At 51.3% G+C, this 70,570-nt stretch overlaps 1 protein-coding gene across 7 annotated transcripts; it reads right to left on the bottom strand.

The window, feature by feature from the left end:
- Positions 1-20,343: 20,343 nt before the first annotated feature.
- LOC105487653 (V-set and transmembrane domain containing 2B) lies at positions 20,344-59,436 on the bottom strand. 7 transcript variants are annotated; one of them, XM_024794695.2, is made up of 6 exons: positions 59,196-59,344; positions 58,177-58,779; positions 57,448-57,632; positions 56,403-56,432; positions 54,550-55,021; positions 20,344-21,045 (listed from the first exon to the last, which is right to left on the bottom strand). In XM_024794695.2, the coding sequence occupies exons 2-6, from the start codon at positions 58,256-58,258 to the stop codon at positions 20,957-20,959; spliced, it is 858 nt and encodes a 285-aa protein (XP_024650463.2). In that variant the 5' UTR covers positions 58,259-58,779; positions 59,196-59,344; the 3' UTR covers positions 20,344-20,956. The 7 variants fall into 7 exon arrangements, with proteins under 7 accessions (XP_024650463.2, XP_011749456.2, XP_070943317.1 ...); XM_011751154.3 differs by lacking the exon at positions 58,177-58,779 and having other exon boundaries at positions 59,196-59,436; XM_071087216.1 differs by lacking the exon at positions 56,403-56,432 and having other exon boundaries at positions 59,196-59,350.
- Positions 59,437-70,570: the final 11,134 nt, after the last annotated feature.

Below are 70,570 nucleotides of genomic sequence, written 5' to 3'. Positions count from 1 at the left end.
AAGAAGAAGCAAAACCATCTTTTTTTGCTGACAGCATCTTCACCTATGGAAAATATCCTAAGGAATCAATCTAAAAAAACCTGTGGAACTTATAAATAAGCTCAGTCATGTTGCAAGAAAAAGATCAATATACACAAGTACACTGTCTTTCTATATATGATCAACAATAAGAAATTTAAATTTAGAATAATGAAATAGCATCAGGTATTTGAAATACCTAGAGATAAATTTGGCAAAAGATGTACCTGACTTGCAGACTGAAACCAATAAAACATTGTTGAGAGAAATTAAAGAGATCTAAAAAAATGGGGAGAGATATACCATGTTCATGGATCAGAAGATTCAGTTTTATTAAGATGTCAACTGTCTCCAAATTGATCTACAGATTCAACATGATCCCAATCAAAATTCAAGAAGTTTTTTTTTTTTTTTTTTTTTTTTGTGCTTTCTTGTGTGCTTTCTGCTAATAGACTGCACCTGCAACCTGCGACCTCCTGTAGGCTGCTCTTGGGCACTACAGCCTCCTCCCATGCATGCAGAGAAGGACCTGTGTATCTCAGAGCAGCCCACAGTCAGTGACTGGTTGGGAGAAGAAAAGCCCAGCATCATTCGAGACCAGCCTGGCCAACATGGTGAAACCCTGTCTCTACTAATAATACAAAAATTAGCCGAGACTGAGAGCGGGCGCCTGTAATCCCAGCTACTTGGGAGGCTGAGGCAGGAGAATCGCTTGAACCTGGGAGGCAGAGGTTGCAATGAGCCAAGATAGCGCCATTGCACTCCAGCCTGGGTGACAAGAGTGAAACTCCATCTCAAAAAAAAAAAAAAAAAAAAAAAAAAAAAAGCCCAACATCATTGCCTTGGTGCAGGTCAAACTCTGAGGTGCAATTATACTCCAGAGATTCCCACGGGGTTAGGCTGGGTCTAGGACTTCATCCATAATCACACCCTTGTTTTCCTTCTCTGCTTCTCTATATCTGCACCCACCCCCCCACTCCGCCCCACTTACTGGCTCCTTCTGGCAGCACTCAACCAATCCATGGCATCCAAGAGAAGCAGGTCGGGTCGGCACCTAGTCTCACAGTCCCTTGTTTACCTAACTTTCTTTCTTTTTCTTCTTTCTTTCTTTCTTTCTTTCTTTCTTTCTTTCTTTCTTTCTTTCTTTCTTTCTTTCTTTCTTTCTTTCTTTCTTTCTCTCTCTCTTTCTTTCTTTCTTTCCTTCTTTCTTTCTTTCTTTTTTTTTAAATAGAGACTAGGTCTAGGCTCCCCTTCTCAAGGAAGCCTCCTCAGCTTGTCTCCATCATCAAGTAGCTCTGCTGACATCTCTGTTTCCCCTTTGCTAGACTCTGGCTCTCCAGTTGCCAGGAACCAAGCTCTATTTTTCTTTGCATTCCTGGTGCTCATGCAGCCCAGTGGCAGGCATAGAATGACTGCTGGATGCATCATTTCTGAACTTCAGGTCTCTTCATGAGGCTGTTCTGCTGCAAGGGTAGCATGAGGTGTGATCCAATCAAGGGGTCTTTGCTCTCTGATGCTTCTCTGATGTGGCTAGAGGTGAAATATTAAAAAAGGCAGCTGAAAAAGGAGGCTGTGCCCCTACTGCTGTCTTCAGGCCAGTTTTCCCCAGCTCTGGGCTTTGCGTGGAAAGTTAAATCATCCCTGGCCCCCCAGGCATCACAGCTCTCAAATTACGCACTCTATTGCTCTGCAATTAAGCAATAATGCAATTAGAAATAATGCAGTGAAGATGATGATCTGTGGGGCCCATTCTTGAAAATGCTTGACTTGAATATTGAGCTTGATTCAGGGAAAGACGAAACACACAAATTTCTTTTATAAAAACTATAAAAAGATATTGTCTTAAAACAGTTGTGCATTATGAGTCATTACTGTCACTCAGCCTGCGCTTTCTGCTGTGAGATGCATTGGAGGAGTTGCTCCCTTGTGTATCTAATCTTCACTATTTGGTGGGGGTGGTTCCGCAGGCAGATGACATTGCTTGCCACTTTTGCAGCCCTCCTATGCTTTGCCATGCCTTACCTGAGAATCAGATGACAGCTGCCTCCTACCTGCCACCCTCTTTCATTTCTTGGGGCCAGTGGGGCTGGCTGGCAGGTCAATGGGATGAAGGAGGGGGCCGAATCAGAGCCCTATCCCTGGAGCACAGAGTTTCCATGACAGTGGCCCCAAGAGGGGCTCCCCTGGCATTTTCTTTTCATGAGGGAGAAAGTCAGCCGGGAAGACTCTAGAGTGACGTGACTCCCTGGCTCCCAAACCTGGTCCAATGAGCACAAAGTGGACAGTGCAGCAAGTACAAAGGTACAAGGTCCTGTGTGCTGAGATGCAACCTTCCTATCTTTTTGGTTAAAATGTCCTTCGTGTCTGAAATGGCATTAATAGTGAAGTTTTTCTCAGTGTTCTTGCTCACCAAAACCAGCTTTCCAATTGTTTCATATTAGGTCAGACCATGTGAAATTGCTAACATTTGACTGTTTTTGACCCATAAATTGGCAAATTTGCTGTATTTGATCACCGTGACTCATAAAAATGGCAGTGTCAGATGGTTCAATCTAATACTTTTACTAATTCATGAGAAACCTAACATTTGGGACCCAACAGTGTAGTGGAAACACCTTTACTATAGAACGTGGTGAGTTTAGAGATTTGTTTGGCTTCTACCTCTTCCAACAACCTCAGGAACTCCCTGTCTGATGAGGCTTGGTTCCCTCGTCTGTGGAGTGGAACTCGTAACCCATGTCCTTCCCATCTCGCAGGGTCACATGAAATGATGGACATTAAATTGCCTCTTAAACAGTAAAGTGCCCTGTGAATGTCGGGTTAATGGCCTGCAGTTGGGATGACTCTGATGTGTAAGGATCAAATCCTCAGCTTGGACTCTCCCAGAGCAAAATGTTCCTTCTTTAACCCCTGTTTTTATTTCTTTGGGATGAAAACAAGTGGGGACAAGCTCTGTGAGCTGGCCACAGTAACCCACCAGAGGCTGGTGTTTACATTTGCTGTGGCAGCTTCTAGTCAAAAGTCAGAACAATTGAGTAAAATGTGCAAAAATCAATCTGTCAGTGACTTTGTCTCTAGAAGGTTATGCAACTGGTTTGGATTTTTTTAAAAAAGAAATTGACTCAAAAAAAAAAACCCACTTGAAATTCAGTTTTCTTTTCTCAGGATGGCTTAGAGACCATGTTATTTATAAAATGTTTTGAAATTCTTAGTAAGAATAATACCAAAGTGAAATAAAGTATCACTCTCCAAGCAGACATTTCTAACATTTAAACACCGTAAAGAGACTTCACTCAATGGTCTATCAAAAATCTCTATTAACTATATTTTTTGTAAAGGGCTTGACACAGCAGACAATGATATTCCTGTGATAGCCCTAGAGGAATTACATGATTCTCCAGTGACTTTTGGGCCTCCATGGCAATGTAATTCAGCACAGTTATTCTTTGGAAATTGGTGTAGCAGATGTCGTTGGCTCCCTGTCTGTATCCTCTCACCCTTCCCACTTTTGTGCATGTCAATCCCACTTCCAATGGCCAGAACCTGCATCTCTTTGCCTGGGGCTCCTTTGTCAATGGGCACAGCAAGCCAGAAGTGCCAGGAAGTCAGCAGCCCCAGGAACAGCTTTCAATAATGACAGACAGCAGTGGGAGTATCAATACCCCACCTCCCTCATCCCTTGGGTAGGACAGCTCTGAGGTGTGATTTGCAATCTCCCCTGGGATTGAAGTTCCCCAGTGGGATTCCCCAGTCAGATTAGTTCCAGTCTCCTCGGTGTTCCTGATATGGTTTGGCTGTGTCCCCACTCAAATCTCCCCTTGAACTGTAATAATCCCCACATGTCAAGGGCAGGACAGGTGGAGATAATTGAATCACGGGGGCTATCTCCCATACTGTTCTTGTGGTAGTGAATAAGTCTCACAATATCTGATGGTTATATAAATAGCAGTTCCCCTGCACACACTCTCTTGCCTGCCACCATGTAAGAGATAACTTTTCTTCTCCTTGTCTTCCCCCATGATTGTGAGCCTCCTGAGCCATGTGGAACCATGAGTCCATTAAACCTCTTTCCTTTATAAATTACCCAGTCTCCTGTATGTCCCTATTAGCAGTGTGGGAACAGGTGAATACAGTTCCCCAAAGGAATTAGTTCCTCTGTTGGATTAGTTCTAATCTCCCATAGTGGTAACTAGCCTAATAGCACACTCTTTTTAGGGTGTCTTCCCTTCCCTGTCTCACTTTCCCTCTACCCTGCAGATATTTCATGACCTCCCAAAGAGACTACTTTTGCTCAAATCCTAATCTCAGGATCTGCATCTGTGTCAACCCAAATTAAGAATTTCAGCAATCTGAGAGTATGGTGTGTGGGACTCAACTACATTAACTGGAAATATGGGATTATCCAGGACATGCTATTTCTTGAGTCTGTCGGCTAACTGCTTAATGTAATATTATTTGTAGTAATTGCGAGTCAAAGAGCTATGTGTTGTTCCCAAATATTTAGTTATTTTAGTCAAATTGTGATTTGCTTGCCTTCTTTTGCCAGCAGCTCCTCAACTTCTCTCTGAGGAGTCCTACCTCCCACCCTCAGTCCTTAGCTCTAGTGTTAGGCTTATGACTCATGCCTGGCCGAGAAGAGCACCTTGTCTCCCTGGCCACCGTGAATGGCTCCGTGTGGCACACAACCCAAGCCAGACCAATGGGCCCATTCCACGAGTTGCTAAGTTAGGAAGATGTGAGGCAGGAGCCCTTGGAGTCAAGACATGGAGAGGAGCCTGCGTTGCGGCCAGGTCAGCCCAAGGAAGGCAGAACCAAGAGACGGAGGGAGAATTTGTCCTGATAATGCTTGCACCCTGGGTCCGGCCACGACTGCACTTTGCGGTCACATGAGTTGTTTTTCTGTTACTCGCGATTGAACCAGTCCTGACCATGCTGCTGAATTGAGGAGGGGGGTTCTTTAGGCAGGGGTCAGGGATGCCGAATTCTCTTCTCAGAAGTTACTTCCCTAATGAGGGTTGCAAGCTACTTTGCAAGCGTGGATGCCCAGAAGAAGACTCTTGGCTCCGGGGCTAGGTCTACATCCAAGATTAACCTCCGTGAAGACCACAGGCACATTCTGAGTACCAATTCTGACTCTGGATAGTGTTGGGAAACTTGCTTTTCCAGAATGCAGCTGTGCAGAGGGTGGGCCAAAACATAGGGTACAGTGGCCGTGTGAAGTGCTGAGTACCTGATGCATGGCTGTGTTGCTTCTGCATTGGCAGGATTCCCCTTGGAAGGCGGTCCTGGAACACAGTGCCATGTGGCCCCCCAGACCCCCATATGCCTGTTTCTGAGGCTCTGAGTAAAGGGACATATGGATCTCCACTATCTGGCAGCCTCACGGCAGACACTGTAGCATTCAGTTTGTAGGGTCACTGGTAGGATGGTGCTGCTGCCCTAAATGGTCCCTGACCCATGCCTGGGGTGCCTTGTGCAGAGACCTTGACCACCTGCAAGAAGGGAAAGTCTGTGAAGGGCCACATTGGCTGCAGCCACAAAGAGCAGTTGGAAAAGGGAAGGCTGGTACCTGTGGCAATCGAGACCACAAACAGGACAGGACAAGAGCAGATGGAGACCAGGGAGAGGAAGGTACAGTATGATGGGTGCAGATCAGGGTCTCTGCAGATCAGGACCCATCTTCAAAGAAGGCAGGAGACACCACGACTGCAGGGGGTGAGATTTATAGGAGGCTGGGGGCCCAGGGTAAACAGCCGAGGACTCTGGGGACTGGGCAAGTGGGACAGATGACAGACCACTTTGACATGGCCAGTTGATGTGGTCGAGGAAAAAGTGCCGTGTCAAGATGTAGAATTGCCATTTATAATTTATCAGTGATGTTCCCATCACCATCCCTGGCAGATGATGGGGTGAGGCTTAGGGCTGGGGTCTGATTTGATCTGATTTGCTCACTACTTGGTGAAAGTAATTGCTTGACTGAACATTTAATTGTTTGGTTTGTAGGCTGTGTTAAATGTCCCTGTGTAAAAAAAGCCTCATCAAAATGTCAGTGACAACTCACCCCTTATCATATTTCAACAAGTAAGAAGGCTTCCTTTTAATCTTTGCAGTTAAGCAAACAGGTTTCTCTCATTGGAAGGAAGGAGGGGTGGGTGGCTTCCTTGGTGAGATGAAGAGGGGTGAGTATGTCCTCCTTACCCAATCTGGAATACTCTGCTACTCAACGTATGGGTCCTGTACAGCCACATCAGCAGCCCCCGTGAGTTTTCTAGAAATGCGGACCCTCAGGCCTTACCCCAGGCCCAGTGAAGCCAGACCTGAGTTTTAATAAGGTCTTCCTGTGATTCGTATGCATGGAGACTGTTGAAGAGTGCTGCTCTGGTGAACATCCTTTAGAGCATCTTCCCAGATCCCAGTGGCACTCTGTTCCCTCCAGCTGCAGGGGTGAGGCTGGTAGTCCTAGGGGTTGGGGCTGGCAGTCCTAGGGGTTGGGGCGGCCAGTCCTCGTGCATCCAACTGCAGTTGGATGACTCCTGGAGGGTCCCACAGGTGAATGTGTGCATCTTGCTGTCCGCAGGCAGATCCTTCTGGAAGGTATTGTGCCTGCTCCTCACTGTACAGCCACACTCCTGGTGCCCAAGCAGTGAGCTCCATAGCACATCCTTTCTTGGCTTTTTCTTCTTCCAGACTCACACTCTCTGCTCCTTCTCTCCCGCTTTCTAGACTGACCCCCAGATAAATAACTTCCCCCTCTGCCCTTGCCCCAGGCTCTAATGAGAACACAGACTGTGCAGCTGTGTGATGCCAGCATCCATTTCCCTCACTGGGGCATAGACTGGGTGTTTGCTTGGGAAATTACCATGCTCCTCGTACCTTGTCATCGTTGGCTGAATGAATTAGGACTGGTTGTCTGACCCAAGCTGTGCCAATATGAGTGCTTCTTTGGGAATTTGAATTAGGACTCTCTCTCTCTCTCTCTGTGTGTGTGTATGCATGAGAGAGAGAGAGAGAGAGAGAAATGGAGGGGGAAAGGAAAGGAGGGAGAGAGGGACAGAGGGAGGAAGAGAGAGAGAGAAAAAGAGAGAAAGTGGGAGAAAGAGGTGAACATCCTTTCTTTGGGTAGCTGCATATATCACGAATATTTGAGAGTGGGTCATTTTTCACCAGCTGCAAGGCACTGAGTGAAGGAAGCCAGTAGGTAGAGAGAGGAGCATGAAGCAGATGTGTTAGACACTGGGTAGTGATGGTGTCTTAGTCCATCCAGGCTGTTATAACAAAATCCCATAGGCTGGATGCCTTATAAACAACAGAAATTTGTTTCTCACCATTCTGGAGGCTGGGAAGTCCAAGATGGAGGCACCAGCAGATTTGGTGTCTGGTGAGGGCTTCCTGGTTCACAGACAGTGCTTTATTTTTGTGTCCTTGGTGGAAGGAGTGAGGGTCCCTCTGGGGTCTCTTTTATAAGGGCACTAATCCCATAGAGGCTTCATGACGTAATGACCTCCCAAAGGCCCTCACTTTCTTGAACCATCATTTTGAGGGTTAGGATTTCAACATATGAATATTGGGAGGACATAAACATTCAGATCATAACCCCACCCTGATGCGCAGGTGAATTCCACTCTTGGGTTCTGTGAGGCTCCCCATATCCTGATACACTACCCTGGCTAGCCTAGGCTGGCTTGAGCTGGCTCTGTCACTGCAGCTAACCCTGTCAGCTGGGGATCTGGGCGGCACCCGCAGAACCTGCCCTGTTCTCTTCCACTGGGGAGAATCTCTAGGTGGTGGTAATGGAAAGGGGTGTCAGGCGCTCAGGGGAGGTAGGTGGCACCAAGGGAGCTGGGTGGACCAGGAAGGAGAAGCCACAGCCAGGGCCATACAGCAGGAACAGTTCAGCAAACCAAAACCTTGCTCCTGGGGACCAGCAGCGAGCTGTTCTCCTCACCCATGCTCCCCTCCAGGGGAACGTGGTGGCTCAGGCATGAGTCAGTGCTTGTCCCAGAGGCGGCCTCGGGGATGGGGAAGCGAGCATCTGGCCACTTTGGTTCCCCCCTGGATCTGCCTCCCCCAAATCTGTGCACACCAAGAGCATGGCAATTCCCCAAGGAAACACCCAGTCTATGCCCCAGTGAGGGAAATGGATGCTGGCATCACACAGCTGCACAGTCTGCGTTCTCATTAGAGCCTGGGGCAAGGGCAGAGGGGGAAGTCATTTATTTGGGGGTCAGTCTAGAAAGTGGGAGAGAAGGAGCAGAGAGTGTGAGTCTGGAAGAAGAAAAAGCCAAGAAAGGATGTGCTATGGAGCTCACTGGTTGGGCAACAGGGGTGTGGCTGTGCACTGAGGAGCAGGCACAATGCCTTCTAGAAGGATCTGCCTGCGGACAGCGAGATGCAGACATTCACCTGTGGGACCCTCCAGGAGCCATCCAACTGCAGTGTGCTTCCGCAGAGCCTGCTCTTAGCCAAACAGGCTATATGGCTTAGAGGAAGCCCCGGAGAGAAAATCAGAGAGGCGCGGGGTTCCCCCCTGAGTATCCCTTTCTCCTCTACAGGAGCCTGGGTCTGTCCTGGAAGCTCCCACCCTGGCTGGGGCTGAAGTTGGAGAGGGCTGAGGGAATGTCACGCACGGCACAAAAAGATTCTGCTATAGTCAGGATACAGCTAAAGGTCACATCTCTAGCCCTGAGTGCCTGAGTAAGCCAGGTTGTGGGAAGATAGTAGACGTCCCCACATTGGAGTGGCTGAATCATTATCTCGAGGGTCATTTGCATATGATCTTATTGCAAAAATTCCCCTTTTCATCATTACCAGTGACATACATTGGGAAACTGAGAACTTCATAGCAACAAGCAGGGACAAAATCTCAACTTTCTGTCTAGTTTTTATGGATTTCTATTTTGTAGAAAATATACACTGTAGCATGCCAAACTCTGTACACCTCTCTAATAAATAAAAACCAATTGCTAAAATATTTCCTGCTTGATGGATCATTTTCTTAGTCCCCGCCTCAGAAAATTTAGGGGGGAAATGGCAAATTTCTCATTTATTTGACTGATTTTAGCTTTCCACACGGTCAAAAAATGTATCCTGTGGCTCTCTCTGACTATTCATTTGCAAAACGTCCACCCAGCCCTGTTTCTGTTGTCTCGGGTGAGTCTCTGTGCACAGAGAAGCCTGGCTTTGGCAAGGATAAGAGCTGACGTTTCTCTAGTTGCATTTGCCCAGAGTTTTCCTTGTTATTTTTGATTTGTGGTGTGACTGACTTACCCCACATCTGTCTCCATCATGACAGGTGCCCTCTGACTCACGCGGTGCAGCCCGTCTCTCCCAGGCACCGCCTCCTGGAGCTGCTCCTGCTGTACCACTCTCCAGGGCTGATTCAACCTTCCGCATATGCTGCCTGCCACAACCCTGTCCTGAGATTTATCCACACTCTTGAGTGGGCTCCGAGACTCCCACATGGGCTGCCTCTGTCTCAGATGCCCCAAGACTCACTGGCTCTTGTTTCCACATCTCAACACGCCTCAGAAAGAGAAGCAATGAGGCTGCCACTTCTGGTGACAGCCGCTGGTGCGAAAGGATTTACTTTTGCCCAAACGACAGTGGCTCTGGTTGTAGGGGAGATCCAGCTGTCTGTGTCTAATAAGACTCTCCGAGCATCAGGGAGGGAGGAGGAGGCCTCTTAAGACGCAGCTCAAATGCCACTTGAGCTCATTTCCATAAACATTTGATAAGTCCTTGCTAACGCTTCCACCCCCACCCACCACAATGGATTGTTTCGCTTCCTGAGTCCCTTGTTAAGCTCCCTACTGTGGGTTTCACCGTCCAGCTTGAATTCCACTTAGCTGTGGAGATGTCGATTCCTCTTACCAGACCACCAGCTCCCTTACTGTGGGTTAGGGGGTGATCCTTGCATAGTTCATCTCTTTCTCCTGTACAGTGCTGTTTATGGAGTAGTTAATCAATGTATATTTGTTGAATAAATAAATGCAGTTAATGTCCAGGCGCTGCAGAGCTTTTGGGGTCCACGGTTCCAGAGGCATCCCACATTTCCAGTCTCTCCTTCCCCTGAGTCCTGGTTGCCACCAGGACAACTCTTGGTGAGTCATCTCTTGGTCTAGTGGGTGTGGTCGGGGTTCACCCACCCAGAGGTGCCTCAAGCTCCCCACCCCAGTGATGTGATCAGAGCCTCCACGCTCAGTTACTGAAGAACGAGGACTAAACAGCATGTTCCTGGAGAGCCTCTTTTTACACAGCAAATGTGCTTCTGAAAACAGGTGGAGAGTTACATCTTTATAAATGGAATCTTACATTTTTGGGGGGTGGAATTGTCTTTTGTTAAATTAAAAATATTTTACTGCTTTTATCTTATTACAGAAGTAATAAAGGTTCATTACAGAGAAGCCAGACCTCAGTCAAGCATTAAAGTACGTACAATTCCACTTACACAGAAACATAAACTTTTAACACCTTGGTGTCTAACCTTCTAAATCATTATTCATGTGTGTGTGTGCGCTTCTCTTTCTCTGTATAATAAAATTGGGATTCAGATCCTATTTTAAACATGCTACAGGAGCTTGCTATTTAAAGGCATTCTGAAGTGAATCCTTTTGAAATGTGAATAATTCATTGGGGATTTATTTGTGCTGTTGGTTCAGGCGAGATCCGGAAGTCATAAACGGTTTATGGGTGGGGGGTAAGGGATGTTTGATAATCTGAACATTTGTCTCTCTCTGCCTCTATATCCATTTATCCATCCATCCATTCATCCACCCATCCATCCATCCATCCATCCATCCATCCATCCATCCATCCATCCATCCGTCCATCCATCCATCCTCTATTAGCCTATCATATATTTCCTAATTGAGTGTTGAGAGATTGACATACAGACAGGCAGGAAAGCCAGGGCTGGGTTGATTGAGTACCCTCCGCAGGGAGCCTCACATGCGCAGCACCACATATTTATGGCATTCCCCAAGGACTGGATTACACGGCAAAAGATTAACATCCCTGCTGCACAAATTAAAAATGCTCTATTATTTGCAACATGGAGCGGACTAGCTGAAGATCAGCATCTTCTCTTTGAGCAACGTAATTGAATGTCTCTCAGCCTGAACCCCTTGCTGTATTGATTTGAATTAATTTTTTGTGTGTTTGTAATCTCCTGGTTTCCCCAGCCCAAGAGTGCCCCACATTGCAAGGCTGCATGGCTGCCTCCTCCCAAGCCGTCATCCCTAGTCTGGAAGTCTTTGACAGTTCTAAGGACAATTAATCAGTCAAACGGAATCAGTTTTTGCTGATAAAGGAGAGCCTTCCTTGTAAAACTGACATCCCATTTTATGGGAATTAACGTTTTGAAAAGTGACCGTGGTCTGTCTTAGTTAAAAGCACCAATTCGTTAGGGCACAGTTTGGAGAAACCATTGTAGGTGGAGGTCGGGGGGAGCAAAATCTTACCATTGAAAGGCTTAGAAATGAGTCTGTGAAGGAGGCTTAAACAATAATGGCCATGTCTTTTGGTATTTAGGGAGCAGGAAGATGTTTGGTCGCAAACAGGGAGTTAATCGGTTGTGCAGATAAGAGTATGTTAGTAGATTGTGTTTTAGACACACGCAGACCTTCTTTCAAAGCAAAACCAGAACATTTTGTATACTATAATTTACCAAAATAAAAAAGCACAGAAAAATCTTGCACAGAAAAAGAAAATGCAGGTTATCTGCAATCTAATTTAACTTCTTTGCTGTGTTCTTAAATTGAAAACTGGATACAAGTTATCTGAAAACATCAATTACCTGCTTCAGGAATGGGATTCTGGCTAACCCTAAAACTCCTTTTGCTTCAGCTCTCTTTGAGAAACACTCTGAATGGTGACAATGTTCTCCGGCCCTGTGAGGCCAGTACAGTGACCACAGCTGGCCGAGGCTGCAGAGGGTAAAGGCAGGGTAGAGCCAGTGGAAGGACCTCCTGGAGAATCATGGGGGCAGCTGTTACTTGGCACCCACCAGTTGTCACCACGTAGGAATATGGGCCCCGTGTGGCTACATATTGTATTTTTTTCAGGAGAAGCCAGAAATTTGGGTTTTTAAAACAAATTTCAAGTATATGTGTGTGTTTGTTACATAGGCATATAGCATAATGGTTGGTATTGAGCTTCTAGGAAACCCATCTCCCAAATAGTGAACACTCTACCTGATAGGTACTTTTTCAACCCTCACTTCTCCCCCATTCTCCTGGCTTTTGGAGTCCCCAGTGTCTGTTGTTCTCATCATGTCCATATGTATGTACCCACTGTTTAACTCTCACTCATCAGTGAGAACATGTGGTATTTGATTTTCTGTTTCTGAATTAGTTCACTTAGAATAATGGTCCCTAGCTCCATCCATGTTGCTGCAAAGGACAGAAGAAATTTGGACGTTTACATGAGACTTTCTGATATTGGAAAATAACAAGAAACATCCCTGCGAACGTCAAACGCAGCATGTCTGCAGCCAGATGCAGCCTGGGAAATGCCAGTTTGCAACTTCTGGGTGGGAGATTGAGTTAGATGTGAATTTGTCTTGGGGACTGTGGAAAACAAAAGCTGCTACTTTGTTTTTGTTTTAATATAAATCCTGGATAGGACTGTATCATTTTTTCCTCCCCCCCTCCCTTTTTTTTTTTTTTTTTTGAGACAGAGTTTCGCTCTTGGCCCCCCAGCTGCAGTGGAATGGAGTGGTCTTGGCTCACTGTAACCCCCGCCTCCTGGGTTCAAGTGATTCTCCTGCCTCAACCTTCTGAGTAGCTGGGATTATAGGCACCCGCCACCACGCCCAGCTAATTTTTGTATTTTTAGTAGAGACAGGGTTTCAACATGTTGGCTAAGCAGGTCTCAAACTCCTGGCCTCAAGTGATCCACCCATCTCAGCCTCTCAAAGCGCTGGGATTACAGGAGTGAGCCACCGCACCTGGCCATTCATTCATTTTTGATAACACAAGATGTACCCTAACCCATCATTCAGTTTGAAAACAAAGAGTTTGATGACAACCTTCATCCACTTGTGGCTCCTCACACCTCTGCTTCCCCACACCAAGGTAACCATGGTCCTGTATCCATCTTCACCTTTTCATTGCTTTCATTTGAAGACAGTTTTATCTTAGCTACGTGTTTTCTTAAGAAGTCTATCTGTCCATCCATCATCCATCCAACCATCCTCTATCTGTTGGTTTTAGTTTGGATTTAACTTTATGACAATGGTATTATATTGTAGGTAATCTTCAGGACTTTTTTGTTTTGTTTTGTTTTGTTTTTGAGACAGGGTCTCACTAGTTCGCTCAGGCTGGAGTGTAGTGGTGCTATCAAGTCAAAGCTCACCGCAGCCTTGACTTCCCTGGCTTAAGTGGTCCTCCCACCTCAGTCTCCCATGTGCTACCAAGCCTGGCTACATTTTAAAAATTTTTAATAGAGACAGAGTCTCACTATGTTGCCCAGGCTGATCTTGAACTCCTGGGCTCAAGCGATCCTCTGACCTCAGCCCCCCAAAGTGCTGGGATTACAGACGTAAGAGCTGGCACCCTGCCCTTTTTGGGGGGTTTTCCCCACTAATAGATGCTAAGACTCAGTGTTTTGTTGCATGTTCCTTGCAGTGCAATCACGCTGACCCTTAATGGAGTAGTTGATGTCGTGTTCATATCATCATGAGAACTTTCTACAGCATTGCCATCCTCTCTCCTTTCTCCTGTAGATGGGAACTCATCTGTTTCCAGGGTATTGAATGAGGCTGCCTTGAAGGTTTTTTTTTTTTTTTCTTAATATTTCCCAGAGCACAAGAGAAAGAGATTTTGCCACTAAAGATTGGAATCTCTGGGTCACAGTATGTGAATGTTCACTTTTAACAGTTAGTGCCAAAGTGTTTTCCAGTGAGGTTGTATCAATTTACACTCCCACAGTCAATGCCTAGGTGATCTTGGAAATGCACATTTTCTCTAACACTTGGTTTATCAGACTATTATTATTTTTACTTTTCTTTTTTTTTTTTTTGAGGCGGAGTCTCACTCTGTCGCCCAGACTGGAGTGCAGTGGCGCAATCTCGGCTCACTGCAAGCTCCGCCTCCTGGGTTCACGCCATTCTCCTGCCTCAGCCTCCCGAGTAGCTGGGACTACAGGTGTCCACCACCTCGCCCGTCTAATTTTTTGTATTTTTTAGTAGAGACGGGGTTTCACCGTGTTAGCCAGGATGGTCTCGATCTCCTAACCTCGTGATCCGCCCGCCTCGGCCTCCCAAAGTGCAGGGATTACAGGCGTGAGCCACCGCGCCTGGCCTATTTTTACTTTTTTAGAGATACGGTCTAACTCTGTCACTCTGGCTGGAGTGCAGTGGGGTGACCACAGCTCACTGCTACCTTGAACTCCTGGGCTCAAGCGATCCTCCTGTCTCATCTTCCTGAGTAGCTGGGACTATAGGCTTGCCATCATGCGTCGCTATCTTTAATTTTTTTTTTTTTGCAAAGACGGTAATATGGTTTGGATGTTGGTCCCCTCCAAATCTCATGTTGAAATGTGATCCCCAGTGTTGGAGGTGGGGCCCGGTGGGAGGTGTTTGGGTCATGGGGCGGATCCCTCATGAGTGGTTTCATGCCATCCCTTTGGTGATGAGCGAGCTCTCCTTCAGTTAGTTCACTTGAGATCTGGTTGTTTTAAGAGTGTAGCACCCATCCCCTCCTTGTCTCTCTCCTCACGACTCTCCCGTCTTCAGCTCTCACTTCACTTTCCACCACAAGTGAAATATTCCTGAGACCTCACCAGAAGCCAAGCAGATGCCAGAATCATGCTCCCTGTAAGGCTTGCAGAACCATGAGCCAAATAAACCTCTTTGCTTTGTAAATTACCCAGTCTCAGGTATTTCTTTACAGCAATGCAGTAACAATGGACTAACATAGATGAGGTCTTGCTCTTGTGCCCAGACAGGGTCTGGAACTCCTGACTTCAAGTGATCCTCCTGTCTTGGTCTCCCACAGTGGTGAGATTACAGGCATGAACCACTGTACCCGGCCTTTGTCAGACTTAAATCTTTGGTAATTAAGTGCGCATAATCATTGTGGCCTTGAATTGCATTTCTCTCATATCTGTTGAGGCTGAAAACCTTTTATATTTTTTTCTGGCCATATTTTCTCTTCCATGATATGGTGGTTCACATCCTTTGTCCATCTTTCCATTGTATTGTTTGAGCATTTTTTTTTTTTTTTTGAAATGGAGTCAACCTGCTCTGTCGCCCAGGCTGGGGTGCAGTGGCACAATCTTGGCTCACTGTAACCTCTGTCTCCTGGGTTCAAGCGATTCTCCTGCCTTAGTCTCCCGAGTAGCTGGGATTACAGGCATGTGCCACCAGGCCTGGCTAATTTTTGTATTTTTAGTAAAGAAGAGGTTTCACCGTCTTTGCCAGGATGGTCTTGAACTCCTGACTTCAGGTGATCCACCTGCCTCGCCTATGGGAGCCACTGTGTCCAGCCTGTTTGTGCTTTTCTTACTGATTTCTAGGAATTCTTTGTACATGTTTGATAGTAATCCTTTCTTAGGTGTATTTTGTAAGTCTCTTTTCACTTGCTTTGTGATGGTTTTTGATAAACAAATGCTCTTTGTTATAATGTAGTCAAAATTGTCCATATTTTCTTTCTTTCTTTTTCTTTTTCTTTTTTTTTTTGAGACAGAGTCTTGCTCTGTCACCCAGGCTAGAGTGCAGAGGTGTAGTCGCAGCTCACCGCAACCTCTGCCTTCTGGGTTCAAACAATTCTCTGGCCTCAGCCTCTGGAATAGCTGGGACTACAGGCATGCGCCACCACACCGGGCTAATTTTTGTATTTTCAGTAGAGACAGGGTTTTACCATGTAGGCCAGGCTGGTCTTGAACTCCTGACCTCGTGATCCACCCGCCTTGGCCTCCCAAAGTGCTAGGATTACAGGCATGAGCCACCACGCCTGGTGCATATTTTCTTTTATAATTACTGCTTTTTCGGTCTCATTTAAAAAATCATTTCTAACTTCAAATCTGAAGGAGACCACATATGCTTTCTACTAAAATTCCACTTACCATTTCTCCCTTTTAAACAATCAGGTGGAGGGAACACGTCATCTTTATTGGGTCTTTGCTAGTTGGTGGAAAGTTAGACTTGGTGTGAAGTCATGTTTTCTGTGACTTGAAATATATTTTTGGTGCTCCTTGGGTCTTTGTCATTTAAAAGGGGTCACCTCTGGTGGTGTTTCCAGACTCTATCTCATGTTGTGTCTGTAGCCACAAAGTGGGGCAGGTCCCTCATAAAGGTCGTGGGATTTCCATGTGTTTCTAGGGCCCCTGGCATGAGGTAAAAGGTGTATTTGTGCTCTGGTGGGGTGTGCAGGTTCTTCTTGGTTGAGGAAGGTAGGGAGCCCTGAGAGGCAGCAGCTCCATTGTGGGGAGATCGGGCACCCAGTTGGCTGAAGTTTCCCCAGTGCTGGGCCATTCCTGCTGCTGCAGCCTGGGTGGGAAGGAAAGAAATGGTGTTCTAAAGCAGCAGGCTGCTACACACAGGTGTGTGCATGCATGTGGGGCAAATTCACCAAAGCCTCTGGCCACCTGTCCCCCAGAAAAGTGGGAGTTATATCTTCTGAAATGCAGGCAAAATGAATGACCAGTGTCGCCCAAAGTGGGGATGGGCCCACTGGAAGAAGCGGTGCAAAAATAGGCAAGAACTCCCCGGGCATAGTGGCTCACACCTGTAATTCCAGCTCTTTGGGAGGCCGAGGTAGGTGGATTACCTGAGGCAGGAGTTCGAGACCAGCCTGGCCAACATGGTGAAACACTGTCTCTACTAAAAATACAAAAAAAGGGAAAAAATTAGCTGGGTGTGGTGGCAGGTGCCTGTAGTCCCAGTTACTTGGGAGGCCAAGGTAGGAGAATCGTTTGAATCCAGAGGCAGAGATTGCAGTGAGCTGAGATCACACCACTGCACTCCAACCTGGGCGACAGAGTGGGACTCCATCTCAAAAAAAAGAAAAGATAGACCGGAGAGTTAAAGTAAAAAAAAAAAAAAGTTAGACTGTATCCCTGGCTGGCAAAAGTAGAAGCCCCTTTAGCCACGAGCTCAGCAGCTCACAAATGGCTGTTTGCTCTATTCCAACCAAGGGCAGTCTTGGATCAGACAGAGCTGTTGTTTTCCGAGCCAGAGCTGTAACCAGGAATGTGGGGTTGAGACAGAACTGAAACAGAATGCTGCAGCCTCTGCCCACACCACCTCCGGTCAAATTCTGGGCATTCCTGTCCTTCCTTCCAGGCTATGCCCCCAAATACTGGCTGCTGCCTGGAGGGCACAGGTGGGTCAGTATCACATGAGGGGCTAGAGTCAGGGACAATCCTCATCACCAGGCAGAGCAGGGCTCCTCCACGGAGGTCTGGGCGTGGCTTGGTCTCCCCTACCCCCCAGCCTGGCTGCCCTCTTTCCTTTCCCTGCTGTCACTCAGCCCCAGGCTGGGGTGGAGTTTGTACTCCCTGTGGACTCCTGTCCCTCACTTTGGAGTTAGTTGCTATACAGACCCACAGCTCCACAGTCCCTTCAAGCAGGCGGGGGTACTCTCTGGCTGCATCCGAGCTCGCGAGGCCGCCCACCGTGCATTTTTCCCAAACGGAAATAGATCGTCTTGTTCTCCAACCCCAGCCCATGTCTGCCGAGGCTGAAAGCAAACTCCAAAGGGAAAGGCAGTTTTGGGAGTGAGCACCATGACACGGTTTTTGTTTCTGGAGGGTGCTTCTCTGTTCCGGTTTGTATGCATTCCATAAAACACAGTGCAGGCTAAGGGTTCTTTGTCCTCATTTTCGGAGTGCGTGAGACCCCAGAAAGCACGAGCCCAGGCTTCGCGGATCGGCACTGTGGATTCTTAGGGGTGCACTTAACTTGTTCTTTCTCTGTGTCCAGGGCCCTGGACCAGCGGGACTGCTGGCAGCCGCTCCTTGGGAGCCTGGGTCCAGAGATTGGCCGTGCCTTCCAGCCCGGCAACAGCTCCAGTCTCAGTTCCATTAACTTCTGCTGGAGGCCGGGTTCAGCCTCCCCTTCAGGGAACTTGCTGAGCCTCATGCTCAGCTTCCCACCTAGAAGTGCTCTGTCCCCAGGAGGCAGACATGAGGAATACTTTTCTGTGTTTGAGGGGAAGCCTCTGCGCAGAAAAGGCTGGTTTCTCCAAAGCACACCTGCTCCTCTCACCAGGGCCCATCACCCCAGCCCCTCCCCTGTGCCCATCACGGCAGTCGCTCCCCTGTGCCCATCACACCAGCTTCTCCCCTGTGCCCATCACCCCAGCTTCTCCCCTGTGCCCATCACATCTGCTTCTCCCCTGTGCCTATCACACCTTCTTCTCCCCTGTGCCTATCATACCTGCCCCTCCCCTGTGCCCACTACACCAGCCCCTCCCCTGTGCCACTACACCAGCCCCTCCCCTGTGCCCATCACCCCAGCTTCTCCCCTGTGCCCATCACATCTGCTTCTCCCCTGTGCCTATCATACCTGCCCCTCCCCTGTGCCCATCACGGCAGTCCCTCCCCTGTGCCCATTACACCAGCTTCTTCCCTGTGCCCATCACCCCAGCTTCTCCTCTGTGCCCGTCACACCTGCGCCTCCCTTGTATCCATCACACCAGCCTCTCCCTTGTGCCCATCACACCAGCTTCTCCCCTGTACCCATCACACCAGCTTCTCCCCTGTGCCCATCACACCAGCCCCTCCCCGTACCCCTCTCACAGCTTCTCCCCTGTGTCTATAACATCAGCCCCTCCCCTGTGCCCATCACACCTGCCCCTCCCCTGTGCATATCATGCTAAAGGTTGGGAGCTTCCAGGCTGGGACCTGACCACCTGTGTTTGTACAGAGGCATCTGGTTTTGATAATGGGGAATGAATCCCCAGCCCTCCGTCCCCTGGAACGATCTGGCACAACATCACCCTTACTGACACATTGTCCCCGTTCCACTGGTATCCGGGAAGTACGGTTTGCTCTCCAGCACACTGGGCCAGTATTTAACATGACATTAGCTGCTGCAGTATTGAGTTAACTATAAAAGGGGATGATCCTTCTGGACAGAATCACTATCCGCCAGACAGAGTGATTAAATTTACAGCTCGATTGGTGCTGATCAATATAAAGGAATTGTGAAACAAGTTAATGTACCCATCAGAAACAGCCGTCCTGACCGTTCTCTCCACACGGGCCTCCCCAGACATCAGCTCCACCCGGGGTCTCTGTACACGTGGGACTGTCCAAATGCACAATTTCTCCTCCCCTGAGCTAAATACAGTCAATCAACTACACACTGAGCCAATCAGGACAGACTGGGTATGCTGCGATAACGCCCGAAGATGAGTGGGTGAAGCGGCACCGTGGACTCCTCACGGGGCTGCACGATCCAGCGCTGGCCCCAGGGAAGGCTGTGTTCATCGCAGTCACTCAGGGACCTAGACTGGCAGAACACTTGCTGATGGGAACGCTGCGAGTCGTCACGTCAGAGGACAAGTGCTTTGGAGGGCCTCGCACTAGCAATCCTGTGCCTTGGACTAGGAGCAATGCCTGTCCCTTCTGTTCCCAGCTCATGCGCCAGAGCTGCGGCCCCACCGCCACAGGAGGCCAGGAAGCGCCATCCTGCCGCGTGCCTCACCAGCGGAGAACGGAAGTATTTGGCGAACGACATCAATGACAACCACACTTACTGAAACTGCAGGTGTTAAAATCTGGCTGGGTTTTAAACAAATCCATGGGCTCCAGCTATCTAATGAGATGCTGTCAGAGAATGAAATATACATAGTAGCCCCCACACAGGGCGTGCCTGTTTCCTTAGGACATGTGTAACCTGCCCCAAACCCATGAGTTTCAGAGGCTCAAAGCAATCTTTAGATGCATGGGAAGGAGTGTGGCAAGCCCTACCTTCTCCCCAAATTCCCCCTTCAAACTAGCAGCAAAGCTAACCACAGTAAATACACCTTGACATACAATCTCCAAGTGGGCGAATGCATTGCATGACTCATTGAAACTAAGTGGGAAGGAGTGGTTCTTGACTTATTTCACACCTCCTCCTGGTGATCTCCTTTCCTTCAGGACCCAGGCTGGGGGCTGGTCTCACTGCCGCCTCCATGAGGTGCCCTGTCCCTAAGGGAGGCTGGGCAGGTGCTCCCATCTGCTCAGTGTGGTCTCAGCCAGGTGCCCTGGGCTGTCCTCCACGTCAGGTGACACCCAGCCAAAAGTGCAGCTGGCGTCAGAGCACAGGAGGGGACGGCAGGCAGCCAAGCTGCAGTGGGCACCAACGCTTGACATTCATACATGGCTGTAGAAAGGTTATTTCAAAGTTGTTTTTTATTCAACTGTTCTTCAGCAATATACAATACAATTTATAAACAAGTGTCTGACCTTGTTTCCAATCTTTATTTAAAAATAAATATTATTGACAGTGAATTTTAATTATGATAAGATGTCTTTTTTAATCAAAATGCCTCAAAAGAAATAATTTAATAAAAAAGAAAAGCCCCCAAAGAAAAAAAGTAAATAAAAAAAATCCTAAACACAATAATCTACTAAAAATATTTCGCTTTGTCAAAAGGCTTTGACCCCAACATTTGTACATATTATCCTAAAGATAACTGCTCAACAGTTCGTGCAAAATGAAGACTTGGAGGGAAAGTGTAGAAAATAAAACTACATTGAAGTAGAGAAATCATTGATTCCCATGCAGACTGCATGGGCCAAACTCCAAATTATTTGGAAACTAGATGCATTATTTTAGGTGTTCTACATTTGTGTAACTTCCCCAAAAATATGATTTATTTATTTTCCATGTGGACTTTTTCATGCGTCTCTCAGTCTCTCTGTGTCCATTCAGCGACGTGGTCCTCACCGAGGGCCCTGGGCAGGTCATGTGTGGCCTCTGAGATGCTCGGGTTGGCCCTGTCTGTCAATGTCCCACCAGCAGGTGCAGGAACTTATGCAGAGCTAACAGAAGCAGGGACAAGAGCGGGTCTGTGGTGGAGCTACGGCCGGTGCCTGCAGGGGATGAGAAAACAGGCAAGGTTAACAGCTGAGTCACAAGAACCTAGGAGCTTACAGCAGACCAGGGACAGTGAGGCTTCCCCAGGCTGGGGCGGCTCACACTCAGCACCCAGCTGGAGGCTGGTGCATCTGGCTGCCTTGGTTTAATGATAAAGCATTTTGTTGCTGCAGTTTGTAATTTACAGACAATACACTTTAGGATCCTAGTGAGATCAGACACAAGCGCCTGGCCTGAAGTGAGGTGTGAGACCTCTAATGTCCAAGTCATTACCTTATTTTAACAAAAAGATGATATGAGCTGGGCATGGTTGGGATTACGCCTGTGATCCCAACACTTTGGGAGGCTGAGGCTGGAGGATCACTTGAGCCCAGGAGCTTGAGACCAGCCTGGGCAACATAGTGAGACCCCATCACAACAAAAAATAAAAAATCAGCTCTGTGTGATGGCATGCACCTGTATTCCCAGCTGCTTGGAAGGCTGGATTGCTTGAGCCCAAGAGTTGGAGGCTGCAGAGAGCTGTGATCGCACCACTGCACTCCAGCCTGGGAGACAGAGTGAGACTCTGTCTCAAAAAAAAAGAAAAAAAAAGACAATATGCTTCCTTCTCCCCAAATACACGCTGCAAAATGTCCTCATAATTTCCAGCCCTGCTTGTCCTCCTTCTCCACGAAGGCTACATGATTGCACACAATTCTGTCCCTTGTGCATCCCAGCATCACCTCCACAGCCCTGCCTAAACTGCACAGCTTTGCACTCCCATGCACCCTGTCTCAGGCATCCTGATGCTGCTGTGTGTAAGTCTTCTTTCCACAGCAACCTTGTCTATCCACCCTTTGGGTTGCAGTGTGGAGCTGAGAAATCGCGGGTTGGTGGAGACGAGTGGGCTGGGGTCTTTGAGGAACGACCCCAGCAACATCTGGGTCACTCCCACCTGTCTCTCCAATATGATCATAACCTGGCCCCTGGCCTGCCATGGATGCCGTAACACCTGTGCCTCACCCTGCTTCACCTGGGTTCCCCGCCTGGCTCCCCGTCCGTCTTTAGGGTCTTCATCTGTTGTAAGGCCTCCCGTGCAACTGGGGAAAGCCCACCCATAAACCCTGGGCTTCTCACCTGGAAAGTGGGATGCTCCCTCCAGGGTTATGAGATGAGCAAGTGTGGAAGCACCCTACATGCTCCCTGGTGCTGCCAAAACCACAGGGGCACGCCCTTGCTACTTGCTGAGAGTCAGCGGCATGAGTGGATGCGGTTTCCAGCCCTGCCCTGCTCAGGCTGGTGTTCTGCCTCTGGGCCCCTTTAGTGGGAAGAATCATCCTGTGGTTGTCACTGCGAAGACTCCAATTTGCTCTCATTCCTTGCTGTTAGGCATCACTGGGAAGGACGAGGGGTGGAAGCGGTGATGGATGAGTTGATGGATGCCCAGGTGACTGGGTGGAGTTCACCGAGGCTCGGGTGTGTGGAAAGTGGGGATCCAGACAGGAGATCAGAATACTGCCTCCCGGGTACTTCACCCACAGCCAGACTGGGCCCATGGTCCTCACAGATCTCCTGGCTCTGATTTAATTTATTAATTGATTAAGATGAAATTTTGCTCTTGTTGCCCAGGCTGGAGTGCAGTGGTGCAGTCTCAGCTCACTGCAACCTCTGCCTGCTGGGTTCAGGCAATTATCCTGCCTCAGCTTCCCGAGTAGCTGGGATTACAGGCGCCCCATACCATGCTCAGCTAAGTTTTTGTATTTTTAGTAGACATGGGGTTTCACCATGTTGGCCAGGCTTGCCTCGAACCCCTAACCTCAGGTGATCCACCTGCCTCAGCCTCCCAAAGTGCTGGGATTACAGGTGTGAGCCACCACGCCTGGCCTTTTTAATTTTTTTTTAAAATTTTTTTGAGATGGAGTCTCACTCTGTCACCCAAGTTGGAGTGCAGTGGCGTGACCTCGGCTCACTGCAACCTCTGCCTCCCAGGTTCAAGTGATGCTCCTGCCTCAGCCTCTCGAGCAGCTGGGATTACAGGTACCTGCCACCATGCTTGGCTAATTTTTGTATTTTTAGTAGAGATGGAATTTCATAATGTTGCCCAGGCTGGTCTCAAACTTCTGAACTCACTTCGACCTCCCAAAGTTCTGGGATTATAGGTGTGAGCCACCGTGCCCAGCCCCTGGCTCTGATCTTTAGGCTTCTGTAAATCCTGACATGAAGGCAGGTGCAGGTGAGACAGAAATAATCCACAAGAGGTGTTTAAAGGTGGATGCACCTGTGCATGGAACTCCAGACACTCAGGATATGTAGCAGCAGGGGAAATGGCTAACAGGAGGGTGAGCCTGGCAACGTTAACCTTGCCTGGTGCCTCATGGGACCGTTGGCATGGAGATTTCAGGAGACATTTAAGATTGCCTCTAAGTACTCCCAACTAGTCATTGGCACTATCACAGCCTCACCTACTAATGTTTAAAAGGTTTTAAATTGCAAGGTTTTCAAAACACTGTTGATTGAAATAACCAGCCTGCCACTCTGTGCTGGGCCAGGGTGGAGGCTGCAGTGGCAGTGGGGCTGCAGTGTTGGCTCTTGGAGGCTGATGCCTGGGGAGGGTTCACCCAGGGCCTGCTGTGTCTCTGCTGGTGGATGTCTGCACGGTGGCCGGGGTTTGACTCCTGGATGACACTTCATTCTCTCCCTGGCCCAGCACTGATGTTGGGGTGGGAGGGAACCAAGAGAAGTGGGATGGTGCAGTGGGCTGGCACTGGAGAGATGGGCTTCCAAGCCTAGTCCTGTTTCCAGCTTGCTATGTGACCCTGGGCAACATTCTTCACCTCATAAAATGGGATGTGCATAGCTCCATAAATTAATATGTGCATGGCATGTCTCACTGGGCGGGGGTCCAGATTAAGCAATATCATAGTGGTTGATTGCAAAAACGGCTACAAGTCCCCCTTCCCCATCCCAGCATCCCTATCATAGTGCCCTCCCACACTGACTCTGGGCTTGGCCACATGACTTGCTTTTGCTGATGGAACATTATCGGGTGTGAAGTGAGCAAAGGCCTGAAAAGTGTTTGTGCACTGAGGTTTGCCCTCTCTCTTGTGGCTCCTGGAACCCATTGTCACATGAACAAGCCTGGGCCAGCCTGCTGCAGGATAAGAGCCATGAGAAGTCCTAGCGGATGTCCCTCTAAATGAACCAGGCCTCAATTGAATTAGCAGCTGATTATAGGTGCATGATTGAGCCCAACAGACCAGCAGAAGAACTGCCCAACTGAGCCCAGCCCAAATTGCTGAGCCAGAATCCTGAGCTAAAAACGGCTGTGGTGTTCTGCCAAAGCCAGAGTTTTGGGGTCCTTATGTATCAAAAGCTAACAATACAAGCATGTAAACAACAGCGCCTCAAACAGAGTCAAGTGCCATGCAAAGAGATGTTACAGAAAAGGGTGACATAGCTTCTTCTCTAAAAGGATTGGAGAATAATCTTTCTCAGGTTGTAGATTTCCTTCTCTCAAGAAGAAAATTTTCCAAGCTAGAACCAGCAGGGCAAATTATCTCCTCAATTACCTACTTATTTATTTGTTTAAAATATTATTATACTTTAGGTTCTGGGATACATGTGCAGAATGTGCAATTTTGTTGCATAGGTATACACGTACCATGGTGGTTTGCTGCACACATCAACCTGTCACCTACATTAGGTGTTTATACTAATGTTATCCCTTTCCTAGCCTCTCAACCCCCAATAGGCCCCAGTGTGTGATGTTCCCCTCCCTGTGTCCATGTGTTCTCATTGTTCAACTCCCACTTATGAATGAGAACATGCAGTGTTTGGTTTTCTGTTCCTGTGTTAATTTGCTGAGAATGATGATTTCCAGCTTAATCCATGTCCCTGCAAAGGACATGAACTCATCCTTTTTATAGCTGCATAGTATTCCATGGTGTATATGTGCCACATTTTCTTTTTCTTTTTTTTTTTGAAATGGAGTCTTGCTCTGTCACCCAGGCTAGAGTGCCATGGCGCAATCTTGGCTCACTGGCTCCCGGGTTCACACCATTCTCCTGCCTCAGCCTCCCAAGAAGCTGGGACTACAGGCGCCTGCCACCATGCCTGGCTGATTTTCTGTATTTTTTTTAGTAGAGACAGGGTTTCACCATGTTAGCCAGGATGGTCTCGATCTCCTGACCTCGTGATCCACCTGCCTCGGCCTCCCAAAGTGCCGGGATTACAGGCGTGAGCCACCGTGCCCGGCCTGCCACATTTTCTTTATACAGTTTATCATTGATGGGGATTTGGGCTGGTTCCAAGTCTTTGTTATTATGAACAGTGCTGCAATACACATACGTATGCATGTGTCTTTATAGTAGAATGATTTATAATCCTTTGGGTATATACCCAGTAATGAGATTGCTGGGCCAAATGGTATTTCTGGTTCTAGATCCTTGAGGAATTGCCACACTGTCTTTCACAATGGTTGAGCTAATTTACACTCCCATCAACAGTGTAAAAGCGTTCCTATTTCTCCATATCCTCTCCAGCATCTGTTGTTTCCTGACTTTTTAATGATCGCCATTCTAACTGGCATGAGATGGTATCTCATTATGGTTTTATTTTTATGTTTCTTTTTTAAACATTTTTATTTTATTTCAAGTTCTGGGACACTTGTGCACAATGTGCAGGTTTATTACATAGGTAAACATGTGCCATGGTGGTTTGCTGCACCTATCAACTCATCACCTAGGTACTAAGCCCCACATGCATTAGCTATTTATCCTGATGCTTTCCCTCCCAACCTCCCCACCGACAGGTCCCAGTGTGTGTTGTCCCTCTCCCTGTGTCCATGTGTTCTCATTGTTCAGCTCCTACTTATTAGTGAGAATATGTGGTGTTTGGTTTTCTGTTCTTGTATTAGTTTCCTGAGGATAATGGCTTCCAGCTCCATCCATGTCCCTGTAAAGGACATGATCTCATTCCTTTTTATGGGTGCATAGTATTCCATGGTGTATACATACCACATTTTCTTTATCCAGTCTATGGGCATTTGGGTTGATTCCATGTCTTTGCTATTGTGAACAGTACTGCAGTGAACACATGTGTGCATGTATCTTTATAATAGAACGATTTATATTCCTTTGGGTAAATACCCAGTAATGGGATTGCTGGGTCAAATGATGTTTCTTGTTCTAGGTCTTTGAGGAGTCACCACACTGTCTTTCAAAATGGTTGAACTAATTTACATTCCCACCAACACTGTAAAAACATTCCTATTTCACCACAGCCTTTCCAGCATCTGTTGTTTCTTGACTTTTTAATAATTACCATTCTGACTGGCGTGAGATGGTGTCTCATTGTGGTTTTGATTTGCATTTCTCTAATGATCAGTGATGTTGAGCTTTATATATACATATATATATATATATATATATATATATATATATATATATATACACGTTTGTTGGCTGCATAAATGTTTTCTTTTGAGAAGTGTCTGTTCATGTCCTTTGCCCACTCTTTAATTAGGTTTTTTCTTGTAAATTTGTTTAAGTTCCTTGTAGTTTCTGGATATCAGACCTTTGTCAGATGGATAGATTGCAAAAATTTTCTCCCATTCTATAGGTTGTCTGTTCACTCTGACGATAAGTTTCTTTTGCTGTGCAGAAGCTCTTTAGTTTAATTAGATCCCATTTGTCAATTTTTCTTCTGTTGCAATTGCTTTTGACGCTTTCGTCACGAAATCTTTGCCTGTGCCTATGTCCCAAATGGTATTGCCTAGATTTTCTTCTAGGGTTTTTATAGTTTTGGGTTTTACATTTAAGTCTTTTTTTTTTTTTTTTTTTTTTAGATGGAGTTTTGCTCTTGTTGCCCAGGCTGGAGTGCAATGGCACCATCTCAGCTCACTGCAACTTTTGCCTCCTGGGTTCAAGCAATTCTCCTGCCTCAGCACCCTGAGTAGCTGGGATTACAGGCATCCACCACCACACCTGGCTAATTTTTTGTATTTTGAGGAGAGATGGGGTTTCACCATGTTGGCCAGGTTGGTCTCGAACTCCTGACCTCAGGTGATCCACCCACCTCGGCCTCCCAAAGTGCTGGATTACAGGCATCAGCTACCGCACCCACCTTACATTTAAGTCTTTAATCCATCTTGAGTTAATTATTGTATAAGGTATAAGGATGAGGTCCAGTTTCAGTTTTCTGCATATGGCTAGCCAGTTTTTCCAGCACCATTTATTAAATAGGGAATCCTTTCCCCATTGCTTGTTTTTGTCAGGTTTGTGAAAGATCAGATGGTTGCATATGTGCGTCTTATTTATTTCTGAGTTCTCTATTCTGTTCCATTGGTCTACGTGACTGTTTTTGTGCCATGCTGCTTGGTTACCATAGCCCTGTAGTATAGTTTGAAGTCAGGTAGCATGATGCCTCCAGTTTTGTTCTTTTTGCTTAGGATTGTCTTGGCTATATGGACTCTTTATGGGTTCCATATGAATTTTAAAACAGTTTTTTATAATTCTGTGAAGATGTCAATGGTAGTTTAATGGGAATGGCACTGAATCTATAAATTGCTTTGGGTAGTAAGGCCATTTTCACAACACTGATTCTTCCTATCCATGAGCATGGAGTGTTTTTCCATTTGTTTGTGTTCTCTCTCATTTCCTTGAGCAGTGGTTTGTAGTTCTCTTTGAAGAGATCCTTCACTTCCCTTGTCAGCTGTATTCTTAGGTATTTGATTCTCTTTGAAGCAATTGTGAACAGAAGTTCATTCATGATTTGGCTCTATTTTTGTCTACTGTTGCTTGTGTAACACAGGAATATTTGTGATTTTTGCAGAGTGATTTTGTATCCTGAGACTGCTAAAGTTGCTTATCAGCTTAAGTAGCTTTTTGGCTGAGACAATGGGGTGTTCTAGATATAGAATCATGTCATCTGCAAACAGAGACAGTTCAATTTCCTCTTTTCCTGTTTGAATACGCTTTATTTCTTTCTCTTCCTTGATTGTCCTGGCCAGAACTTCCAATACTATGTTGAATAGGAGTGGTGAGAGAGGGCATCCTTGTCTTGTGCTGGTTTTCAAGGGGAATACTTTCAGCTTTTGCCCATTCTGTAGAGATTGGCTGTAGGTTTGTCATAAATGGCTTTCATTATTTTGAGGTATGTTCCATTAATACCTGGTTAATTGAGAGTTTTTAACATGAAGTGATGTTGAATTTTATCGAAGGCCTTTTCTATGTCTATTGAGATAATCATGTGGTTTTTGTCTTTCGTTCTGTTTAGAATTGTGTTTCTTGCATCCCAGGGATGAAGCTGACTTGATTGTGGTGAATAAGCTTTTTGATGTGCTGCTAAATTCGGTCTGCCAGTATTTTATTGAGTATTTTTGCATTGATGTTCATCAGGGATATTGGCTTAAAGTTTTCATTTTCTTTTTTTGTATCTCTGCCAGATTTTGGTATCAGGATGACGCTGGCCTCATAAAATGAGTTAGGGAGAAGTCCTTCCTTTTCAACTGTTTGGAATAGTTTCAGAAGAAATGGTAACAGCTCCTCTTTGTACCTCTGGTAAAATTCAGCTGTAAATCCATCTGGTCCCAGGCTTTTGTTGGCTGGTAGGCTATTTATTACTGCCTCAATTTCAAAACATATTACTGGTCTATTCAGGGATTCAACTTCTTTCTGGTTCAGTCTTGGGAGGTTATACATATCCAGGAATTTTTTCGTTTCTTCCAGAGTTTTTAGTTTATTTGCATAGAGGTGTTTACAGTATTCTCTGATTGTTGTTTGTATTTCTGTGGGGTCAGTAGTGATATTCCCCTTATCATTTTTTATTGTTTCTATTTGATTCTTCTTTCTTTTCATCTTTATTAGTCTAGCTAGCAGTCTATCTATTTTATTAATTTTTTCAAAAAACCAGCTCCTGGATTCATTAATTTTTTGAAGGATTTTTCGTGTCTCTATTTCCTTTAGTTCCACTCTGATTTTGGTTAACTGTTTCTTTTCTTTTACTAGCTTTGGAGTTTGTTTGATCTTGGTTCTCTAGTTCTTTTAGTTGTGATGCTAGGGTGTCAATTTGAGATCTTTCTAGCTTTTTGATGTGGGCATTTAGTGCTATAATTTTCCCTTTTAATACTGCTTCAGGTGCATCCCGGAAATTTTGGTACATTGTCCCTGTTCTCATTGATTTCAGATAACTTCTTGATTTCTGCCTTAATTTCATTATCTACTCAGGAGTCATTCAGGAGCAAGTTGTTCAATTTCCATATAGTTGTGTGGTTTTGAGTTTCTTAATTTTGAGTTCTAATTAGATTGCACTGTAGTCTGAGAGAATGTTATAATCTCAGTTCTTTTGCATTTGCTGAGGGGTGTTTTACTTCCAATTTTGTGATCAATTTTAGAGTAAGTGCCATGTGTCACCAAGAAGAATGTATATTCTGTTGTTTTTGGGTGGAGACTTCTGTAGTTATGTATTAATTCCACTTAATTCAGAGTTGAGTTCAAGTCCTAAATAGCCTTGTTAATTTTCTGTCTCAATGGTCTAATATTGACAATGGGGTGTTAAAGTCTCCCACTACTACTGTGTGGGAGTCTAAGTCTCTTTGTAGGTCTCTAAGAACTCGTTTTATGAATTTGGGTTGTCCTGTATTGGGTGCACATATATTTAGGATAGTTAGCTCTTCTTGTTGAATTGATCCTTTTATCATTATATATGCCCTTCTTTGTCTTTTTTGATCTTTGTTGGCTTAAAGTCTACTTTGTCAGAAACTAGAATTGCAACCCCTGCTTTTTTCTGCTTTCCATTTGCTTGGTAAATTTTCCTCTATCCCTTTATTTTGAGCTTATGTGTGTCTTCACATGTGAGATGGGTCTCTTGAATACAGCACACCAATGGGTCCTGACTCCTTATCAGCTTGCCATTCTGTGTCTTTTAATTGGGGCATTTAGAGCTTTTACATTTAAAGTTAATATTGTTAAGTGCACATTTGATCCTGTCATCATGATGCTAGTTGGTTATTTTGCAGACTTGTTGACGTAGTTGCTTCATAGTGTCATTGGTCTTTGTACTTCAGTGTGTTTTTCCAGTGGCTGACAACAGTTTTTCCTTTCCATATTTAGTGCTTCCTTCAGGAGCTCTTGCAAGGCAGGCCTGGTGGTGACAAATTCCCTTAGCATCTGCTTGTCTGAAAAGGATTTTATTTCTTCTTTGCTTATAAAGTTTAGTTTGGCTGGATATGACATTCTGTGTTGGAAATTCTTTTAAGAATGTCGAACATTGGCCCCAATTTCTTCTGGCTTGTAGGGTTTCTGCTGACAGGTCCGCCATTAGTATAATGGGCTTCCCTTTGTAGGTGATCTGGTCTATCTCTCTGACTGCCCTTAACATTTTTTCCTTCATTTCAACCTTGGAGAATCTGACGATTATGTGTCTTGGGGTTGATCTTCTCATGGGGTATATTTCTGGGGTTCTCTGGGTTTCCTGAATTTGAATGTTGGCCTGTCTTGCTAGGTTGGGGAAGTTCTCCTGAATGATATCGTGAAGTGTGTTTTCCAACTTGGTTCTGTTCTCCCCTTCTCTTTCAGGCACTTCAATCAGTTGTAGGTTTGGTCTTTCTACATAATCACATAGTTCTTGGAGGTTTTGTTCATTTCTTTTCAGTCTTTTTTCTCTAATCTGGTCTGCCTGTCTTATTTCAGTGAGATAGTCTTCAAGCTCTGAAATTCTTTTCCCCCCTTGGTCAATTCAGCTATTGACATTTGTGATTGTATTGTCAAGTTCTTGTGTTGTGTTTCTCAGCTCTGTCAGGTCATTTCTATTCCTCTCTAAACTGGTTATTCTGGTTAACAGCTCCTGTAATGTTTTCTCATGTTTCTTAGTATAGCAAAGTTTGTTATTACCCACCTTCTGAAGCCTACTTCTGTCAATTCAACCATCTCAGCCTCTGCCCCATTCTGTGCTCTTGTTGGAGAGGTGTTGAGATCATTTGGAGGCGAAGAAGCACTCTGGCTTTCTGAGTTTTCAGTGTTTTTTCATTGATTCTCATCTTTGTGAGTTTATGTAGCTTCAATCTTTGAGGCTGCTGGCCTTTGGATGGGGTTTTCTTGCTGGGACTTTTTTTGTTGATGCTGTTGTTATTGTTGCTACTTTATGTTTGTTTGTTTTTGTTCTGTAGGGCTTCTGTGGTTTGCTGGGGGTCCACTCCAGACTCTATTCACCTGCGTTTCTCCCACACCTGGAGGTGTCACCAGTGGAGGCTGCAGAACAGCAGAGATGGCTGCCTGCTCCTTCCTCTGGGATCTCCATCTCAGAGGGGCACCAACCTGATGCCAGCATGAACGCTCCTGTATGAAGTGTCTGGTGACCCCTGTTGTGGGGGGTCTCGGTCAGCAGGCATGGGATCTGGTACTGCTTAATGAAACACTTTGGCTACCCCTTGGCAGAGGGGGTGCGCTATGCTGGGGGAGGGGATCCCACTTGTCCAGACTACCCAGATTCCTCAGAGCCAGCAGGGGAAAAGACTAAGTCTGCTGATCTGTGGAGACTGCGGCTGCCCCTCCCCCTAGGGGCTCAGTCCCAGGGAGATCAGAGCTCTGTCAGTATAGCCCTGGCTGTAGCTGCTGAAATTCCTACAGGGAGGCCCCACCCGGTGAGGATGGAGGGTCAGGGTCGGGCCTAAAGGGGCAGTCTGACCGTGATCTGCCACAGCCGCTGTGCTGCACTGTGGGGAATTCCTCCTGGGTCCAAACCACCTAGTCTCCCCAGCATTGGGAGGGGAAAAACAGCAGACTGGAACTGCAGCGATGGCTGCCGCCCTTCCCCCTGGGACCTCAGCCATCTTAGGCAGCAGGCAGCCTCAGTGATGACAGCTGCCCCTTCCCCCCAGAACTCAGTAGTCTTAGGCAGTCTCTAGCTGAGTGGCGTGCTTGGGACCCAAGGCCCTGGAGGCATGGGCTTACGAGGGAGATCTCCTGATCCGTGGGTTGCAGAGATCTGTGGAAACAGCATGGTTTTCTGGGTACGGTAGCATGATCACTCACCGCCTCCCTTGGCTGGTGGTGGGTGCTCCCCTTGCCCCATATGGCTCCCAGGTGGGCCACCACACTACCCTGCTTTTCCTTGCTTTCCACGGGTCTTGCCAACGACCTAGTCAGTCCCAGGAGAGAACCCGGATACCCCAGTTGCTGGTGCAGGATTCCTCAACCACTTATTTTGAGACATCCCTGGATCTTTGGCAAGAGAAGGACCTAGGATTTGCAACCTTTTACTACCTGATTCATCAGACATATAAACAATTTAGGTTTCCCAAATGAATCGAGGCACACCAAGGAAGACTGGCTTCCAGCCTGGCCCTGAGTAAGTGGGGTCTATACATCAGCAATGGTTCGGAGCTCTGGAGTCTTGCAGCCCTGTGTCCACCTGCTCCCCAGGCATTGCCTCCCTTTCCAAATGTGACACAAGACCCACAGAGGTGAACGATGTTGCCCAGGGTCACATTGTCTGTTCCACTGTCTAGCACTTGGCCTCTGCTGTCCATTGCTGTCCAGAATGGCAGGTCCCAGGTCCAAATTGACCCTCCAAGGCAGGGCCCAGAGGGTGCGTTCTGCTCAGCTGAGGTAGGATCTCATTCCTATCCCTGTAGCCTCTTTTTTTAATACGGTGTGGAGACATCTGTGTTCCTGGGGGCCGTGTGCTGAGCAGGCTGGCTGGCTTGCAGGCTGATGCATTGATTGGATGCTATTGGTTTCTTTATCTATTCCCTCCTGTCCTAAGGAGTACCAGGAATAGCGCTGGAGCATGTGGAACTTTGTCATGATTAAGCTGCAAAATTAGACTGCTTGAGAGGTGAGGGAAGCCCTCTGATGGAACACTAGCTGATTCATTCCTTATATTAAGCAAGTATCATCATTTTGCTAATCACTCTTCTTAAAGGAACCAAAGCTTCTTTGGCTCAAGATTAAGATAGCAATTAAGATATTAATTTTTTATCATTCAGATAGTGAGCAGGATAAAAGACACGCTGGAACCATTTGAAAGAGATGCTCAAAGAACACAACAGGCATCTCTACTTCCCCCTGCCCCCCACCCCATCATAAGCACACTAAAAGTGCCAGCCCAGCAGCTTCTGACCGGGAAATTCCTCATTTCAATTTATCAAGCAAAAGCAGAATTCCAAATCCCTGCCAGAAAGCAGTATGACAGCTCTCAAGTCATTTTAAGCCTTGTGATAAAAGTAAAGGTGAAGGTTCCTCCAGGCCGTCGTCTGACCCAAACTCTGCCCAAGCCTGTGAGTTAGCTTCCTGGAGAGTGGGGAGAAGGGCTGGTAATCCCCATATTGACTGGGACTTCCATAGGCATGGAGTGTCTGGTCTATGCTGTGGAACGGAGTGCAGAGGGGGCCACTCCTACCCTGTGGGCATTGGGATCATGGTGGGGGGCTCCCAGTTTACCGGTCTGCACAGCTAGTCAGGGCAGCCACTGCTGTCCATGTTTCTAGAAGTACGGATGGCTTCCCTCTGCTTTTGGGGTCATATGAGCCCCGGCTGTGGTCTGTGGCCCTTGTCCTGTGGCTGTGGCTTAGAAGAGAGCTGCAGCCCTCTCCACTGGAAATGAGAGTCTTTGGGCCTGGCTAGGTCCTTTGCCCCTGCAAACCTGCTGGTGGCCTGGGAGCTGCAGCTGGGGGCAGGGGTTCGCAAACAGTGCTGTTTTTGTTTTCTTTTGTTTTGTTTTTGTTTTTCCAGGTTTGAGGAGAGTAAGTAAAATAAAGACACATTTGAGGCCTGGCTCTACACCCAAAAATGGACAACAGGCTGGTCTGGCTCTTGCAGCCTGGCTAAGTGGAGGCTCATTTCATAGGCTGATGCTGTAATGCTTCTCTTGTCTTTCACTTGCTCTGTCCAGTATTGCACAGAATATTTACACATTGAGTGCAGGCAGCCACTAGAGAAGAGCTAGTTCAAGGGAAGACATTGTCATCTTCAGACAAAGCCATTCCAACAGTAAGCTTGGCTATTCTACCATGAGGACAACCATGGAGGTCTGACAGACAGGCCCCTCCTCTGTCAAGCAGATCAAGGTCACTTGCGTCTGTTCTGCATTTTGTGCCGTCATAGCACATTGATTGATTGACTGATTGATTGACAGGGTCTCGTTCTGTCACTTAGCCAGCAGTACAGTAGTGCAACCATAGCTCACTGCAGCCTCCAACTCCCAGGCTCAAGTGATCCTCCTGTCTCAGCCTCTTGAGTAGCTGGGACTACAGGCACACGCCACCATGCCCAGCTAATTTGAAAATTTTTTTGGTAACAATGGAGTCTTGCTATGTTGCCCAGGCTGCTCTTAAACTCCTGGCCTCAAGTGATACTCCCACCTTGGCCTCCCAAAGTGTTGGGATTATAGGTGAGAACCACCACTCGTGGCTTATAACAGATCTTTACTCAGAACAAGGGCTTCTTGCCTAGAAAGGTTAGAGAACCAAGCTGAGGGTCCTGGATAGGGGCCCCTGAAACAAGAGGGCTGTCCCCAAGGGGCAATAATGGCCTTGATGGGCTGGACTTGAACATCCATTTAGCCATGGGGACACTGGCCTGTCTGCCTGGGGCAGCTGGGAGCAGACCTGCTCTTCCCGATTCCCCATCACCTGCCCTGGGGCCCACTCAGGAGTGCAGCAGAAGGCCATGCCCCAGCTGAAGGAGGAGGCTCCGTCTCTGAGTTTCCTGGGGGCAGGGTACAACGAGTTTCTCTGGGTTTGCAGGGGCTTGTGGAATGAGAGTAGGAGAGGGCATTTAGTAGCCATCCTGGCTACAGTCAAACCCCATACTTTTCCCTCTGGGGAGATGTATATGGTCCAGATGCCAAGGCCAGGGTCAGGGCCAGCATTAGGGCCAGCAGGGGTCTCCTGGGGCAGCACTGGGGCCAGCATCAGGCGTCTCCTGGGGCAGCACTGGGGCCAGCATCAGGCGTCTCCTGGGGCAGCACTGGGGCCAGCATCAGGCGTCTCCTGGGGCAGCACTGGGGCCAGCATCAGGCGTCTCCTGGGGCAGCACTGGGGCCAGCATCAGGGTTCTCCTGGGACAGCATTGGGGCCAGCATCAGGGTTCTCCTGGGGCGGCACTGGAACCACTGTCAGCGGTCTCCTGGGACAGCATTGGGGCCAGTGTCAGGGGTCTCCTGGGGCAGCATTAGGGTAGCGTCAGGGTTCTCCTGGGGCAGCACTGGAGCCAGCGTCAGAAATCTCCTGGGACAGCAATGGGGCCAGTGTCTGGGGTCTCCTGGGGCAGCCTTGGGGCCAGCATCAGGGTTCTCCTGGGACAGCATTGGGGCAGTGTCGGGGGTCTCCTGGGGCAGCCTTGGGGCCAGCGTCAGGGGTCTCCTGGGACAGCATTGGAGCAGCGTCAGGGGTCTCCTGGGGCAGCACTGGGGCCGGCGTCGGGGGTCTGCTGGGGCAGCATTGCAGGCAGCGTTGGGGGCAGTGTCGGGGCTCCCCCAGAGACTAGCCTTTCACTCTTCTTCTCTATTTCCCTGCCTGCCCCACTCCCTGATTTCCTGGTTACAAAACGCTGTATTCTACAGAGTCCAGGGACAAGGTAAAGGCACCAAGTGGCCACCTGAGGGCTGTCTGGTTTGCAGAAGGGTCGAATTTGGTGCACACAGAGTCTTACAAATTGTAAATTATAATCTGGCATGTACAAATTGGGAGACTTCTACATAAAAGCAGATATTCAGGTATTTCCTAGAAAGGCCCCAGAACCAGCAACCCCGGGCCTGCTTTTCCACCAAGCTACAGGATGCTGGGGCGGGCAGGGGCTGGCTGCTCCTCCCAGCAGAAATCCTTCCCCTCATCCTTCCCTGCTAGCCCCCAGCCTGGGCCCAGGGTGAGCTGCCAGTCCCATCCCCGCCTCCTGTGCAGTTGGGCCCCTTTTGCTCAGCCAACCTGGCCCTTCGTGGGTGCCCGAATTCGCGCTCTATGTGCCAGGCCTGGTGCAGGACCCAGGAGGCTTGGCTTGCATCCTATCTTTGTCCCTATGCAGTTGTGTGGTCATGCACGCCCCTTCCTTCATGTCGGGGGCTGACTCTCCTAGCTCCCACATTCCCGGCTTCCTGATGGGGCCCCTGAGCCTGCCCCACCCTGGGAGCGTCTGGTAGGATCTCCCAGGCCCTGCTGAGAACCTGACTCCCAGCTCTTCCCTGGATGCAGCACTGGCCCAGCCCGCTGCAAGGTGAGAACCTCTGCCACCTTGCAAGGAGGCTGCCTCCCTTGTTGACATTTTTTGAAAGCCTCTTCATGGATATTTATTCAAAGGGAGTCAGCAAGGAATAACTGAGCACTAACGGAGTTCAGATAGAATCAGTTTCTGCCATAAAATTAATGTGTACTGTAACTGGGGCAGAAGCGAGGGGTCACTGATACAGTTGGGCTTTAAAGGAAATCGAGATATTTTAAAGAAAAGTCCAGTGTGGGGTGCGGACCTGCGAGAGCAGACAAGATGTGCACCTGTCCTCCTGCCCTGTCCCTCGCTCCCAGGCCCTGGGCAGTCAGCACTGGGTTTGCAGACAAGCTGTCCTCCTGGGGGTGACGTCATATCCCCTGGGGATGATGCCCAGATGGCTGCCTCCGTGTCCAGGCCGTGGAAGGAGCCGGAGCACTCCTGGGCGAATGTGGCCGGACTGCCTGTTCCCTGCCTGTTTTAGCCATTCCCTGCTGTGCCCTCTCTCCCCTGCCATAGCCCCAGTTGGGGCCTCCACCATGCCCAATGACAGCAGTGGCCCCTAAAGCACTCTCCTACCTTCATAACCACCCATGCCCCACTCCGTCCTTCAGACGTACCTGGATACTCTCCCTGAGGTGTAGAACCTTTGATGACTGTCCTCTGCCCATAGGAGAAAGAGCCACTGCCTGAGTGCCACAGTTGTGGTTTCTCCATAATCCTCCATTCCCCCCACTTCACTCTGGCCACTCCCCTGCTGCAGCCATGTGCTCTGGTTCCCTGCAAGCATCTCCAGGCTGACCCCGCAGAACGACTAGCCCCCTACTTTTCCTTTGTCCTGATGCTGCCTCCTCCAGGCAGCCCTCCCTGAGCACCCAGACACAGAGGGCTTGGCACAAATGTCTGTGCTATTTGTTCAGGTGCCCCTTGCCTCTGCCTTCTTCTCTTCCACTACCCCATAGGTGCCTTCCTCACATGCCCTACCTCTGTTCGTGGAGGAAGCCCATGCGTGAGAGGGCTGGCCTAGGGCCTCCCTCTCTCCCCACCCACAGCCAGGACATGGCAATGCCTGGTGTTGCAACTGACGACCTCCAGCTGAGAGCAGATGGCAGGGACCAGACCAGTCAAGCAGACAGAACCTAGCACCTTTAGGACAATGAGGCAAAGGTTGCCAGCACTTATTAGGGCCAGATACTGCAGCAAGTACGTGACCTACGTTAAATTTTATCCTTGTAAGGGCAGGAGTTACTTTTACCCCTATTTTATAGTTGGGGAAACAGGTCCAGGGAGATGAAGTGATTTACCCCAGGCCTGGAGTTGCCAGATAAAAAACAGGACACTCCATTGAATTTGAATTTCAGAAAAACAGCGGATACTTTTTAGTACAAGTATGCCCCAAATATTGCATGGAACATACTTGCGTTAAGATGTTACTGGTGGTTTATCTGAAATTCAAATTTAACAAGGTGTCCTATATTTTTATTTGCTAAATCTGGCAGCCCAACCAAGGCCACACTGAGATAAACAGCAGGGCTGGGACTCGCACCCAGGCAGTCTGGCCCCTGTGCACACCTAACCACCGCCACACACACCACCTCTCTGGCCCAAAGAGCTGGAACTCTCCTTCACTAAGAATGCCTCAGCCCGACCCCGGCCCATGGCTACTTGCAAGGGAAGGAGAATGGGGATGATATTTTTTCCTGATTGTTAACATTCATGGTGGTTTTTAAATGTGGCCAACTTTGTCGCCACCTCCTCTCCAGTTTTCCACCTCTTTTGAGGTATCTTGTCTCCAACGGCCCTTTAATGATGTCACTTAAAGTGGATGGCAAGCAGGCCTTTTCTCTGCGGTTGGGCAGCTGTTGTCAGAGGGGGCCACTGGCGGGCCCGACTGCAGTGAGCACCGGGGAGCTCCCCATCAGGGACGGCAAGGCTGCCTCCCTCAGCATGGGGCCCATTCCTCACCTGGAGGGCCCTTGCCCCATCTGGATTGCTAACCTTTGAGGCTGTGGGATGCTAACAGGCACACAATTCTCAGTGCCCCCAGCTGCACTCGGTCCCTGCAAGAGAATTTTCCCCTTTATCCCTCTCAGCGGCCTTAGGAGGTAGAAGCCACTTTCCCCTTTTATAGGTGAGGTCCAGAGAGTTTGAGTGACTTGCCTGGGTAGGTGGTAGAAGGTTATCTCCAGTGACTCCCTGGTACCTATGAATGGGTCCAGGTTCCTTAGCCAGCTGGAAGCCCTTTCACCCAGTGGACGGTGCTGCCTTGCCTGTCTCTACACTCTTTTGAGTGCCTTGAGCTCCAGGTAAATGGGGCTCCCGTGCTGGGGGCTGCATGCACCCAGGCTCTCTGCCTTCAGGCCTTTGCTCAGTCTGTTCCCTTTGCTAGACTCCCTTCCTGATCCTCTCTGGCTCTCTCGAGCTCACCCATCCTCTCTGGCTCATCCCAGAGGCCCCCACAAGGGGACTCCAACACAGCTCTGAATCCATCTACTTCCTGCCCCTTCCATTACCCCACACCCACCCTGCCCTGGCCCTCCAACCCTCCCCTTTACCGCATCAGCTCTCACCTGCGCGGGGGCAGCAGCTCCCGACAGGCTGTCCTGCATCCACTGACCCCCCGCAAGCCAGTCACCGACACCCCAGCACTCTAACGTGGCTGCCCGGAATGCCCTTTTCTTTTCTTTTCTTTTTTTTAACTTTTATTTTAGAATCAGGGGGTACATGTGCAGGTTGGTTCTACCAAAAAGACGCCTGCACCTGTTAGTTCATCACAGCACTCACTATTCACAATAGCAAAGATATGGGACCAACCCAGGTGCCCATCAACGGCGGGTTGGATAAAGAAAATGTGGTGCATATATATCATGGAATACTATGCAGCCAGAAAAAAGAGCCAGATCATGTCCTTTGCAGCAACAGAGTGCTCTTTTCTTTTCTTTTTTGAGATGGAGTTTCACTCTTGTCGCCCAGGCTGGAGTGCAATGGCATGATTTTGGCTCACTGCAACCTCTGCCTCCCGGGTTCAGGTGATTCTCCTGCCTCAGCCCCCTGAGTAGCTGGCGTTACAGGCACGTGCCACCACGCCCAGCTAATTTTTGTATTTTTAGTAGAGACGGGGTTTCACCATGTTGGCCTGGCTGGTCTTGAACTCCTGACCTCAGGTGATCTACCTGCCTCGGCCTCCCAAAGTGCTGGGATTGCAGGCGTGAACCACCATGCCTGACCCAGAGTGCTCTTTGCAAATGCAAAGCACAAATTCTTCCTGCTCCCCAAGTTCCCGGGAGTGTCTGTCTCAGGTTGAAGACGTAACTCCTCTGGCCTGGCTACCCCTCTGCCCGCACCCCTGCCTGCCTCCCAGTGCCATCATGAATCCATCCTGCCAACCCCCGGGGATCTCCCATTCACTCATTTCCATCTTCCTCAGACCACGGGTCTCCTTCAGACAGCGGGCCCTCCCTGACCGAGTCTGGAGGCTCCCTTTGTCCTACAGGCTACAAGCCAAGCTCCATTTCTTCAGGGCTGTATGTGGATGGCCGTAGTGTGTTACCATCTCACCCCTGTCTTCTCTGCTAGAGGGTGTGCCTGAGAGAGTGGAGACCATGGCTGTCTCAGCCGCGTATGTCCTCATCACCCAGCATACTGCCTGTACCCTGAGAGGCTCATAAAATATTTGTTGAATGAATGAATGAATGAATGAATGAATGAAAGTCTTTCTTAGACATCCCAGCTGGTCTAACCATCCATAATGCACCAGACATTGGGCCAGGTCCTTCAAAGGTGGCCTTGTATTTTTAACCTTCAGATACAAGGTGGGGCTGAGAGGCCTGTCTCAAGTTTCCTCTGGGGAGCCCAGGGCTGCCACAGTGACCTTGACCTGACCTTCCAGCTGCCCAACACTGCCAGCACACATGCCTTTGTCTAACTTTTTCTCAAGATCATTTCACAAATTCACCTTCATTTTCTTTTTATACCAATTTGTTCATTAAAAACTTTTCATTCTATTATGCCGCATTCAGTTTTATAAGTCACTTCAAATTCTTCCCTTAGAAGGTAGCATATATGTGAAAACTATTTGTATATTTAATATAATGTACATATATTGGTAATATATACCCACATGAGAACTATATAAGCTGCTTTTAAATCTTTTAGAGCAGTAGAACCCTATTTTCAACTAATGGCTGCATGGGACCCCAATATGTAAAACCATTAGAAGCAGAATGGCTCTGGTTGAAGTCGGGGTGGGGCTCCTGGGGTTCCAAGGAGCACAGTTTGGGAATTACTCACCCTAGGCTCTCTAAAAGCCCCTTCAAGATCTAAAACTCTGGGACTTGTGAGTGCTGGAGCGCTGGTGTGCCCATTATGCAGATGGCAGAGCTGGGGGATCTGTCCATATTTTGAATGAGTGGAGCCCGCCCTTCCTTGAAGTCTCCTATACTAGCCTCATTTAAACCCCAGTTGTCTGGGGGTACCTCACCTCCCTGCTACAATCCTCCCAACCTTGGAGCCAGGGTGTACCTTGGATCTCCTGGGTCCGGCAAATAGTGGGTAGTCAATTAATACCTGCTCAAGGAAGGCTGCTCACTGTATGCGTCCAGGCTTCAGCTCCTTGTCCTGCACAGTGGAACTTGGCCTGGCTGGGCAAAGGCAGGGATGGTGGAGCATGGCTTGAGGTCAGGGAGGAGGCTGTAGGTCCCTCCAGCCAGCACACACAGGACCTAACAGCAGTCCTTTCCCATTACAACCCGCCTTTGGGTTCCACCTCAGTGACACCTGGATATTTCTTTCTGTTTCACAGTGAGGACTTTTCCTTAGAAACGCAATTTAACCAAAAAGGTTAACATATTTTAATTGCCCAGGGATAGTGCTCTGAAAATTCTATAACGTGTGCTCATTAAATGAAATTAGCACAGAGGAGCTGCCCAGGATATGTCACGCATTAAAATATGACGCTGTAGAATAGAATGCATTATGAATTATTGCCTGGTGTATTTTTGTTACATTAGTCTTTAATGTGAATACAGTTGTTTATCTGCCCACCTGGTGATGGGATTTTTTAAATGCCTAAAAAAACATATCTACATTAATTTGTCCATGGACAAGAATCAGCAAATCTGGGCCAGGCTGCATCCGCCAGAGTACCCAGTGCCCAGCAGAGGGAGGAGGTCTGCTGCTCCCGTCCCTGAAGGCTGAGGGGTTAGGGGAGCTGAAGCAGGCTGGGGCTGGCTGTGTCCACTCACTCTGGCCATCCTTCCTGTCTATGTTCAATGGCCTAGGGACCACAGGCAGAAGCATGGAATGGCATGGAATTCTGGGCCCTACCACCCCCTGGAGACTTTTTTCCTATGGCCTCCTTCCTGGAAGACATAACTTGAGTGTGCGGTGTTCAGTTTCGGGAAACTCCAACCTTAGGCATGCCTGCAATCCCAATCCCACCCATCCTGCAAGCTTCAGCTTGTATCCTAATTCTACCCATCTTTCCATCCATGTTTTACATATTTATCTGTTTCTCCTGCTTTCTACTCTCCATTTACCCATCCACCCACTCACATCTTCTTTCCACCCATTCATCAGCTATTTATTTTTCCACCCATTCCCATGTCACTCATCCATCCATTCATCCATCCATCCATCCATCCATCCATTCATTCTACCATCCATTCACCCATCTATCCACCCACTCATCATCTCTCTACCCACCCATTCATTCTCCCATCCATCCACCCATTCACACATTGATTCACCCTTCTTCTTACCCACCCATTCATTCTCTCATCCATCCACCCATTCACACATTAATTCATCCTTCTTCTTACCCACCTATTCATTTTCCCATCCATCCACCCATCTACCCATCCACTCATCATACTTCTATCCACCCATTCATTCTCCCATCCATCCACCCATTCACACATTGATTCACCCTTCTTCTTACCCACCCATTCATTCTCCCATCCATCCAACCATTCACACATTAATTCATCCTTTTTCTTACCCACCTATTCATTCTCTCATCTATCCACCCATCTACCAATCTGCTCATCATCCTTGTATCTATGCATTAATTCTCCCATCCATTCACCCATCTACACATCTACTTATCATTCTTCTACCCATCCACTCATTCTCCCATCCATCCACCCATCTACCCATCTACTCATCATCCTTCTGCCCACCCATTCATTCTCTCATCCATTCACCCATCTACCATCTACTCACCATCCTTCTCCCTACTCATTAATTCTCCCTTCCAGCCACCCATCTACCCATCCACTCATCATCCTTGTATCCATCCATTCATTCTCCCATATGCCCACCCATCTACCCATCCACTCATTCTCCTTCTACTCATCTATTCATTCTCCCACTCATTCACCAATTCCCTTATCCTTCCTTCCACCCATCCAATAATTCTCTCACCATCCACCCCTCTACCTATTCACTCATCCTTCCTTCTACCCATCCATCCACCCATCTACCCATCAACTTATCATCCTTCTACCCATCCATCCACCCATCTACCCATCAACTTATCATCCTTCTACCCACCCATTTGTTCTCCCTTCTATCTATCCATCTACCTATCCACTCATTTTCCATCTACCCATCCATTTATTATCCCATCCATTCATACTTCCTTCCACCCATCTATTAATTCTCCAATTCATCTACTCATCCACTCATTCTGCCTTCTACCCATCCATTCATTCTTTCATCATCCACCCATCTATTCATCCTTCCTCCCACCCATCCCTCATCATTTCATACATCCTTCCCTCCACTTACCCACCAGCTACTTGTTTTTCCACCCATTCACCCCAGCACCCATCCAGACATCCATCAACCCATCCACCCAATGAGTCCAAGCCCCATCATCTCTTGACAGAATCACTGCCTCCAAAGTGGTCTCCCCATCCATCAAATTCATCCCACCTCTCCAATCTCCACACTGCAACTAGAGTGACTTTTTTCTTTTCTTTTTTTTTTTTTTTGAGATGGAGTCTCACTCTGTTGCCCACGCTGGAGCCCAGTGACGCGATCTTGGCTCACTGCAAGCTCCACCTCCCGGGTTCATGCCATTCTCCTGCCTCAGCCTCCCGAGTAGCTGGGACTACAGGTGCCCGCCACCACGCCCGCCTAATTTTTTGTATTTTTAGTAGAGATGGGGTTTCACCGTGTTAGCCAGGATGGTCTCGATCTCCTGACCTCGTGATCCACCTGCCTCGGCCTCCCAAAGTGCTGGGATCACAGGCTAGAGTGACCATTTTTGAAAGCATCATGCCCTAGCCACTCAAACCCCATCCCACTGCCCTTAGGATAAAGCCAAAGCTTCCTGATATCTTCAAAAGACCTTAGAGTTTAACCCTGTTGGACCAGTAAACTCTAACTTTTGACTTAATTTCCCTTTTGCTTCCCCATCTTGCTTTCTCTGCACCCACCACAGTCAGCTTCTGTGTGGCCTTTGCATTTCCCCAGATCCCTATTGCCACAGGACCTTTGCACATGTGAGTCCCATTTCCTGGAAAGTTCTACCCTCTCTCTTTACCTGGCCAACTCTTAACTTTCTTCCTGATTATGGCTCAAATGTCACTTTCTTGGTGAGCCTTCCCTGATGGGTCAAATCTCCCTATTTTAGCTCCCATAGCCCACGGGACTTTCCTTTAGAGTACCAGCCATGGCTGCTAATTTCCACTTGCTATGTGACTATTTGATCAATGCCTGTCTCTTCCTCTGTCACTTTCTCAGGACCTCAGTCTTAAGTTTCTTAGTCTTAATCACATTGCGCCCTCAGTGACTAGAAAAATTCCTGCACATAAAACAATGCTCCATGGACATTTGCTGGATGAATGATTGAATGAATGAATGAACTAGTACAAAGTCCGATGAATACAGGGCAGTGGGGAAACAGCAGTGAGAACGAACCAGGCCTGCTCTCCATGGGCATCAGTCTGAACGGGGCACTCAGCCAGGTGTTGACTGCAGAACAGGGCAGGAACTTCTGGGAGCCCTGAGGCAGCAGCAAGGCACATCTAGGTGCTCAGAATGAAAGAAACTTCTTTGGCTGCAGGGTCAGGAAGTCTCCTCCCAACTACCAGCCCACCCTGGCCCCACCTTTCTGAGTTCTTCCCAACTACAAGTCCATCCTCGTAACCCATCCCTCTTGTGCCTGAGCTGAGCCCTGAGTTCATCCTCCTGCATGGCCACCATAACTAGACCATGAGCTCCTCCCTGGGGCAGGGGCTAGGTCTGCCTGATGCTCTGGGTAGCCCCCTGCCCCTTCGCCTGGGTCAGACCAGATACAGCAGACCAGGAATCCCCACCCTCCTCTCAGACTGAGCCTGATGTAATGTCAGCTCCCCCTTCTGTGGGTTTATTAAAGATTCTTCCTCTGGGTCAAGCGGCGTTTGTATGAGAATCAATTGTAATAAAAGTCACTCTAAGGGAACTGACATTGGAGCTGGGCTTTCCTGGTTTAAAGAAAACTGTGCCTTCCTCCCTGAGGGCAGCTCATGGGCAGCAGGCCAGGGTCAGCAGAGGGAGGGCTCTCTCTCTCTAGAGCTATCCGATTACAGGTGGGTGGGCCTCCAGCAGGAGTCTGCAGTGGGCTGTCTGTGCTGGGCGGGAGGCAGGCTCACATGGGCGCGAAGGGTGGAGACAGGCAGGAGGGGTCCTGGCTTCCTGGCCCCGCCTGCAGCCTCCTCACACTCCCAGCACATCCCGGAGGTGACATCTCTGTCCTGCATTCATCTCACTAGCCTGGGTGCCAAGTGGCACCTTTATTGGCAATCTCTGGGCACAGTGAGCCACAGCAAGGGAAACTGGGGTGGATGCGAATATGAAAAGCAAAATGCAGGAACACAATTGGAAGAACCAGTACACATCCTGAGCCTGTAATGCTGGCCTGAGTTATGTCACCCAAAAGGCCCATCCCTGTGGGGTACTCCCTGACACAGGCGGCTCTTCCTCTCTCTCACTCTCTGTACAGGCCCCATTGACGGGGACTCCAGGCACCTCCTCTCAGTCTAAACCTACCCCAGGAGGCTCTCTGGCTATATGACATGGTGAGAGTTTTCTACCTTCTCCCTGTTTCTCCCATGGAGACACAGCTGTCCAGTGCTGCAAACACCAGCCTCTCCTCTGAGTTTTTCCTTGTCACCCAAAAGGCCCTATCCCTTCCCATCACAATGCTCCTGCCACTGGCAGCAGCCTATACGACAAAGGAGCATGACCAGGCATGACATGGAGCAGCTTTCCCCAGGAGCCCTGTTAGCACAGCCGGGCCTCGGGCATGTGGGCAAACCCGGAGGTTTAATTTGCTGGTGGACCATACAAAACCATGATGAAGCTGTCCTTGTTCACCAAGGAGCTCCTGACTCAGGGCAAATAGCCCCAACCAGGCTAGGATGAGGATGTGGCACCATCCCCATTTTTCCACCTTTGCCCCCTTGAAATGGCGCAGCCAGAGAATGCACAAAAACAGCAACTCTCCGAGCCATTTGCAATCTGATGGCCCTTTCTGTTTCTGAGCTCCATCAGCCCCATCACTGAGATGGTTTGGATGTTCATCCCCTCCAACCTTATGTTGAAATGTGATCTCCAGTGTTGGAGGTGGGGCCTGGTGGGAGGTAACTGGGTCATGGGAGTGGATTCCCCCACGAATGGCCTGGTGCCTTCCTCATAGTAATGAGGTAATGGGTGAGTTCCTACTCTATTAGTTCACATGAGAGCTGGTTGTTTAAGGAGCCTGGCACATCCTCTCTCTCTCTCTTGCTTCCTCTCTCACCACGTGACACGCCTACTCCCCCACCTTGAGTTAAAGCTTCTTGAAGCGTCACCAGAAGCCAAGTAGATGCTGGTGCCTTGCTCATACAGCCTGCAGAACTGTGAGCCAAATAAACCTCTTTTCTCTATAAATGACCAGACTCAGGTATTCCCTGATAGCAATGCAAAATCACCATTAGCTCCATCATGCCCACGGCATGTGCAGGAGGGAGGGCAGTCTCATGAAGGAAGTCTCAGATCAGAGCACCCTGTCCAGCTTAGTAAGCTATCCTGGATGGTTAACACAATTCCCATGAATAACGCTGGTTACCAAAGCCAACATCCACTGAGTGTATTCTAGGTGCCAGGCCCTGTGCTAAGCTAACATCTTTCCATGCATTATCCCCTAGATCCTGCCAACCGCTCTCTGGCATAGGAATCAGTGTTGTGCTAATGATAACAGATGACGGAACTCGCACACAGGGAGTGGGAAGTGATGAACTCAAAAATCCACTCAAGTGGTTGGATGTATCTGGAAAACAAGTATAATGCTCTTAGGGTATGAAGGGCAAGAGTGAGAAGCACATGCTGTGACTTTTGCAGGGCCAGAGCCCTGTAAAGGCCCAGAAATGTGGTAAATTTCTTGGCATTCAAATCCTGGCTTACCTGCGAGCCAGCCAGCTGAACAGTGAGGAACATTTGAAATGTCAGGAGAGAATGCAATGGTTGGAAGTGGTGGTGAGTGTAACTTCCTCCAGAACCATGTTCAGTCTCCATTGGGTGATGCTTTGGTTCTCCCACCAGCATGGGCAGCTGTAGGGAGGATTGACCTGCCTAGGTAATTTTCCTGGCCTCAGTCTCTAACGGGCATCGGATGCTCAACTGGGACTCTGAGGGGGTGCCCTGTCCCTCTCAGTGGCCCTTCTGGCAAGCTGGTTACTTCTGAGCTGGACGGAGCAGAGCCCATGGGTGCAGGACAGTAGGTGGGTGCGGAAGAGTAGATGGGTGCGGGGGGTCAGTGGGTGAGAGGAAAAGCTTCCGAAATGTCCACTCTGACTCCTTATTTCATGCCAACACCAGGACCCCTCAACATTCCTCTTGAACTGCAAAAACCAGAGCCAACTGAAGCCTGTCCAAAGTAGCTTTGATATTTCAGCCCGGAGAGCAGTAACAACAGAACAGAACAACCAATAACTTCCAGAAACAGGACTGCTGGCAGGGACAGGCTTTGCACAAGATCTGTCTCTCAAGGGCCATCCTGTGGAGGACGCAGGCAGGAGAAGGGGCCCGGGCTCTGCTCATACTTTGCGGTCACTGAGGGTACTGCTGTCTGCAAGCAGCCCCCCAGCCACCTCCGCCACTGACTGCTTGACAGCAGCTACACCCTAACCCACAGGAGGCCAGACGGGATCCTCCATCTTGGTATTCACAGCACATCTTCCGTGACAGCACCAAAGCCACGGACAAGCAGGCTAATTTAGCCAGAAGCACCACCCCGGGGAAGGAGGTGTGTCAGCCTTCATCAGGAATAGGCAGGAATCGGGAGTTACAGGGGCTGAGCCTGTTGACTTCTCATCTCAAACTTCCCTGCAGCCCTTACATAAGGCAAAGTGAAACCTTCTCACCACTCTGGATACAAGTTTCCAAGAGATGCCTGGTGATAGTCAGCAAAGCTTGGAGGAATAAAATAGATAATGCTTTTATTTTTCTCCTGTGCTGCAAAAATGTCTTAAAACCATACTCGCGTCTCCCAGAAAGCTCAGGGGTTTAGACCACAGACAAGGCCTTGCTCTGTCCACACAGAGCAGAACTAATCAATATCATATTACAAAAGCACTTGACCTCATTTATCCCCACGGATGCTTGGGGAATCCTTAATATTCAGAGCTTTAAGGATTTGCACCTGGCGTGTTTAATGAGCAGTTCCTTGTTGCGGGGTGAGCTCCCGGTGACATTTAACAAGGCTGGCTGCCAGGTCTTTTCTTGGGGGCTGCCACTCCACCTGGGGAGAGAGTCTGGGCTCTGGCTAAGAGCACAGAGAGAGCGCTGTGTCTTCTGGGGGATGGACTGAAGCAGGAGGCGTTAGGGAGAACTGCAGGAAGGAGGAAAGCTGGTGAGAGGAGAGCGTGGCACATAGTAAGTGCTCAGTAAAAGGCAAATATTATTATTTATCATTAGTATAATCCAAAAGCAGCCGTTTTATCCTGAATTTAGGGTCTTGCGGATGCTGAGAGGATGGTTGCCCAGTGAGCTGACTGCTATACAAAGGCCATTCCATTTGGTGTGGCCTTCTCCATCCTTGGGAAGCAGAGAGAGGGCATCTGAAAGCTTTCCCAGGTCTGACCTACGGTGGGAGACTTTAGCCCCAGGTGCTTCTTTCAAGTCGTAAGTCACACACCACATACAGGAAGGCTCTCTTCTGATTGCTTCAGCTGGATTAGTGCTGGCACAGCACAGACTGCTTTGCCCTGGAATTACCTGGGTGCCCTGGCTCCTCTAAGTTTGGGTCCACGCTGCCATCTCTGGTTCCCCCTCATGGCAAGCGTGGGGCTGGGCCCAGCAGACTCCCAGTGACTGGCTGCTGGGGGAGAGGACGGCATGTTGCAGATGATGGTGTAAGATTGCTGCTGTCAAGGGATGATGCAGGCATCGCTTGCCAGCTGTGAGGCTCAGCCATTTCCTTTATGAAATCCTCTAATTTTCTCTTTCAGGATGCTCAGAGAGCCTCGCCCTCTCTTCTCTGGGACATCTCTTGCCAGATTTATTTTCTTCTTAATTATAATTCTCATGTCACATCAGAGCTTGGGGGAAGAATGGATTGTTCATCTAAGGCGAGAGACTTTGGGTCCTCTTGGGTCTGGGGAGAGGGGAAAACCAGGTGGCCGCCTCCATGGCCTGCTCAGGGCCCACAGGTCCTGGGCCTGCTGATGCTGTTGGTGACTCCGCTGCATCACGATTCTCCTGGGTCACGTGTGTGCGCCATTCCTTCAGCTCTATCATCACTGGGGTATGGGTCGAGATGTAGTGATTGTCTCCACCTTGCCCACGGCCCAGTTCGGTCACGGTTTACGGTTGCCATGGCGACATCCAAGGATCCTCCCCCTTGATGGCTCCCAGCAGCCACAGCCTCTCTACAGCCGTCATACCCATGGCCTTGGCTGTCTTTCTCTCATTGTTAATTGAAATATTGAGAGCCAGTTCTCTGTATAGGCACCCAGCAGCAGCTTGCCACATCCAGCCAGCTCTCCGTGGGGGCCATGGTGCCTTCCCTTGGAGCCAGAGCCCTGAGGCTAATTAGAGGTTCACATGCCACCGCTCTGATCCCAAGGTCCCTGCAGAGGGGAACCTCCGGCCAACACGACAGCCATTCGGTTGCAAACTGGATTATTTTGAGGCCACGCTAGATTTCACTGCGGTGCCTTTTCCATTTAGAAGTGTTTGTCTGGAAGATACTCTGTTTGGTCTCTCTCTCTCTCGTTTCTAGAAATGGTAACTAGCAACAAAGTGTTCACGAAAAATGGGTCAGTGTTCAGATTAATTAGGAGCCAGATTTACGAACACAGCTAAGACGGGGCCCGGCCTCCTGCGCCTGCTCTGCTCTGCTCTGCTAATCCAGTCCATGTTTATTTTTAAGCACAAATACCAAAATGTCTCTTGACAAATGAGACGTGAAATGAATGAGTTTTTGCACATCAACTTTTAGTGCAAATATGTATTTGGCTGTGTTGGGTACACATGCGGCACGGGAAGGGCTTTCTTGCCTGGCTGTGCAGTAGCTAATGGATGAGGGCTGGAGGAAGTCCCCCCGCTCCTTCCTGGCATTACCAAAGTGGCTTATGTAAAAAATAGGGAATTTTTTTCTGACTTCCTTCCAGGAACCATCGCTTAATGGGGGATGATTTGGGGAGATGTGCTGGGACCGCCTCTGCAGTCGCCAATCTGAAACGGCCAGTGTCCTGAGCCTCGCCTCTTTTCCTTCCTCCCTCCCTCCCTCCCTCCCTCCCTTCCTTCCTTCCTTCCTTCCTTCCTTCCTTCCTTCCTTCCTTCCTTCCTTCCTTCCTTCCTTCCTCCCTTCCTCCCTCCCTCCCTCCCCCCCTCCCTCCCTCCTTCCTTCCTTTCTTCCTTCCTTCCTTTTCTGAGACAGAGTTTCGCTGGAGTGCAATGGCGTGATTTCGGCTCCCTTCAACCTCCGCCTCCCAGGTTCAAGTCATTATCCTGCCTCAGTCTCCCAAGTATCTGGGATTACAGGTGCCTGCCACCACACCCAACTAATTTTTTGTGTTTTTAGTAGAGACGGGGTCTCATCATGTTGGCCAGGCTGTTCTCAAACTTCTGTCCTCAGGTGATCCACCTGCCTTGGCCTTCCGAAGTGCTGGGATTAGAGGTGTGAGCCACTGCACCCAGCACATGAGCCACTGTTCCTGGCCCTGAGTCTCTTCAGTGCCCCCAGGTCCTCAGCCCACCTTTCTCAACTCTGCTGTGAGCCCCTGAGGGCTGACCTGTATAGCTTGCGCCACCTGGGTGCCCCTGCCCTCAGATTCCAGAAGGGTTTGGCCAATAGGAGGCCCGGACAGGAAATGGAGGGCAGGAGGAGAGTGAGATCCTTGCTGGGTGACTGTGGGTTGGCTCTGTGCCTCCCCTCTTACTCTCTGTATGCCACCAGCAGCCCCCATCCTGGCTAGATCTGCTGATGGCTCCCACTGATGCCAGCCCTGGGCACCTGCACCCATCCTTTGTTGGCTGCCCTAACCCTGTCCACACCTTGATACATACGCTCTTTCCATTCCCCCCAGTGACCCTGTTTGAATGTGCCATGTGCCTCTGCCAGCACCCTGGTTGATACCCTCTGCAAACACTCTAGACTATTAACCAAGAGGCAGCGGTCCTTTTTGGACCGCTCCCCATCAAGCTGCTTAGAATTGCAAGACTGGGAGGCCAGGCCCAAGGTCGTCTGTCCCGAGCTCCCTCTGCAGCTCAGGCTGCTGTGGTTCTGAGCAAAGCGGCTGGCTTGTTGCCTCTCAGGGCGCTCAGCAGGACCTGGTGCCAGCAGCCGAGCTCGGGGCACTGGCTGGTGATGCAGTCCTACAGAAAGGTTACTAATACCTATCCTCCAAAACACAGTCTGCAGGCTTCACATTGACAGCACACAGCTTGGGTGGCCTTGGGTGACCGGGGCGAGGTGGGACACAAGCCTGAGCATGGCTCCCTCCTTGGCATCAAGGCTGTTCGGGTGTGTTTGTGAATGACAGGTATTGCCATCCACTTTTCCATGCCCAGAGTCGGACACAGAGTTCCTGCAGCAGAATGACTCTCATAAGAGGTTCACCTGGAGAGTGGGGGATATAGGTTTTGTGACCTCCCAGCTGAAGGCCCACCTTCTGGCCACCCCAAAGGAGGCTTGGAGAGAGACTGGAGGTTCTTTCTGAGATGTGTCTACACAGTTCCTGGCCTGTTCAGGAGCTGGCAAGGTTTAGGGGGTGACGGAGACCTCAGAGGCCACTGTACTTCTATCCCAGGAGCACTGCTGTCAGGCCCGCTGGGAGCCAGGCAAGCTGTGCTTTCTGGATGGCTGTGGACACCAGCCCCTGCAGAGAAGGCAGAGTGACCCACATGGGCATTAACATATGGCCCTGTGGCTGGTGGATGCCCAAGGCCCTATCTGCTGGGATGGCGCTGGGCACTGTGCCATCAGCATCGAGCTGACCTGAGGACCTCCATATCTGCTGTCCAGCCCACCTTCTCCGGATGAGATGTCCTGGAGCATCTTCACTCTCTCATTCAGCCTTCATGGCCAGCACAGAGACTGGAGATCGGACTAGCTATGGCAGGCAGTCAGGTCATCTGTGGCTGGGCCTGCGACTCAGGCTGAAGGCCACGGGAAGAGGGAGATTCAAGCAGGAGTGTGCTCTTGACCTTGGTCTCATTACCATTTTGTGAGCACAACCAAGTTCACTCTCAAAGATCTCTTTCACATGGTCTTGACCAAAGTCTTTAACCAATGGCTGGTTCTACTTGGCATTCAAGGCCCTCCATAGCCTGGCTTCCAACTGCCAACCTTTTAGCTTTATCTGCCCATCCCCTCCTCTCCACTAGTGCAGCTAATGACCAGGGTGATAATAATGAACATATATGTGCTGCAGTTTCCTCTGAGGGACCAAGCTCCCTCTGAGGTCAGAGAGATTATCCTGTTCATTTTACAGATGACTCAGAGGTGGTAAGCCACTTGCCTAAAATCACACAGCCAGTAAGTGGTGGAGACACAACCCACATTTGGACTTCTGCCTTTCAAATCCTCTGGGAATATCCTAGAGGTACGTCCCAGCCTGTAATGCACACATTTCCTTGCTAGGGCCCAAGGGGAGGGGGAAGAAGGATGTTCTCTTCACCAACCAGCATCAGTTAAGCCAATGGCTCTATAAGTCAATAGGCACTCTCCCTGAGCACTGCCTGTATGCTGAACAGAGATGGCTAACTCCTCAAGGAGTCACGCTCCCCTTGCACTGTGAAGAGATGAGGCCTGAAAGCAGCCGCCACGCCAAGAACTACATTTCCCAGCAGGCACTACATCTGTGTTGGACCACGTGACTGAGTTCTGGCCGATGGAAGAGGGTAGAAGTAATATTTACCACTTCTAGACCTGGCCCTTAAAAAACACCTTGCCATTTTTCCAAACCAGCTTTTCTCTGAGAGAGTTAAGTGCTGCCAGAATGATTTGAGTGGCTATTTTCTCAATCTCCCAAGAACGATACATACTTAGAGTGGTCCTAAATGCATATGAAACAAGTTGATTCATTATACACAATGCATGCCTGAGAGCATTAGGACTTCATTCTCTTAGGGCAGTGAAGTGACACGCGCTGCTTCTGTCTCTCCTCCCTGGTCTGCTGGCTCTATGTCATACCCAGAGTGACTTTGGAAGCCTCTTGCTGAGGCTGGTAGTCTCAGCCTGGGTCCTTGAATGACTGCATGGAACAGAGCCACCACATGCCCCGGGACACTCCAGGGCAGGACATGATATGAATGAAGAATATTACATTTGAATTGTGTCAAGCCACTGGCCTTTTGGGGTTTATTTGTTACAGCATCAGTGATATCTTAGTGCAGAGGGTGGAAAGTTCCCAGCTGGGCTGTGGAGGCCCTCTGCAGGTCCCTACTTCCCCAATAGGCTGAGGGACAGTCTTGTGGGGCCCTGTGTAGCATCCAAGAGGGATGAGGCCTTTGGATCAAGCCAATAGCCTGAGACGCACTGAGGAGGCTGCCACAGTAGGTAGAGCTGAATGAGAAACAGAACTGAACTGATGTGCCAGGCAGACTGCAGGCTCAACTGTCGGAGGGCTTGAGAGTTAGCTAGGGAGGCAGGATGAGATGGTGACATGAAGGACATGAAGACTCGCCCCTGCGGATTCTGCAGGTAGTCCAGGAGACTGCAGGTAGACCACCCTTTGAGAACTGCCATTGTAGGATTGTGACAATGTGTTCCATCACATCTGGCAGGTTTCACATGCACCTGTCCCCAAAGTCAGGCTCCCAGGGCTGTGTGGCCAGGAGAGATGCTTCCTGTGGGACTCTGCATCAAACAAGACTGAGGAGAGGGGCTGAGGGAGGGAGCAACCTGCTCACAGTCAGGCACTGGGGTGGGCTCTGAGGCCCAGCTTGGAGCAGGGAGAGAGAGTGGGGGATGCCTTGGGAGGAGGGGCACACTGGACAAGCCTTTCTACCCTCCATAACCACCCCCCACCACCCCCACCCCCGCCTCTGCCAATGGCTCCTACCGCTCCAGAGCTGCCTACCAGGGGGTAGTCAAGCCATCACTTTCTCCTCCTCCTGCCTTCCCACATCCCACCCCCATCCCCAGTCCCCTCTTCCAGCCTCTCAGCTCCCTAAGAAAGCAAGCCTTCCCCTCTGGGTGCCTTCCTAACAGTGGCTTAGGGCTCAGTCCTTACTGTCCCCACCCCAAAGCCAAAGGGAGGGGAGCTGCGGTTTACGGTAAAGTGCAGAGCTGGTGCCTAGGGCCATCCTGCATTTAGCCAAAGAGAGCGTAAGTTACACAGCCAGGCCCCTCCACGCCCTTGGACAAAGTCTGTTCAGTCGAGCACACAGAATAGAAACCAACATAACCCAAGTTTTAACCGCCTCCCGCTCTCCAGCAGGTGCCAGTGCCCCCACCTAGGGATAGCTTATTTCCACCATCGGTGCTGGCAGAGTGCTGGCCCCTTGACACCATCGGAGCACAGCCCTCAGTGACCAGTCTCCAAACCCAAAAGAGGTCGCCTCCCCACACTACAGCCTCCAGTGTACCCTGAGGTCGCTGGCAGGGCAGCCCCCTCCCCCGTTCATAAATGCACATCATAAATGCTTCCAGAGGCCAGGAGTAAAGACAAGAGAAACGGCGGGAAGAAGTCCCTAGGGGAGGGCGCTCCCGATCTAACTAGGAAGAAGTATCCATATACAAATGAGCCAAGGGGGCGGGTCCTGGGTCCGGAGTTCCTCTGGTCGTCCCCGCGCAGCCCCAGCCCTACGCCATCACCACGCGTGCGCCCCCTCTCCACGCGCCCTTACCCGAGCCGTGCCTCTGGCGCAGCAGGACCGCCTGTCCCGATGGCGGCGACGCTGACGAAGCAGCAGCAGCTGCCGCGACGGTGGTGGTGGCCGTGTGGGCCGCGGAGGCTGCCGCGGCCTCGGGGACTGCGGGATCGATGGCGGCTGGAGGGCTCCCGGGCGGCGGGCTCTTGTCGCCGCGGACGGGCTCGGAGGTGGTGCGGCCCGCGGGGCCCGCGTTGTTGGCGTTGGCGGCGCTGGCGGGGCCGTGGCGACGCGGGCCGCTGCTCTGGATGTGGGACACAGCCTCGGCGGCCTGCATGTTGGGCGGCGCGAAGCGCGAGAGCACGCGCAGCAGCGCCTGGGCCTTGTGCTCCTGCGTGTCGTCGTCGCTGTAGTCCGACACGCGGCATTCGTACACGCCCTCGTCTTGCAGTCGCACGGCCGACAACCGAAGCCGGTGTGAGATGTCATTGCCCTGGACGCGCACGGTCTGCAAGAGAGCAGGGTTAGAGGCCGGGCTGGACAGCTCCCAAACCTGCTCTTCTGGCCGCCCTGGCCGTCGCGCCCCCTTGTGCGCGCACCCCAACACTTTCCGGATCCCGGTTTGCCCACCATCACGATCTGGCTTCCCTTTCACCCGCGTCTACCCCGTGGCATAGGGCTTCCAACTCTGCGTGGGCGCCGGGCAGCCAGCTCTTTGGACTGTGTCCCCACTCCCCCATCATGTTAACCAAACGCCCACCTTGCCTCTCTGCCCCGCCCACACAAACCAACCCTGCTTGTCTTCCCGTAGCTGGCCCTTCAGAAGGGCAGAGCCCACCTCTCCTTCCTCCCTCCTGCACCTTCAGGAAACTCCAGGCTGGACTCCCAGTTCTGGAGTGCGCAGAAACCCCAGGCTGGACTGCCCCACGTCTTTCCCGCCGCGACGCGCGCCAAACCACAGTCCCGCCCCAGCCGGCCCTCCACACCTCCCGGCGCCAGGAAGGCCTGCCTGAATCGCGTCCTAAGGAAAGCCACCCTGTCACCGGACCCCGCCCTTCACAGCGAACACTCCTCTCCCAAGGAGGCAAGCAACGCTGTGGCTGCTGCCCGGCTCCCTGGCCACCTGTTACCAACCCGCCTTTCCGCGGGATCTCCAGAAGCGCCCCAGCGAAGTGCTCCTCCCCTGCGCCCCGGTGGGGACTTCGGGAAGGAACTGCTCTATGACTCTCACCAAACACCCAGGGAGCCCTCACCTCTGAACCGAGCCCACGAGAAGGCTTCGTCATCTCCAGGCCCTTCTACGCTCCAGCTGGGAAGCTTGGGCGCATCTCCTCCCAGAGTTACCAAGCCCATGACCCGGGCCCCTCGCAGCCTGGCACGACCACCCCCTACCTTGTCCCCCGCAAGCCTGCAACACCCCGCACCCAAACCCGCAATCCAGGCGGAAGATAAAGGGTTGCGGCGGAGGGCGCAGAGCGGATGCTCAGGGCGGGGCGGAGGGGGCGGGAAGCTGGCGCCACGGTCGCGGGGAGGGCTAGCAGCCGCGCGCTCCCGGTGCTGGGAGGAATGCCCGCAGAGCGGAGGCGAGCAGGCGCGAGAGGGCCTAAGCGCGCGGTCCTGACCAAGGGGAGTTTTACAGGTGAGCGCCAAACCGAATTAGGGGACTCAAGCCTTGGACCCTTGATTTACACAAAAGAGAACCCGACCCTGCAACCGGCGACAGATGGCGCCCGGACAAGCCAAGCAGCCACCAATGCAAGGCTGCGATCGCGGCCCTACTTGGGCGGCCCCACATGCGCGGCCGCCGCGGCTTGCTAAGGGGAGGGAGCTGCGGGATGCAAGGCGGCCAGAAGGGGTCTCCCGCGGCCCGCGCTGGGCTCCACACTTACGCTGATTTTAGTTGCATCCTTATTTGTTACCTAAAATGCAAAGAGGGAGAGAGAGAGAGACGTGAGGCTCGCGGCCTTCTGGCTGGGGGAGCTTGGATCCACCTTTAGGCAAGGGCACCCTCCTCCGGCAGGCTAGGACCGAAACCGCCCGGGCGGTGGGGGTTGAGGGCACAAAGGACGTCCGGCTTTCCAGGAGTTTCCCAGGAGGAAGCGGGCTTTGGAGCTAGCATGGTGCCTGACCAACGGGTGGCTGCCCTGGTGTACACCTGCTGGCTGAACTGGGGAGACTGGATGGACACCAGGGTGGGAAGGAAAGCCCCTCTTCTTCCCTCTGGGCATCCTTAGGCCCTGCCCCGTGGCTCAAAATCCTCCCCCAGCTCATTGGGAGTCGTGAATAACTGGAGGGAGGGGCCTGTGTCTGTATGGTACCCAGCGGGAGGCTCAGTGGCAGTAACTCTGGGTGGGACCCTGGGATAATGTAGGTGTATGTGTGCACGCGTGCACACTAGAGTGTGTAAGAGAGTGTGGATTTTGAGGCAGACAGGCAGCTTGGGCCTGTTTTCGGCTACAGGGAAGTCGCCCCTCGGTTCCCCTGAGGGCTGGAGGTCCTGCCGGCTTCCCGGTACTCGGTTTTCTGCTGGTCTCAGGAACGCAGCCGCGGGGAGCCCTGGGGTCCTCAAAGTGGCAGAGGGAGGGGAGAGCCTGATGGGACCAAGGGGGCTTCCTTCACCACCCACCAGCCATCAGAGCGCTGCAGTCAGCAAGCACGAGCAAGTGACCTGGCTGAGGTGTGGCTTTTTAGGGGCTGGGCGTGAATGGAGTTCCGGGAGGTGGCGGGAACAGCGATGCTGTCAAAATAATTGACAGGTTTCGGGGTAACCACTGCTGACTTTGAAGATGCTTTGGGATGCGAAGGTGGAAGATGGGCTGCGCCACAGGGCGGCGCCCTGCGCTAGCGAAGCCGGCTGCTTCCCTCCCCGGGTTAGCCCTCGCCGCCCCGGGCGCGAGCCGGGCGCGCGCCGGTACCGCGTGGGCGGCGGGTTACCTTGCTCCGGGCGCCTGGCACGCTGAGCGCCAGCTCGTGCAGCAGCTCCCGGGGTGGCTCCTTGAGGTACCACCACTGAATCTCCAGCGAATACGAGGTGGCTCCGCTGGCCCGGAATGCGCAGGGCATTTCGATGTCGTCTCCCTCCCGTACTGTCACATCTTTGGGGACTTCTGTGAATGTAGCTGGGGGTGGGGAGAGAGAGAGAGGCGTGACCAGCTGTAGGGCGGGGGCCTGGGGCAACCCAAAGCGAGGCGGTCGGTCTCTGGCTCGCTGGCCTTGTGCCCCCCACCCCGCAGCTGCTCCGTGGCACACGGCCGGAGAGGCTAGCAAAGTTCGGGGAAGAGGCTGCAGGGCCGTGGCAGGGACTGGTCACCGGCTGCCTGCTGCTTCCCTCCGGATGGGGCGGGGCGGCAGGGGCGGCTCGTGCTTTTCCCCCGCGCCTGGCCGCACCGCCAGAGCCTGACTGGGGCGCGCCAACTCCCGCACCCCGCAGGCCTCCTTTCCGCAGCCGGGGACCCGGCGGGACTAGGAACGACTCAGGCGCGGCGCTGTTGCTGCGGCGACCCTTCGCTGCTCGCCTCCCCCTACCCCTCCGGGCCCGGGCTGCACAGCGGGATTGCTGGAGACCGCGAAGCTTCCCCGTTCGTTCTCTTTCTCCTTATTCTCCGTGGCGGCCCCAGCAAAGACCCCCCGAGCCCCCCGCGGCAGCAAAGTTCCCGCGCTCACCGTCGGCCACGAAGAGCAGCAGGGCATGCAGCAGCAGAGGCGGCAGGTATCCGAGGGCACCGAGCCGGTTCCGCTGTTCCATCTCCCGCGGGGGACGCGGTGGCGGCGGGGGCCCGGGAGCGTAGAGGCGGCGGCAGCGTGGGCTCGGATCGGCTCCGGCTCGGGCTAGGACGCCTCCGAGCCTGCCATGGCCCCGCGCGGCGCCCCCTCCCCTGGCCGCCGGCGGCCGCCAATCAGCCCCGCTCCCTCGCCGGCTTGCCCGGCGCGGCTCCGGCGGGGGGCGCTGCGCGGGGTGTGGGGGAGACGCGGTCCCACCGGGAGGCTGCTGGTGATCGGTCAGTGCCTCTCTCTGTCCGGTCGTCCACAGGACGGTGGGGATCCGCGGTTCAGTCTCTGCCCCGCGGGCCGGGCAGGGGCTGGGCCGCGCCGGGACCCATCCCTGGCCGAGGGAGTGCGCGCCACGGAACCGCGAGCTTCTGCCTCCCTGTCTCCTTCTGGTTCTGCTCCCGACTGCCACCTCCTTCGGCTCCCGCCGCCGCCCCCGCCGGTTTCTCCGCGGCTCTTTCCGCAGGGCGAGTGGGCGCTCAGCCGCGGCGCGCAGACCTGGCGTCCGACCCAGCGCAGCGCGGGGAGAGCGGGTCCGGCGTGGCAGACCCGGAGCCGGAGAGAGGCGGGGAGAGGGGGAGGGGAGGGGGAGGGGAGGGGAAGGGAGGGGGCGGTCAGTGGCTGGGCGCCAAGCCTCCTCCGCCGCTGCATCGCCCCCACCCTCCCCTCTCCTGCCACAGCCCGCCCCGCCCCCGCCCCAGAGCGTGCACCCTCTCTCCTCGGGGGTCGCTCGGAGGGACCACCGTCTTTCTGGTTGAAGTACAGCCCCACCCCGCACCCGCTTGGGTTGGGAGTCCTCCCACCTAAACTCTCCCTGGCTTCTTCCCAGTCTCCACCGCCCGAGACGGCCGCTCATCCCTGCTCCCCGTGTGTCCCGCGGTTCTCTCCGCAGCTCCCAGCCCTCAACTCCTTACCCCAGTTTGGGCAACCAGCTGTCCCGCTGTTTGGCCCAGGCCTGGGCCATGGCGGGTGGGTGGGCGCCCGGGGCCGCGAGAAGGGCGGAACGCTGTGCCCAGCCTGAGACTAGGCTGGGTGGCGGCGGCAGCGCCGGGAGTCTGCAGTGCGCGAGGGAGAAGTGAGCGCACAGCGCCCAGCGAGCAGGTGCCTGTGGCGCGGAGAGCGCACCCGCGAGCTAGCCGGCAGTGGCCGTGAGTGACGGCAGGGGCGGCGGGGGTAGGGTGGGGAGAGCCGGGCACGACTCAGGGCCCGGGAGGTTTCCGGGCGGGGGCGGGGTTCCTGCCCCTGGATCGCGGTTGCCTGCGTCTCCACCCGCTCTTCGCCGGTCGTGGCCCCTTCTTTACCCGGTGCAAAGCGAGATACCGAGGCGCCAGGAGACCGGAACCCATCCCCCGCCTGCTCTGGCGCACCCGGCATCCCGGTACCTCCCCCAGCCTTCACCCGGAGCCTGCCCCCTCCGCAGCCATCTGAGGGAGCGTGGTCTGGTCCCCGAAGGGAAACGCGGGGTGGACATGTGGTTCGGGGTGGGGCAGTCCGGTGGATTCACGTGCCTGATTTCCCGGCTACCAGCCTTCCGGAGGCACCGCCAGAGGATTCCCCGGGAGCCAAGGAGAAGGAAACCCAGAGGGAAAACACTTTCCAGCAGCCACACTGGTGCAGGCGGCCAGCACAGCAGAGCTCAGAGGGGAGGAGCTGCTGGCCCCCTCCAAGGCTGTCCTCGCTAGCGGGTGCCCCGGGGCCAGCCCTTCATGCCTCCAGTGCCTGCCTTTCAGTTTCCTGTCTATGGCCCAGGAGTCACTCCCACCCGCTGGCTCACGGTGGCTCATCTATCAAGCCCTTGTTTTCTAAGGTCTTCTGCTGGGGGCAGAGGGAAAAAGGGGGTCCTGTAGGACTTCCCTCCTTTCCCTCAAGTTCCTCTCTAGGGGCTCCACAGAGTCAGTTGCCAGCTCCTTCTGTCATGGCAGGAGCTTTTCCTAGGAAATCCCATGTGCCCTTAGAAACCACTTTGGACCCCCAAATGTAAGACCCTGCCAGGCCCCACTGCTGTCCTCAGCTTCTGAAGGGAGAGGGCAGACTTGCACCGCGCTATGCAGATTCAGGACCATGGTGGGGTTCCAGGAAAGCAGGCTCACTTGGGGACTGATTCCAAGCAGGGTTCTGAAGAAAAGCTAGCCCACTGGCAGTGGCCCACCTGGAGAGGCAGCAGTCTCCTTTCCTGATGCCAGATCCAAGCAGAGGCTAATGCTAGAGATCAGTGATGCCCGTGGGAGAATCCCTGTAGCTAGAGGGAATTATCTGGAAGTAATTTATCCCTGTACCACCATGGGGGGTTGGGTGTTTCTTGCCCACTGCATGAGTTGGTATTGCTCTAAGAGCGACAGATACACGTTTTCACATGCTTTCCATGTACTACTAGACACTTTCCAGGCATCAGTTCTCAACATGACAAAGAGATCCTTCTCACAGAGAAATCAGATCTCTCTTCCACTGCTGAAACGCCGCAGTGGCTCCCATTTCACTTGGCATAAACACCAGTGGCCTTGCAGTGGCTACCAAGGTCAAACCATCTGCCTTTCTGCTTCCTGCTCACCGCCTTCCTTCATCTCCTCATCTTTTCTGTCTTCTCCGTAGCTCACACTCCCCTAGCCACACTGTTCTCCTTCCTACAATGCGGCACGCTGGGCATGCTTCTACCCCAGGGCCCTTGCACCAGCCGTGCCATCTGGCTGACATGCTTCTCCCACAGATACCTGCTTGGCTAACTCCGTTGTGCTCTGGTTTTTGTCAAGCAGTCACCTTCTCCATGAAGCCCGCCTGGACCACCACGTTTTACACTGCAGTCTACACTGCCTCTCCTCCCACCACCCAGCACTCCCAGGCCCTCACTCTGCTTCCTTTATTTTTTCCATTTCACCAGCCATCTTCCAACACATGGGACCACATCCTTATTTATTGAGTTCCTTGTTGAAGGTCTCTAAGACTCTGCCAGCCTTGTTCACTGATGTATCTCTAGCACCTAGAACAGGGTCTGGCACAGAGTAGGAGCTCAGTAAATGCTTATGGAATGAATGAATGAGCTCATTTTATCTCAATTACAACTCCAGGGGTAGACATTGTGATTTCACCCCATTTTATGGATGAAGCTCAGAAGTTTACGGAACTTGCCCAAGGTCACATAGTGAGTAAGTGGCTGAGTGACGCATCAACCCAAAGTCTGTCTTACTCTGGGGTCCTGGATAGTAACCAAAACACTAAGCTCTTCCCTGCTCCAGGTAAGACTGTGTCCTGATGCCTTGAGTTGGTGTGAAGAGCAAGGCCCTGCCCTTGGCTGATGGGGGCAAGGAGCAGCCTGAGCTACACTTGTAGTCTCTTTCCTATCTGTTCAGCTTCGTCTATTTGTTTTTTGCCTTGCCTTATAGACTATGATGATAGCAGCTGACCCACCTTCGCTGTTTTTTTTTTCCCCCACAGGGTCTTGTTCTGTTGTCCAGACTGGAGTGCAGTGGCACGATCTTAGCTCACTGAACCTCAACATCCTGAGCTCAAGCACCTCAGTCTCCAGAGTAATCATGCTGACACCAGGAGGATTAGCCCACCATGCCTTGCTAATTTGTGTATTTTTTTTGTGAAGATGGGATGTTGCTATGTTGCCCGGACTGGTCTTGAACCCCTGGGCTCAAGCAATCCTTCTGCCTCAGGCTTCCAAGTAGCTAGGACTACAGGCATGCACCACCACACTTGGCTAATTTTATGTTTAAACTTTTTGTAGAGGTGAGGTCTTGCTATGTTGCCCAGGTTGGTCTTGAACCCCTGGGCTCAAGCCGTCTTCCTGTCTCAGCCTTCTAAGTAGCTAGGACTACAGGCATGCACCACCACACCCAGCTAATTTTTTATTTTTAATCTTTTTTGTAGAGATGGGGTCTTGCTGTGTGTATGCAGGCTGGTCTCAAACTCCTGGCCTCAAACAGTCCTCCTGCCTCTGCCTCCCAAAGCCCTAGGATTATAGGAGTGAGCCACCACACTGGCTTTCTCTGTGTCTTTAACTGCCAGCTGGGCCTGACCCGTAGTTAGAGCCTAGTAAATGTTCGGACTGGACACCCTGCTAGGAGCATTGGGGAAGGGGACTTTGCCTCCCCTTTGCTGTGGGTTTTCCATGGGCAGGGCAGGGACTTTTGTCTCTTCGACTTAGCCCTTTGGCTAGTTGGAGGATTAGTGAGCTAAGACCAGATTTCAGCTCCTGCCATTCAGAAGGCACTGGGTTTCTTCCCTGCCAGTCTCTGCCAAGCCTGGCTTCCCGCTCCTGGCAGGTGAGCCAGTTCCTTCTTACTATGTCCTGGTGGGATGTGGTCTGTCAGCTGGAGACTCTAGAGAAGGTGGCTGGGATGGAGCATGCGGGTCACTTCTCCCAAAGGGACACTAAGCTCTGGGGACACAGCCATTCAGCTCTACCTACTGTGTTATCTCTCGGGCTCCTAAAAAAGATGATCTGTTTGCAGTGAATCGTGGTTATGTGAAGCGACGGACTTGAGAGCGTTTCATGATCATTTTGTTTCTAGTCCTGATTAGTCATCAATGGGAACTAACACGGTTCTCCCCTCCCTCCACCCACAGCTATAAAATGCCTGTGGAGTCGTTGTGCACAGGGACCTGGAGGCGGATCCTCTTGTAATGTGGTTGATGGGGCCACGGGTTGGCTGCCCTGCCCAGTTGGCTGTGGCCGGGGGGGGGCTTGCTTCTGCCAGGGCCTGGCGACTGTGTGCCCAGCCTCGGAGCTCTCACTCATTACCTATTATGAGCTGTTATTATAGGGCTGCGAGCTGGGGTGCTTGTCAATACCATTTTGTGGATGGATTCACTGGACTCTCAGAGGCACTTTAAAAAACGCTATTTAAAAAGACTGCCCAGCCTCTTGTGAAAGCACCCTTAAATTACAGCCCTAAGTGAGCGTTTTTTCCTGGAACTCACTTTCAACACTTATTTATTTGAATGCTCAGGTCCTCTTGGAGTTGGGGTTTCAGTATTCTTGTCTCGACTGACCTTTCCTGTCCTCCCCTGTACCATATACGGCAACATTGATTTTGGGTAATGTATTTTGATTTTAAGATGCAGCCCATCCATAAACTTTTCTATCAATAATCCCAGCGCACTCTGTGTACCCGACAGCTTATAGGAAAATAGCAGATTTATGGGGGCTTTTATTTTTGGCCGTTTTAGTCATTCACACGCCACCAGTGTCAGGGATAAAGCCTGAAGTCTGGTCCCAGGAAGACACCTCTCTAAGGGTACACATCGGGTCATCGAGGGGTGGAGGCCTGGCCCTGCTTGCACCCTGACAGGGACTGCTGGAGAGGGAAGCAGTGATTGATGCCCCTAAGACGGAAGGAGGGGCAAGTGAAATGGCTCACATTTTGGGTTCCCGTGGCCCTTACCTGCCCCACGTCCTCACCAACTTGGAGTGCTGAATTCCAGGAGGAGGGTAGCAGGTGCCAGCCCCTGCATTGCATGGAGACAAGAGAGGGCCCCCTGCTGTCACCAGGGCCATCAGGGAGGCAGCCTGCCCTTTCCCATGTGCGCTTGCTCTTGGCAAAGCAAGCCTGCTCGTGGTCAGCCAGGGGTTGGCCAGCAGCAGCAACAGGACACACAGCTGCCAGGCCCCAGGGTCTGGCCTGACATCACTGCGTCAGTGCCATCACACTGCATCTTCAGAGCCTTGGGCTGTTTGCTTCCTTGTCACAGGCAGGATCAGTTGGGTTTGGGGATGGTCTAGAGAAGGGAAACACAATGGGAGAAACACCAGGCAGGGCCTGTTTCACCCCAGACATTTTTCTGGCCAATGTGTCCTGAAGGCTGATCATTTATCTAGCGCTTGTCCCACGATATGCCGGTGCAGGGGATGCTGCCATAAGCAAGACAGACGGGCTTCCTGCCTGCAGGGAATTTGCATTTGTAGCCGGGAGCGGGTGCAGACAGACCCCCAGAGAAGAAACAAAAACTAAGTCTGATATTTTACCCAGTGCTGGGTAATGTGCGGCGCACACCCGCAGGTAGCAGGAATTTTGGTGGTGGGGGAAGGTCTGGGGACGTCAGCCAAGCAGACGTGGGGAAGGAAGAATGCTTCTGGCAGAGGACACACGAGCGCCAAGCCCGCGAGAGGGGACTTGGGGGTAGAGCATGGCATGTAAGTGAGGGGGGCTCAGTGGGATAGAAGGAAGGCAGGGCAAGGGGCGCTTGGGCTTTGCAGCCACATCAAAGATTCCTGTGCCCAGAAGAGTGGGGCTCAGAGCTAAACAAGACGTGGCCCTGGCTATGAGGCTCAGAGCCTCATGGGGAATCAAGCTAAGCACATAGTAATCCCAGCCCTGGCAGGGGTCCCCCCTGAAGAGGTGAGCGGTGAGTCCTGCCTGGGGAGGCTTCCTGAGCTCTGCCTAAGTGCAGAGTAGAATCTGGCCGAGATAGGTGGGATGGGGTTGAGGTGCATCGGCATCCCAGACAAGTAGCTGCCATGCAAGGGGGTGGAGGCAGGAGATTTCGGAACTTCGCTGAGACAAAGAGAAAACTCCAAGATAACAGGATCAGCAGCAGTGGTGTTGGGGGACAGGACAGGGTAAGGCTTTGGGCTTGGTGACAAGGAGGAGTTCTGACCCTGATGGCAGCGTAGAGGGGCGGTGGGAGATGGGAAACTGCCATCCCCTAAAGGGGCGGTGACTGGGAGCTGAGTGCAGAAGCCAGGTGATTGCCATGGACCCCTCCTTACTGGGTCCTGGCTCTGAGGAGAGACCATTCGACGTGTCCTCACCTCCCACCTTCCTCTGCTGGCCACCCCCTTTGCCTGCAGAGCTGGCCCCAGCAAACAGCAGTGCATCTGGCGCAGTGAAGGTGGGAAGGTTTCAGAGCGGGCTCCTGTGCCCAAGTCCTGGGGCTAGCCTGCCTCGCCCCACCCTTCCTGGTTCCTCTGCCCTCCCTGGGGTGCCAGCCTCTAGGTCCCATAGAGAAAGCCCAGACGCTGTCTTTGATGAGTGTTAACAAAGCAAGATCCTGCCTCATGGCCTGAACCATGTATAGCCAAATGGACAATTAAGTAAAAAGCAAAACAAAGCAAAGCAGAACGAAGCAGAGCGGGGTCCAGGGCTGTGGAGTCTGATGGACGTTGGCTCAGATCCTGGCCTTGCCTTGGCCTTTCAGAGCCTCGTTTTTCTCATCTGTAAAACGGGTGTACTGGCGTTGCTGCCTGCAGTGGGTGAATGGGAGGATTGGTTTTGAGAGCCGGTCATTCAGCACCTGGGGTGTGGCGCTAACAGCAACAGTCTGCATGTTGATGCACACGCCTTGCTAGCTTTGGTGTTGTGATGATGCAGCATGGGATATTTGAGGGCGTTGCCCAGCCACTCTTGAACCCAGGTGCTTGGCAGGAGTGGTGTGACTAAGGGGAGAGGAGTGGCCAGAACTTGGAGGTGACCGGTGGAGCTGAGCACCCCCAAGTTGATTTTATTACAGCCTCTGTGTGTGTGTGTGTGTGTGTGTGTGTGTGTGTGTGTGTGATTTAATCATTTGCCAAGATAAATCTTTTTTTTTTTTTGAGACGGAGTCTCACGCTGTTGCCCAGGCTGGAGTGCAGTGGCGCGATCTCGGCTCACTGCAAGCTCCGCCTCCCGGGTTCCCGCCATTCTCCTGCCTCAGCCTCCTGAGTAGCTGGGACTACAGGCGCCCGCCACCGCGCCCGGCTAATTTTTTGTATTTTTAGTAGAGACGGGGTTTCACTGTGGTCTCGATCTCCTGACCTTGTGATCCGCCCGCCTCGGCCTCCCAAAGTGCTGGGATTACAGGCTTGAGCCACCGCGCCCGGCCACCAAGATAAATCTTATAGACGCATGGAGAGTTTATATTTTATTTTTAATATTCTCAATACACTTGGGGTTTTATTTCCCACTAGATCTATTAGTTTAATTTAGTAGAGGACAGACTGTATACTTAACCAAAAATTGCTTTGACATTATGGAGAATTAAGAGGCTGGGGCCAGACGGATATCAGCAGATCGATCTGTTGGAAATAAACTGTTATTTCCCCATGTGCTTCCTTCACCTTAATGGCAAGGCTGGTGATTAGAAATCATGGAGCCGGCGCGTCATGACCAAGGGTCAGCTGGAGGGTCAGGGCTCTGGCTCCCTTGAGCTCTCCAGACCCAAGGAGAGGGCTCCCCCTGGCAGGATACTGTTTAATGGTTCCAGTGGAGATGCTATGGGGGCCTGGGGCATCTGTGGCGGCCTCCCAGTGCCCAGTCCTGCTAGCTTTGGTCCCGTGTCTGACCAGCCTCCCGCAGGGTTGGCCTGATGTCGTCAGGGAAGCAGTGCGAGCTCAGGGCTGGGGGCACGGTGAAATGGAGGCAGGGAGGTCGAAATTCGACGGGGAGGTCGAAGCCTGGATGCAGACACTGCCACTGTCAGATCTGTGCTAAGTCTCTCCAGCACACCGAGCCTCGGCCCCTCTGCCCAGAGGGCACTGGGTTCCTTCCCTGCTCCCAGGGCTGCTGTGAGGTCCACCAGCTGATGCCCAGGAAGTAGCTTTGCAAATTGTCATGGGATGCAGTCAGGTCAACGTTCACGTTTCTGTGTCCCCTGAATTTCTGGATCCTGAGTGGCTTGGGAAATGCCAGTCACACTAAAGGGTGGCTTCCGATCCAGAGCCCCAAGGTTCTGGCATCCCTTCTCCATCTTCCTGGGCCACCACCTAGAGGCTTCTGACCAAAGAGCATCCCTGAGAATAGGGCCTGGGGCCAGCTGGTGACACTGTGGCCACAGGAGTTTCCTGGCCTTTGGTGGCTCGCCTCTGTGCCCTAGGGGTGGCTCTGAAGGGTGAGGGAAGCAGAAAGATCCTCCATCCCACCGACACCGTCCTGGGCTGAGTGGACCCTGAAGATCTAGGGCCCCACCTGGGGCTCCACGGTGGGGCACGTGATGTGGACTGTGTCCCACTTCACACCCCCCAGTTGCCGGCCTGGCTTGGGCCTGCACCTGCTCGCCTGCCTGTGCGCACAGCTCTCCTGGCCGACTCTGGCCAGCTGCAGTCTCTCCTCTTCCAGGAAGCCTTCCTCCTGCTTGCTTCCTCCTAACATGTTGGACTGCCCTTGTTTTTGTCCCTACACCACTAAGCACTGCCCTCGTGTCCGGCTTTAGGCTCTTATTTCAGGAAGGCCCCAGACCTGCTTTCATCTCAGGCCAGCTCCGGAAGTCTGAGGCTGCACCTGGGCTTAGCAGGAGAGTGTACTGGGTTGCGACGTCTGCTGAGGGCTTGGGGCCTGGGGGAGGTGGCAGGATTCGCCACCTCTGGAGTGGCTTTCTGGGTCTCCTTGAGTACTGGAGGTAGCTAACGCCTTCTTGCACTGTCCCTCGAAGGCCAGCACAGGGCTGGCTCTATGTGCATGCAGGTCTGTGGCAGAGTTGATGGACTCTGGGAGGCCCTCTGTCCATGGGAGAGGCGGCATGCTCCGGGAGGGGGCTGGGCCCCGGCAGGGTCTCATTTCAGCCCACTCCCAGCTTCTGCCCAGGTGGGGTTACCTGGAAATAAAGATGCCTGCTCTGAGCCCTTCCAGGGCAGAAACTGTGCTCCGGTCATCCTCGTACCTGCCTAGTCACCTTGCCTGGCACATGGCAGGTGTCAGTAGGTGCTGGGCTTCGGGAAGCTGAGGCCATTTCACATCTCCTGGTGGGTCCTCAGGCCCAGGATGTTCTCTCAGAGGAGCCTTGGTCTGTTCTGGTCTCATCCTGGGTGGTGGCCTCTCTGCACTGTGGGACTGTGGTAGGCACAGTCGTGGGGTTTGAGGACAGTCACAAGCTCCAGATTTGGCATCATCTTTAGCTTCAGAGGTCAGTTTATTCCCTCACTGCGGAGAGCACATGTGGCAAATGCACGGACTGGGTCCAGAGAGATGGGGTGGTCCTGCGGGAGCTGTGGCCGTCTAGGTCCCTTCTCCCTTGGTGCTGATGTGGGGCCTGGGCGGAGCTCCCTGGCGCTGCTGTGACCTTCACGCCTGACTTGTCCCCTTGGAGTCCCTCCTGCGGATAGACTGGCAGCTGCCAGCGCTGCGCGGTTTGTGAAATGTCAGTGGTTTAATATTAATTCTGGAGGTTTTATTGCCTTTCCCCCTGTTTTCCGATGGGATTTTGATCCAATCAAGGCCGATATAGAGTGACGGTAGATTTGTGTTCCTGTCCGAAGTTGACAAAAGGTCACCGTGTCTGGGGAGCTGGGACTGCCTGGCCTCATGTACAGGTGGCTGCTGTCTCCCCAGGCTCTGGAGACAGGCCACACTTCCCGAGAAACGCAGGCTCAGGTGGACACAGACGGCTCCCCCGGGACCTGCTGGCTGGGCCAGGGTACCTGGGGGATTAAACTCAGCAATCACCAGCCGCAGAAAGCCCTGGTTTTTTTTGCAAAACATCTTTGATACTTCAGATCTAACTTAATTTTTCACAGCAATGTTGCAAAATGTCATTTTTCCATTTCAAAAAAAAAAAAAACCTGTCTGTACTCACCAGCAAGTGCCACTTGCTGTCCAGCTCCTTCCAGGACTGGGGGCTGGTGAGAGGGGATAATGGGTCCAAGATTCTTGTTAAGTTTTGAGCTGGTCCCATGCCACTTTAGACAGGTGGTGTCTAGAGGTTTCACCCAGCTTAGCAAGTCTCTAGGGAGTGCCTGCTGTGTGCACGGAGGTGGGTTGTGGGGAGCACACCTGGATGGAGGACCAGGCCCTGCTGGGCTCAGAGCTCTCTCTTCTTTGCTGTGGAAGGGTTAGTCCCGTGTGATTGCAGTGGTGCCATCAGTCTACACCATGTCTTCCAGAGCCCGTTTGGCTGGGGGATGGGCAGAGGGAGACTAGGGTGACCAGGCTGAGCTGAGTGACAGAGCTGGGGGAGGCCTGGTGAGAAAGGGAGCAGCAAGTGCACCTTGAGTGCACCTGGAGGGTCGGTAGGGGCTAGAGTTCCTCCACACCTGGAGTGCACCTGGAGGGTCGGTAGGGGCTAGAGTTCCTCCACACCTGGAGTGCACCTGGAGGGTCGGCAGGGGCCATAGATCCCTCACACCTGGAGTGCATCTGGAGGGCTGGCAGGGGCTATAGTTCCCCTACACCTGGAGTGCTCCAGGAGAGTCGGTAGGGGCTAGAGTTCCTCCACACCTGGAGTGCACCTGGAGGGTCAGCAGGGGCTATAGTTACCCCACACCTGGAGTGCACCGGAAAGGTTGGTAGGGGCTAGAGTTCCCCCACACCTGGAGTGCACCTGGAGGGTTGGCAGGGGCTACAGTTCCCCCACACCTGGAGTGTTGGTAGGGGCTAGAGTTCCCCCACACCTGGAGTGCATGTGGAGGGCTGGCAGGGGCTATAGTTCCCCTACACCTGTCTCCCTGTCTCTGGGCCTGGGGAGGGACCCAGAGGTTGGCCACCCCTGGGTCTCAGCCTCAAGCACCACCCTTTCCCATGACTGTATGTCCCCTAATCCTTTCTTCCAGGTGCTGGGGTCCCAGCGGTGTGACCTCAGGACACAGCATGTATGCAGAGAGGATGTGTATGTGTGTGCACACACTTGTATGCGGACAGTATACCCATGTGTGGATGGCATGCCTGTTGTGTGCAGACAGAGAGCGTGTGTGCAGATGGGGTGTCCCCTGTGTGTCTGTGTGTGTGTGCGCACGTGCACGTGCACAAATAATGTCTGCTGGCATAGACGAGTGACAGCTGATGTGAGCAGACGACACAGGTGTGTATAATGACATGCCCAGAGTGTGTGCAGGCGGTATGTGTGCATACAGAACGTGTGTGTGTGTGTAGGAAAAAGGCAGCAAGGCATGTTCCAGCCAAGAGGCCGGCAGTCCATGTGGGGCACCAGGAAAGTGGAGACCTTGCTCTTGGAAGAGACCCTCTCCTTCCTCCTCATCCCCACTGTCCTTTCTCCTCATCTTCCCTCTCCTTTCTCCTCATCCCCCCTCCTTCCTCATCTTCCCTCTCCTTCCTCCTCATCCCTCCTCTCCTTCCTCCTCATCCCCCCTCTCCTTCCTCTGCATCCCCCCTCCTTCCTCCTCATCCCCCTCTCCTTCCTCCACATCCTCCCTCTCCCTCCTCCTCATCCCCCCTCCTTCCTCCTCATCCACCCTCTCCTTCCTCCGCATCTCCCCTCTCCTTCCTCCTCATCCCCCTCTCCTTCCTCCTCATCCTCCCTCTTCTTCCTCCTCATCTTCCTTCTCCTTCCTCCTCATCTCCCCTCTCCTTCCTCTGCATACCCCCTCTTCTTCCTCCTCATCCCCCCTGTCCTTCTTTCTCATCCCCTGTCTCCTTCCTCC

The sequence above is a fragment of the Macaca nemestrina genome, chromosome 20 (assembly GCF_043159975.1).
Source record: "Macaca nemestrina isolate mMacNem1 chromosome 20, mMacNem.hap1, whole genome shotgun sequence".
NCBI classification, from domain to species: Eukaryota; Metazoa; Chordata; class Mammalia; order Primates; family Cercopithecidae; genus Macaca; species Macaca nemestrina.
Note: the sequence above shows the minus strand (reverse complement) of the source record. Positions and strands in the feature narration are given on the sequence as shown.

Bases quoted from the DNA above. Each gene is read 5' to 3' on its own strand.
- LOC105487653 (XM_024794695.2), bottom strand. From the start codon at position 58,258: ATGGAACAGCGGAACCGGCTCGGTGCCCTCGGATACCTGCCGCCTCTG. The intron at 57,633-58,176 runs GTGAGCGCGGGA...CCCCACCCCCAG, and splicing joins GCTGCTCTTCGTGGCCGACG to CTACATTCACAGAAGTCCCC. The intron at 21,046-54,549 runs GTAAGGGCGCGT...CATCCCCTGCAG, and splicing joins GCGCCAGAGGCACGGCTCGG to GCACCGGCCGTAGCTCCACC.